Genomic DNA, 72,089 nt, shown 5'->3' with positions numbered 1-72,089 from the left:
CTTGCGAGGCCTAATCTTCTATGGTACTTTCAGAAGTTATGATCATTGGGGTTGGGTTGGGAATCTACATGCCTACGGGCACTCATTGTTGGATGAGCATGGGTGGGGTAGGGTAGCATATGGAAGGGGCTTCTACCTCATAGCTTGGTGATCACTGTGCCCAGAGGATTGGTGAAAGAAGTTTTAACTAAGTGATAACTAAATAAAACACTGGGAGGTAATAAAACTTAAGATAATAATATGTGCTAGAGCCTTTCCTTTGACGGAGTTGAATTTGCACTTTTCGAGCTTGGGCTTGTCGATGCCAAGAGACTCTCCATGATTTTATCCCCTACTTAGTAGCCCATTGAGTGCCTGACCAGGACCCATAGTTTTTGTATTGTTTATGTCTTGGATTCAATCATTATAGTGTCTAACGTGTGTGTTAGCCATGGACATTGTGGTTGTGTGTGTTTGTAGTTGGATCATTACCTCTGTCAACATGGTAGGAGTGGACCTACAAGTGCCACGTGGTTGGGAGGTGTAGCTACCCATACCACTACTAGGGACTAGTGTACAGAGATGGTCTCTTGTTCTAGCGCGACCATTGTAGGATGTTTTCACTCGTGACTTTGGGTTTTAGAGTATACTTTATTGTGATTTTTGCTTTCATTGGGATGCTTGCATATCATGTTTACATGATGTTACTTATTGATGCATTTCCTTATTTTGATATATGCATGTGATAGATGATGTTATTTATATTCGTAGGATTATCTTATGCTTTACTTTTAGCATGTTAGATTTCCTTATGCTTATGATGTAGCATGTTTTTAGTAGTGACATCCTTCTTATGATAGTACCGATGATCTATTTGGTAGCTTGTGATGTTACGAACGAGGGATGGCTAGGGCCCACGATGGTCTTATGATGTTATTATGGTTGGGAGGAACTGTGTACTTAGTTTAGTTGTATTGGTCATTGCGATGTTATTTTTGTTTAATGTGATGTTGATTTCAATACACTGTGATGTTTCCTTCTATTCTTTTCCTTTGTTGTTCAACTAGATGGTAGATGCAATTTTTTGGCTTTTCATCTTTTACTATATTGTTTGAGTGTTCTTGCCTCAAGATGTGGATCTGGTACTCCCTAGTGTGGAGAAATCTCTTTAACTTAGTCTTTTTGCTTTCTTGCTTTTGCGTGTTGTTCTAGGAATTCACACGAAATTGTGCATCCCCACACGAGGATGTAAGATCTTGCGTAGTGCATTGGGTTTCTTTGCATGGCTTGGCACTTTCTCGTGTGAAACCCTACACTAGTCTTGGGGTGTCTTGGTGGTACATCCAAACACTTCCTCACACTATTGTGCACATCTTTGCACAGAAAGGTATTTCTTCACACGGAATTTTGCACATCTTCACGCGAAAACTTGTCAATCTGTGGTCCTCACATGGAAACTAGGGGGCATCTCCATTAGTTTTCTGGGATCAATTTTTAGTGTTCGTAGTACCCTTTGGGATGACTTAAATTACCATGCTCTGATAGATTTTATATTCATTGTTTGGTTATCTTTTTGGGAGTTCAATTCTAGTTAGTGTATGTCAATTCGGGTAGTGGCATTTGGAGATTCATTGGTTGTTGGGATGGTGGTTAAGACTTCCGTTGTGATCTTTGAGATCAATGTATGATTTTTTCATGTACACTCATACTTGTAAAAAAATAAATCATGGCTTGTATTTCATCCTCCATGCAATGTTAGAACTTTGTTCAGCGCTCCCATTGGGATTCATGACAAGGGCTTAACCACCTCCTGTGTACTATAAGTTGAGTGGTTGTATTGGGCATTAATATATTAGTCTTTTGGTGCAACGAAAACCCCACTCTAACAAGTTGTATTAGAGCTTGGTTACAAAATTGAATCCTTAGACCCTTAGGTAACACTAAGGGGGAGATTGTTAGAGATATTTTTAGTGCTCCCCTTAGGATTCGTGACAAGGGCTTAACTGCCTCCTGTGTACTATAATTTGAGTGGTTGTATCGGGCATTAATAGATCAGTCTTTTGGTGCAATTACAACCCCACTCTAACATGAAATTCATTTCCCCCTATCTCCACTTCAAATTTGTCCCAGTCAACTGCTAACTTAGTTAAAATAGTATATCACAAACCTTGCTCACTGCATTATTCCTTTTGCAAAAAATTGATCCTTCATTTCTTGAGTTTGTGGCTAGTAAATTTGGAGAGGCTATCTTTAGCAACCCTTCAATGGAGCAATTATCTAAAGTTTCTTTAATAAAGCTCTCCTGAATATCCTCATATAAATCATATAAATCTCCCTTCTCTAGACTAGGGAAGAGAAAATCCATCCAAAAGTCCACCAATAAGTCCTTTAATAGATTTGAATTAATTTCTAGAACCGTGTAATCTAAGACATTATGCTCTAAACCATTTCCCTTTCCACCCACACCGTCCGAGAGCTTATCTCTGTCAACTAGTGAAGAATGGTCCACAATGATCTTTTGACTCCATATCTCTTCTCTAGTTTGAATTTCTATAATATTAGGGATGGGGTACACCTCTTTGTAGTTCACCAATATCCTAATACAAACTTTGATGTAATACCCCACCAAGGAACCCAAACGAGATTAACTTAAAGTTTCACTAAGTTTGCCAAACATTTTTTTTGAAAGATAATAACAATAGGAGATAACATAGTGGAAACAATAACTCACATACATACAACCATCATAAACATATTACATCTCCTAAGGGTTCCATGATGTTGAAACACATGCAAAAGTATACTAATATTAATTGTAACACATAACCAAAATCCACATCATAGAATGATCACAAGTACAAACCCAATTAAATAATATACAATTACAAAGGATGCCTCTTGGCATAACTAGAATGCATGATCCCACTGTACAAGTCATATGGTATGAAAAGCTCAAAAAATATACATCATCTCATAAGAGCTCTAAAAAATCAAGTACAATACAAAAAAATATTATTATCCAAGAGAAATACGAGATCAGATAGAAAGGAACAATTGCACAAGTACATCCAACAATGACACCCAATGATCGGATCTCAATGGTACAAGTAAAATACAGTACCACTCAACCTCATGGAATCCAAATGGCCCACTCCCACTATGCTAAGGAGATAGTCTCAAGTCCCAAATGGATAACAATCCACAAGTCATAACCAACATCGAGATCAAGTAAACATGTAAAAGCAAACTATCTCAAAGGCTACTAAGACACGAGTATCATCTAATCCCATAGGCAACAAAGACATGTAGGAAATCTACTATGCAAGTGGGCAAGTGTTATTTCATGAGCCAACTCTAAGGTTACCCTAGCAACCTCTTTGGACTCTTACCCCTAGTGTCTATGCGGCACCAATATCCTTTCATATAGACAAGGCATACTAACAAAGCAAGGTTGCAACCAAGCATCCTCGCTACTCTCATCCTAGCCTGTATTAGCACTCGAGGCATGTGCAATGAAAAACACTGACTCTTATTAATTCATTTTATTCCCATTTAATGAAATATTATCACTTATTAGAACAACCTACAATGGGTTACCCAAGTAGCCACTTAGGGCTCCAACCTCCATTGCAAGACACTTCCCAATGTACTCATAGATTACCTACCCTATGCTCATAAAAAGTACAACTCATAAAACAAAAATTTTCACCTTAGTCCTTTACAAGCAACTAGAAAGCAAGTATAAATAAAACATAGTATTCACTTCAATCCTTTACAAGCAACTAGAAAGCACCTAAAGATAAAACATAACATTCACCTCAGTCCTATGCAAGCAACTAGAAAGCATCACAAGACAAAACATAATAATCACCTCAGTCCTATACAAGCAACTAGAAAGCTTTAGAAGATAACCAATTGCAAGCTCAAAGGTTACACCAGGAAAATCATACCATTCACCTCAGTTCTATACACACAACTAGAAAGAAAATAGACAACATATCAAACTCATCATAGAAAACATGAGACACATCACCACGGTCGGGTATAAAAGATCATATACATAACATCATTATTGAACAAAAACCCCCAAGCCTTTGGTAAACATCCTGATTGGTCAAAGTACTAAGTCAAACCCGAAACCCAACATGAAATACAACATACATCTCAAACAGAATTTTAACACTTGTTTTCATAGTTCATTTGGTTTTCAAAACACAGAGGTTTGATATACAAATAATGTTTCAGTTTTTTTTTGTTCTTCCAAAAATAATCATAATTGATAAAGTTTTCTTTTAAGTTCTCAAAAGAAATTAAAAATCAATTTCGTAAAAACTAAATCCATTTTTTAGTTAACACCTCCAAATATCAAATGGAAAGTTCTCTCTTAAAATAAATTGAAAACATGTCTATTCTAATTATTTATATTTAAAATAATTACAATTATAACACCATAAAATTTAATACTATTATTAAAATTGACTAAGTATTGTTAAATTATTAGTATTAATAATTATTATATTACTAATAAAATAAAATAACATATATTTTTTATTAACAATAAAAATTATTAAATTAACTAATATAAAAAATTAATAAAATAATAATAATAGTAATATTTTATTAAAAATAATATTTAATAATAATTATAAACTATATTAAAATATTAATTAATAAAAAACTATATAATTTTTTTAAATGATAAAAAACTAAATTAAAAATTTTAATTAATAAAATATTATAAAAAAATTCATGCAGCAAAAAATGAGAAGGCCTGAAGGTCACTGCTTTAGCAACCCTTGGTTGTCGAGGCGGCCTTGGTTGCCATAGCAGCTTCAGTTGCTATTGTAGCTGAGGAGAGGGAAGTGGTGACCCTGATCCCCATTACAATATAAATATAAATATATAAATATATGTACTTTTAAAAAAAATAATAAAAAATAATTAACATAAAACCTCCTTCCAGAAACGCATCATCATGATTTCCAAAAATATAATGTGTGATAAAAATTATCACAGTAAAATATTTACTGTGGTAATTTTTAATATCATATTTAATTTATATATTTTTCTAAATTTACAAAATAGGTCTGATAGGGAAAACAAAAACAACGAATTGAATTTTGTATATCAAATTTTGATTTCTTTTTCAAACCCTATCCAAAACAAAATACAAATCTCTAAACTTATAAAACAAGGGTTTCAAATCATCAATTTGTTTACAGAGGTTTTCGAATGAAGAACAATTAAATTCACAAACAAGGGTTTCAAACTAATTACATTCTAAAAACCATTTCATTCAAATATAGAGAAGACATATACTCCAATGAAAGAAACTATTGCACAAAATCCACAAGATCCTACTGTAATCACCTAAAAATGGTCATCTAGACTATTAGCCCCCTTCTCAGCATTTTGGCTAATTTAATTTAATCACTTACCTAGACCAAATTGCTAATAATCAATCTATTTTTTTATAACCTATAGTTTGACTATGCTATCCTAAGTTCATTATTTGATTAAAAGAACATTTCCCCTTTTAATTAAATAAAAGATCCCATTCTTCTAACCCACTTAAAGTGCGCACATAAAGTCCTTTTTCTATTTTACAATTAAAAGAAAAGGCTTGTGAGACTTTTGTCTTATGTGACAAGTCAACTTATATTCTATTGGTTGACTTGTGTGTGCACATGGATCACTCCTCTTTTTGAATTCCACCATTGATCATCCACCATTTTCATCTTGATCTCTACCGTCCGTACGACTTTAAAAGGGAGAGAGCTTTCCCCCTCAAAGCATCCATCCTCATTTTGAATATTGTTATGCTGCAGGTTTTCTAATAGGTTTCGTTGGAGCTTTGTGGAGAACTTCTATTTCTTGTCTAGATTCTCTCATACCATAGCATTTTAGCTTAGATTCATGTTGCATGTGAGTTTAGCTTCTATTTTGCAATAATCTATCTCACATAGCTTAATACTTGGATTGTAACACTCTCATCCATGCTTAGAATAGCTGCACTTTTCATATTCATTCTAGTTTAATCTTTAGTTGCATTGCATTCTTGAGGAACTCCTTGGGACATTTGCATTCTTGCATCTTGTCTTTGGAACCTCCCATTACATGGTTTACTAGCAAGAAGAGTATCTCTGAGGCTCATCTGAGAGTCTTCTTATTCTTGAAATATACTCTCTTGCACTCCATGGATAAGGAGCTCTAAGCCGGCATCCAAGCATTCCAAACTCAAGGAATCGTTTGGATAGAAGGGTTTAGAGTGGGACACTTTCGAGTGTACATTTTTGGCGCCCACCATGGGGCTTGAATCAAGTTTTTAGCTCTATTTGCTTTTATTTTTCATCTCTAGTTTTTTACAACAGCATATTGGATCTAATCAAGTGCTTTTGTAGAATTATCACTTGGGTTTTAAGGCCAACCCATAAGTAGATTGGTTTGAAGGCCAAAAATCTAGTTGGTTTAAAGATTTGATTATATCTTTTAAACCGCTTGGATTTTGGTTCTGAAATTTTTTTTGCAAGTTGGATATGTTTCCACCATGTCTTAGTCCAACTTTCATAGAATTTTGACATTAGTTGCAGGAGTTATGATTTTTTCTTTGTTTTTCATAAAAAGCCATTTTTTATTGCAAATCAGCGCATTTTTTAGAAAAAATTACATTTTCAAAAATATTTTTTAATTCTAAGAGGGGTACTCTCTTTGTGTGTTGACTTTTGAGTTCATATTAGGGATCAAAAGCCCGATTTGATAAATCTGGTCTGTTTTGACAAAATGGGTCCCTAGGGCACAAATGAAGAATTTTTTTTGAATTTCTTGCATTTTTGGAAAGCTCTCTAATTTTTATCAAGGGTCTCTTCTTTTTATTTCTATTTTTGGATCCGAAATCATATCAAAAAAGTCCAATCTTATTGACTAGGTCAAAATCAAAGAGTAAAAATAAGAGCATTTGTGATTAACTTGCACTTTCTTTGCATGCACTTGGTTGGAAGATAAATTGGCTTTTTGAGGAAACTAACCACTTTTTATTGTAGAATTTTTATGTTATTTCACACTAAATTTTGGTGCTAACAAGTTGTGATTTCAGGTTGCCATCCTTGTGAAAAAATTGAAACATTGCATAAAAAGAATGCATGTCAAAGCTTCAAATGCGCAAGGGCTACTAACATTGTTTGCAGGGCTGCCCAAAGCATAAAAACCCAAACTTTCTTGCTTTTTTATTTTTATGTGCGGCATTGACTAATTTTTCATTTTTCATAGGCACATAAAACTAGTGATTGAAGTCTTTTGGTAATAGGAGAGTATGCTCTTCACCCTTGTGGTGAATCAGAAATCTTGACTTGCCATTTGGTTTCAAAAGCAAGGGGTAACTGAATCTTCTTGGTGTGTTTGGGAGAAAACGATTGGAATAGGAGAGTATGCTCTTCACCCTTGTGGTGAATTAGAAATCTTGACTTCCAAAAGTTGATCCACTCTTTGTGTAGTTTAGAATCCTTTAGAGGGCCTACTCTCAGACAACCTGAGAGGAACGACCCAAGTGGGGACAAGTAGATTACCTAGCTCTTCCAACCCACTATAAACTCAAGGCTATCAAGGACACAAAACTTTGGTAGATGTAGTATTTTCTCTTTGCCCTGTGTGATCACTTATGGGATTTCGACCATAAGGAGATCACTAGGCAAGAATGCTTAAGGTACTCTTGTGATCGCGAGATCGGTTACTCATCGCAAGGTGAGGTGTCCCATAATTGGGTGCAAGAGGAACACTATGAACGGAAGCCCTATCTAAACACCCTAAGTTAGTAACTACCCTTTTTAGCCGCTCAACTTCTTGGTGCAAGGATCGATCCTAGTGGACTACCCGGATCACCCCAAGATTTTACACTCACCATATGTGTTCCCTTGGTTGTCCTTATGGCACTTCTATGACAAAGCTAATATCTGTTGTGGGCAACCACTTGGTGTGAGGCGAAGGAGCATCAAGTGTGGGCCAAGTTGTTGAGTAATGAACCATGACTTCTAGGTAGATATTTCTTGATGTGTTCTTGAATGTGCTGGACCTGTGAAAATCTTTGGAACATACACATGATGATAGTTATATGGCTTTCTTTTAAGACCTCACATATGCTTGTATCATGCAAGGTTGCTTTGTCCATTGCTTGATTGTTTGAAGACTACTCCATGTGTCACTATCTTGCTTGGAAAGATTTTTTTTTTGAACATCAAACTTGCTATGCTATCAACTATTGTCAAACTTTGTCAACCAAGTCAAAACATCAAGTGCAAACATTTTCTTGTGTTGCTTGCTAAGAGGAGTCTCATCATTTGACTTTTCTTTTATATGTCTCTAGTTCTTGAACATGCTTAAAGTGGCTCTTTGGTCTTAGTGCTCTTGGTCTTTTTGTCTTCATGGTCTATGCATGCTTGCTAGTTATCCTTTTGCTAAAATGGTTACCTTGATTTCTTGACTACACTCTTGGGTTGGTAAAGTTGTTCACTTGTTACCCCACTTGCTCTATCTATTTGGCTATTTGGACATCTTGCCTAGCTATTGACTTGAGTCATTCATATCGTAAGTTTCTTGGACATATTGTTTGACAAGTCACTTTAATCTCTCTCTACTATCTTGGCAAGTGAACACTCTACCTCCTATAGTTTCAACATCAAGTTATCTTCTAGGTTGTTTTATGCTTGGCTTTGCATCTAAAACTATGGGATCTAAACCTTGTGCTACCAAACTTCAACTGAATCTAGATGATCATGATATCCTCCATGTCACTAAAGAGTTTCAAGATCTATATGTGAAATACAAAGAACTAGAAGAGACAAATGATCTTTCTTACCTTCATCTCTCTAAGTGCATGATAGAAATGAAGTCTAAACTTGAGAAAAGGTTAGAGGAGAAGATTTCATCATTACATGAATCTTCCTTAAGGTCTTTACATGCATGTGAGTCACCTTCTTTGAGGTCATCCTCTTCTTCTAGGTCTACATGCTCTACTTCAAGACATCAAATGTCTTCATCTTCTAGATCTAAAGACCTTTGTAGAGAACAAGCACTTGAGCCTATGCCAAAATTTCATGATGGACCTATCTTTGACAAAGATAATGATGAAGACATGAATGCATGCTATTCACTTAAGAAACAAGAAGAAGATCCTAGACATATTTTTGAGAGGACTTTTACTCCCTTGGAACATTCTTATGATGTCATTTTGCAAACACTTCTTGAAACTAAGCTCATCATGTTGCCTAAGTCTAGCTCGTATGGAAATTCTTTCTTGGATGCTTATTGTGCTTATCATCAATCTAATGACCATGCTACTTTTGATTGTATAGAGCTAAAACATAAATCCAAGATCTCATTGATGATGAGATTGTTGATATTGGAACCTCTAGTGACTCATGTGGTGAAGATACTTCTCTTGAGCAAGATTACATTAATGAACCTATGTCTAGTAGTGGCTCTATTACATCTTCCACTTCTTCCAACACTCGTGCATGTACCAACACTTCAAAGCTTTCCAACATGCCTCCATCAAATAAAGAACCTAATGCTTTCCACATTGACTATGTGTATCATCAAGGGCTACCTCTAAAAGAAACTCAAGCTAACCTTCACTTGGCTACAAACCTTTTCCATGCTACTAATCCTAAACATCCTCAACCTTCATGCACTACTATGCCTAATCCAAGCACTACTCCATTCACTCTTCATTCTCCCTTGCCCTTAGAAGTGGCTCCATGTCAAGAGGGCTCTCAAAAAGAAAAAGCTATAAATGTCAAGAAAGATCAAGATCAAGCACCCTTTGGTCTCTTTCAAGATTTTTCCCCTCCATATCCTATATCTTGTCCACCTCCTAAGTATGATGAAGATACCACTTCCATTATCTCCCTTGAGCTTACTAAAAATTATGAGAAAAGTTCTCTTCATATGCTATCCAAAGCTACTTGTCAAGATCAAAGCATCCCCTCATGTTCTACTTCTCCACATCCACTTCAAAATTGTGCTCAAGCTTCAAGTGCTTCTATTAAAAATGTTGTTCCTATGAAAGGTACTCTTGAGTCTATTGATGGCTTTGACCATGTTGCTCACTCTAAAGATGTTGATATCCCTTCCCACTATCCCTTTGCATCTTCTAAATCTATCCTTGGTCCTTATCCATCTAAGCTAAAGCATTCAAACCTTCCATCCATTTTGGGGTCTTATGTTCCTCCATCTCCTACATTCACTCATAGCTCATTCCCTAGCTCTCGCATAATACCTCAAGATCAACAAAGACACTCATCCTTGGTGACTTTTCACCCATCTATACATCTAAACCAGTCATATCATCCTTATTCATCCACAAATCCCAAGTCCTTTGGAAGTGAGAATAAACATAAGAATCCATTGAAAAAGAAAGATCACTATGTCCCATCTAATCGACATGTGAATGCTAAGAAGGAGAAAGCACAAAAGAGACTGCAAAGGTCTACTATTAAAAAAGCTAAATCAAAGAAAATATGGGTTCCTAAACCCATTATTGAAGAAATGTGTTTTGAAGTATCCAAAAGAAAATCTAAAGCTATATGGATTCCCAAGTCTCTTTTAAAAGACTTGAATATTGAAAATACTTCAAAGTTGACATTCAAGCTTCCAAAGGCTTCCATTCCATCTTCTTCCAAAAATCTTTCTAAAAATATTCCAAAGCCTTCCACTCCACTTTTTTCCAAATCTCTTCTACCACCTCATACAATTAAATCTCAAGCTATTTCATCCATTATTCCTCCATTTTTCCAATACCCTTCAAGGTGTGTGTCAATGTTGATCTTGTCCAATATTTCAGCTACCCTCATGAAATCCTCTAAAGCTTACACTTACTTTCTATACATGAACTCTTATCCTCAATATATTCTTCCTACTACCATTTCTCTTTCATCACCCTATCAACATCTTTGAGCATACCTTTCTATGGTCTTGGCTTATCATGACTTATCTTTCCTATAGGAGCACTATCTACATTCAAAAAGCTTGAGCTCTTTCTAATAATTCAAAAAATTCCAAAAAAAAAAAATGAAAAATGAAAAAATGAAAAAAATGAAAATGTGCCTTGGTGAAAACTACTTCTTGTGGCACCTTGGTAGCAAAAGTAAAGAGAAATAAATGCATCCTACGGTGAAAAATATATCTTGTGGCACCTTGGATAAGTACCATGATGAAAACCTAGTAAACAGGCATCATGCGTAATTCTTCCATCATCCATCTATCCCCTCTTCTCTCTTTGATCTTGACAATGTTGAGCTATCCTTGTGTATTGGCTATCTTATCTATCACTCACCCCATCCTTCTCATTCTCTCATATCGTTCACATCTAGCTTCATTCTTATTAATCTATCCCATCATTATCCTATCTAGTTGACCCCATGAGTCTTGATCACAATATATAAAACATGGTTCTCATAGGCCTCTTGACATGTCTACTCTCTTGGATTGCACGCTTTCATGCTATCTTACTCATTGGCTTCCATCGCTTATCTTATATGCTATCACACTTGTTGGCATCATTGCTTATCCTACATGCTATCTTGCTCATTTCTTCCATTGCTTATCCAAAACCTACTTTATATGGCTATCTTTCCCTAGCTTGGGTACTCTTGAGGAGTGTGTCCTTAAGGATCACTTTCACTTGCTTCATACTCCTTTCTTATCCATCTTTGTCTATCCACCAACTTTCTACTCCATCATGTCCTACACCTTGCTAGACATTGGGAGAAAATGATGTGATCTTGCTTGAGAACTAGTAATCTCTAAATTATTCTAAAAAATCCAAAAAATCATATATGATCCTGAAAAAAAACCTAAAAATCAAAACAATGCCCTGAAAAAATGATCATCTTAGTGAAAACCTAGCAATAGGTACTTTGATGTATCACCAAAAAAATCAAAAAATCAAAAAATACAAAAAAATTGAAAAAAAGTCCTAAAAAAATCTGTCAAGTGGTGAAAACTTGGAAACAGGTGCTACTTGAAACCCTTGCAGCTATGTCTATCAGTCTCAATCATCCATTTCACTACACATTTCCTAGCTTGGAATTGTTTCTTGTCCTCATCTCAGGGGCATAGCTACTTAGCCTATTGAGGTATTCTTGTGCATTAGGGTTTCTTTGACAACTCACAAAATAATGTTTCTCAACACTTCCCCCACCTTGACATCGAGTGTTTTTCAACACTTTTCAAATAGTTTACCTACAATCTTCGATGTCGCGATATTTCTCACTATCAGAATCAAGTCTTGAAGAAATGGCCAAGTGACTTACACACACACACACTTTAACACTTAAACAATTGAGCTATGCTGGTATTTATCTACTTTGTGTGTTGTCTATGATGATTTCTTTACTATATGTTCCATCCTTAATAGTCTTTCAAGGATGTCATTGACTAGAAGACTGGGGGCATGGGGCATGTTTTCTTGATTTTTGCTTGTGGGTATACTTTGTTTGTCTATAGTGTTGTAAGCATTTATGCTTGTCCTATCCAACATTTTGACTTACAAATGTATCATCCTTGACTGTTTCACAAGACTGCAGTCGGGGTTTATCCTGGCGCTTATGCCTTGATACAGGTGTAATCTTGGTAAATTAAACTTAGGGAATCTAATCAAGTAGTTATCTTGACTTACATGTCTCTGATACTTAGATTGGATTTCTACATCCCTATCTGATATCAATCATATTCATATCCTCATAGTTATACTAGTGATGGTTGTATGATCTCATGATGTCCCTAATAAATGCTCAATGATGAAATTAAGAGTCTGAATGTTATGCACTTCTTGCTGGTAAACCACTTTGCATATTAGCTTGCATTTTAAGTTTATTTTCTAGCTTAGTCTTGCATTCTTGAATATGGGGAGAGCTCTCTCTTCATCTTTTCACAAACATATCGGCTAACTCCTTTCATATATTTCTTTACTTTCTTTTGTTCATGCCTTTTCACCTTCTTAATCTTTCACTTCATCTCTTTTCTATCTTATCATCACATTATATAAAGTTTTGACCTCTTAAATAATTTCGATGTCTTGGATTCCTTTTCGGGATCGAAATCCAAATTCAAGTTCATCTTGATGGTCAAAATTGTCTTTTAAAATTCTACTTTCTTCTGAGCAGTTAGCTGACCTTTTGAGGTCTAATCTCCGAATCATCATTGGGGCATCTTCATTTCTTCGTGTCTTCATCATTTCCATATTTCATATCTACTTCAATTCACCATTTCATGTCTAAAATCACCTTTCTACTCATTTTGACCTAATTTTTATGCTATATCCTTCAAGGTCAACTCTAGTCAAACTGGGGCATTTTATCAGTTTCTTATAGTCATTCTTGGGTTCTAATCATCTATCTGTCATCTTGGACATTGCTATATTCTAATTTTCTCATGTCTAGCCAATTTTTGCATCCCCTTACCTCATTTCGATTTCGATCCCGAGGGGGCAGAAATACTCTATTGCTGATTGTTACAACTATCTATTTCTTAGGAGCATTTGTTTGACCTTATCACTTGCTCTCGATCTATTCGCTTTGCTAGGTGTTAGAATTCTTTTCGAATCCTAACATCATCTTCCTAGTGTTCAGTACTACTGCTATTAGGCTATGCATTCAGGACTGGCTATCTATTTCTGCATTTCATTCTTTGGAATCAGACATCTATATCTACCACTGCCTACTTGGCTTCGATTTTCTTTGACATAATGTGTTCCCAGATCGATCACGCATTAGTCAAAGAGGGGCAAATGTAATCACCTAAAAATGGTCATCTAGACTATTAGCCCCCTTCTCAGCATTTTGGCTAATTTAATTTAATCACTTACCTAGACCAAATTGCTAATAATCAATTTATTTGATTATAACCTATAGTTTGACTATGCTATCCTAAGTTCATTATTTGATTAAAAGAACATTTCCCCTTTTAATTAAATAAAAGATCCCATTCTTCTAACCCACTTAAAGTGCACACATAAAGTCCTTTTTCTAGTTTACAATTAAAAGAAAAGGCTTGTGAGACTTTTGTCTTATGTGACAAGTCAACTTATATTCTATTGGTTGACTTGTGTGTGCACATGGATCACTCCTCTTTTTGAATTCCATTGTTGATCATCCACCATTTTCATCTTGATCTCTACCATTAGTACGACTTTAAAAGGGAGAGAGCTTTCCCCCTCAAAGCATCTATCCTCATTTTGAATATTGTTATACTGCAGGTTTTCTAACAAGTTTCTTTGGAGCTTTGTGGAGAACTTCTATTTCTTGTCTACATTCTCTCATACCATAGTATTTTAGCTTAGATTCATGTTGCATGTTAGTTTAGCTTCTATTTTGCAATAATCTATCTCACATAGCTTAATATTTGGATTGTAACACTCTCATCCATGCTTAGAATAGCTGCACTTTTCATATTCATTCTAGTTTAATCTTTAGTTGCATTACATTTTTGAGGAACTCCTTGGGACATTTGCATTCTTGCATCTTGTCTTTGGAACCTCCCATTGCATGGTTTACTAGCAAGAAGAGTATCTCTAAGGCTCATCTGAGAGCCTTCTTATTCTTGAAATATACTCTCTTGCACTCCATGGATAGGGAGCTCTAAGCCGGCATCCAAGCATTCCAAACTCATGGAATCGTTTGGATAGAAGGGTTTAGAGTGGGACACTTTTGAGTGTACACCTACTTGGATCTGATGCTAAACAAACAAATGCATGGTACTCACAAGCAATTTCTCTTTCCTTTGAAAACCTTCTTGGAAATTGGCTCCTCCAAACTTGCATATGTAGAAATGAGCTCTAATTCCTTAATAAAGAGCTTTCCCCAAATCAGAGCTTCAATTTTGCAATCACACGTAACCTTTTTTCTAATTATTTTATTATATTTAATTTCATGTGCAAGATTTTTGCATTTTAATTAAAATAAACTTTATTAAATCAATTCATTTTTCTCTTTTATTAAATCATAAGATGTCTTTAATTAAATATTTATCAATTTAACTAATAATAATATTTAGAGTTTATTATAAAAATGAAACTCCTAAATAAATTATTATTAAATTAAATAAATATAATTACACCAAAATTTGAACTTTAACTATATCTTTAAATTTAATTCTTTTATTTGATTAATTTCTCAATTAATTAAAGATAATTAAATATTGAATTTTCTTTATTAAATTAAACCATTAAATTATCTCTTAATTTGATTTAATTATAACTGAAAATCACAATAGACCCACAAGACTAAATACAAAAACCCATTATAAAGTACATAATACTAAATCAAACTCAAGGGTCAAAATCATGAATTCATGTCACTTGAAAAATTTAGAAGGGTAAAAAAACTCAGATACTTGTCCTACTTTCTAGGACAATTGGCTTAAGGTTAGGATTTGGACTCAAAGATTATCTCCCCTCTTTTACCATTGAGATACTGCAATAGGGCACACTCATCCTGGCAATTCAAGGAAGTCGATGCCCAGTACCTACAATCTGCATAAAATTCCAACATGTACATACACATATAATCTATATTAAATAGGAAATGGTGGGAAGTGGTGCATTATGTAGATCCCGACTTGTAGGTGACTACGACTCCCTCCCTCAACTACATCAGAAACATCATACATAAAGTAAAACATACGAGTACACCATACACATGCAAGTATGGGGTAAGTATCCATAGAAACTGCATATAAATCATCCATCCATTTAACATCATGAAATAACTCAAAGTCACTAAATGAACATACATATATCATCATCGAAATAATCATGAACACATGAAATAACTAAGTAACTCAACACATATATCAACTGAATATGAAATACATATAATCAAATCTGATAACCATGTATCGCTAATCATAAAATTGGCCTAAAAGAATCCAAAAATATGGCATGAAAAGTCAACTACGGGTAGACATTACATTTGAGATCATTGATATCTACCCATTCTTCATGTTTAACATAACATCCTACTTTGTCTTTGATTATTTTCATTGTGGGTGGATTCAAATATTCAAAAGAGATGTCAGGAAGATGTAACCAAACTGAGATCATGCCAAATTTTGCCTTTAAAGGATTGAAGTTAGGACTCCAATCAACCACCGAGATACCTCTTCTATCCATGAGAAGAGACTGCTATTCATAAACCATTTCTTATCTATTGATGCAACCACAATCACTAGAAAAAACCATTGGAGATTGGTTTATCCTGACAACCTTGTCCTAATTTTTTTAAACACCACTCTTTGATTCTAGGATAAGCATGCCAAATGCCACCCCATTTCAGAAAAAAATGCATATTCTTTCAAGGAACTTATGGTCTCACTGCATCCTTTATTATCTATGGAAATAATTTAAACTAGTGGATAATCATTATCAGTGCTTGCTGTTTGAATTTTTCTGACCTTTAGGATGTTATTCTTAGGGTGCCAAAATTTATTATCAATAGTCTCTAAAGAAAATCAACCCCTTATTCTTAATCCTTTGTAATCACTCATCCCAAATCACCCCATGTCACTTTAAGCATTCTTCCTTGCACCATTATTTTGCCATTGGGAACCATCATGCACTCTTTGACAATTCGACAAACCTTCAACCCATTACACAACACCCCAAATCTTCGTTAATTCCTTTTGCTAAATGAGTATAACCAACTACCATTGCCATTGTATATGAGGTTTCAATGCTGCTTAAACCCTAAACCTTGTGTGTCATTCTCCATCTCTCTCCAACCAAGCTATTTTCACACATTTTATATCAACATAAAAATATCAATTCAAAAAATGAAACATAACTATAAAAAAGACCAATTTGAAAATCACAATGTTAATTTAGAAAGCATTAATAAAAAACAGGTTGTATGTAGGATTAATCTAGTTCAAAAAAATATAAAATAAACTAAGTCCTTCCTGATTTTTTGTCAAATGCAACAAATACAAATATAAAATAAATCTACTTACCTTAGTCATGGTGAATGCCAAAGAAAATTATAATTTTTATTTTTAAATTTTGTTTGGTTAAACTCTAGAAAATAATTTCTTTATCAATGCCATCACTTGGAATCTACAGACTTAATCTTCATGTTATTAAAGAGCAAATTCATAGGTTTGAAACAAGCACATGTCTCTTCTCGTGCTCTATAGTTGTCCTAATAATTACTAGAATTTCACTTTAATTTTTTTCCTTTTTCTTTAATCTATTTATTTATTTATAATTTATTTACACTTTCATTACCACTTAATTTGTACCATATTAATTCTTTATTTGTAAATTCTTATATTTGAAATTTAAATTTAAAAGGAGCAATATTTATTTGAAAAATATGAATGACAAACAAATAAGAAATATCTTGATAAATAAAATAATTTACTAGATAAACCAAAAACACGAATAAATCAAAGTAAAGCTTCAAATAAATCAATATAAAACTACAAACAAGATTAGCATGGTCCGACAAGAGTATGAAACTGCACGTCTCAAATATGAATATAAATAAAAAACAAGAGGCACAAGCACCATAGTACCTACCTTTGGTGGTGTGTTCAAAATTATTTGAACATTTGCACGTCTAGCCAAATATGGCAATTGACCACCAAAGCTAGGAGCAAAAATATTAAGTTTTTAAACAATTGTCAAATGCTAAGATGTGTCATGCTCCAATTTTCTTGTTTAGGAAAGTGAATATGTCAAAAGTATTTATAACATTTTTAATTCACAGAAGGCTTGAATAGCTACGTGGCTCTCAAAGAAACTACGTGGTACTGGAAGAAATGAACATTCCATGCAAAGTGTATATGATTGCACCCATTGATAGTGATCATGAAGATGAAATGAAACAAAAAGTTGAAAGCTTGTTCATCAAATACAACTTTAGAAGAAGGCACAAATTTCAAACTTCAATTCATCTAAATGGTCGATTGACTTCATTCTTTGGGTTTGGTGAAAACTAATTAAGATTTTCGTGTGATATTGTATTTGATACAATTAGGAGCAACATAGGCGATGGCCATATACTCAGCTGGGCTTTCTCGGTAGGTTCATTTTAGTGCATTTAAACTTTAATGGTTAGAGTTTACAGAGCAACTGCAAACATGTATCATCTCGAACTGCAACGGGATTGATTAGCTATAATTCTTTATATAGATAGCAATTTCTGAAATTTCAATTTTATACAATAAAACATTTGACAAATCTTAGGAGAACATAAAATTTTGAAATGCTACAAGCGATGACATTTTTTCCACTTGCAATTGCAGGTTATGATATTGTTTTCTATATTACCTATGCTTTATCATACTTTATGACAAAAGAAATCAAGACATTGAAGGGGCAAATATATTAGAGAAACTTCAACATTTTTAGCAGAAGGTCAAACACATACATTGTAATCCTAAGCAAACTTAGATTACTACCACCTATCAAAGGAACCGGAAGACTTAGAATAATCACAATAGTTCCTAGCATGAGAATGTAATGCTGGAATGCTAGTTAAATAGTCTGCCCTACATCAAAGCATATGATAGAGTAAGATCATCAGAGCATGCAATTTTGGCTAGTTAGGAAAGCTACCAATAAATTCTCCACTAGTAAATCACTTTAGAGGGAAGGCTTGTATTTCTAAGAAACCAATATCGAGAAAAAAAAGTGCAATTAGAATCCTTTCACAACCACAAGAATTTTATAGAGATAATCTAAGTAATAATTTACCTTGAAATCTGTGCAAAAGCTTCAAACTTTTTTTTTTTTGGTCTTTTTTGGCCAAAACTATCAGGAGAAAGTCATCCCTTTTTCCTTAGACTTCTGAAATAATATCCAAGATTCACCGAAAGACATTTTTAATGCAAAACTATGATACCTAAGGCATCCAAAGGAGAAGGAAGAATTTGTGTATACAAATTTCTAATATGTTGCTCTCCTAATATCTTTGGATGAGGTCAAGGTGCATCTGAGATGGAAATGTTGGAATTACAAGAAACTGGAAGTTACATAGATTGTACAAGTTAAAAATGGGAGGAACTAATGAGAACATATAAATTTTTATTTCATGTAGTGGTGTATTGCAAGGAAATAGAAACAAAGTTGAAAGTTCAAGCGTTAAAAAAAAAATTCAATGTTGCTAGTTACTCTTAAATTCTTATTAGAGATTAAATGTGTAGTCAACTACGATATACCGAAAAAGCACAATCAATAGGAAACACATCGAGATAAAGTATACCAATAAATCTTAAAGATGCAAATGAAAGAAATCAATTAAAGCTTTCTTAAACCTTCAAAATGCATAATCAATAGGAAACACATCGAGATAAAGTATACCAATAAATCTTAAAGATGCAAATGAAAGAAATCAATTAAAGCTTTCTTAAACCTTCAAAATGAGGGAGAAAATCTAAAACAATGCCAATTTGTTGATAGCCCCTACTCTAGAAATGCACAAGCCTGAAGAAATATAGCTGGATATTATGTGAATGAAGATCTTTAATAATTAATAAATAGATGGGAGAAATCATTTTAATAATTTATAAATGAATGAGCTATGAGCTCGAGAAATTCCACGCATTATAGTTGTACTGCATAACTTTTTCAACAAGCATGTACGATCTTATTTTTAATTTTATTAACATTTTAAATCTAATTTTTTCATTACTTTTTAAAACCAGCATAAATTAAATTATTTAAATAAACTTAAATATTCAAACTTTAATATATAAATACAAACTCTAAAATTCTCAAATTTCATTGGTCTATTTAAAAAAGTTTTAGATTGAACGAAAGCAATAGTACCCTGCCTAAAACCTGCCTAGGACAGGTAGTAATAAATTAAAAACTCCTGAAAATTAGAAACAAATAAACCCTAGATGTTAATGATTTATTTTTAAACCTGGAAACAGGGATGGGAATTTGAGCATCCAGGCTGCATCCTGCAAAAGTGAGTGTATCGATTTGGCGCACACACGAGGGTACGTAATTCACTGAGCTTATTATAGCATTACTGGAAAGGGTTTTGTTTTGGCTTTACATAAATGGACAACCATCCCTTTTCTGCGTGTAGAAAGAGAAAGAGAAAGACAATAGAAAAAGAGGCTGTGCGCTCGTCTCGCATTGAGGGCACACACTATTACAGTCAAGTAGATAGAAATGAAGAATATAAGCTTGTGTCTCCTTTTTTTGATCATGAATATTCTCCGGGCACGAAGATTGAGATTGCATCGAAGAAGACTGAAAAAACAAAAGCGTTATTGGCCTCTTCTGATAGTAACAGTCAGGGGAAGGAGATTGTCGTTTCCCCTTATTTTAAACAAAGCTATCCTTCAGGGACAAAGATTGAGATTGCTTTAAAGAAGACTGGCAATGCAAAAGTTCTTCCTCATCATCTCTTTTCTCCATTGAGAGGGAAGGTGAAGGATTAGGTGAACGCAATAGATTTAACCCTGAGAAGGTACATCATGAGAAGCAAGAATTGTTTGTTTCTCCCTACTTCGATAATAGGCATTAATTTGATAATAGCCATTACCCTAATGATAAATTTACGATAGTGGTAAAAGAAAAGGCAATAGAAAAGTCTTCCGGAAACTCGTTATCTTCCTCATCATCTCTTTTCTCCATTAGAAGGGAAGGTGAAGGGTGCAGTAAAAACAATAGATTTAACCCATTTTTGGAAGCCTATCGACGAAAAAGCGAGCATAATTACTGGACTCCTCCAAAATCAAGATATGAATTACTTCAAGAGAGTTACTATCAGGACCCGTGGAAGGTCTTAGTTATATGCATACTACTCAATAAAACAACTGGGCGCCAGGTATTCACCATATTACACCTTTCTTATCTTTCACATTTTCTAGAAGTTTCTAGTATAGGGATTTTAGTTTATTTTATTTTTTCAATGACATATGACCCAGGATTGGAAAATTAAGACAAATACAACCATACATCTATTTTAGATAGTCTTAATAGGTGTAAAGTTGAAAACCAAAAATATCAAAAGAGGAGAGATAGGAAAATTTCAGTTTTTTTTTCTTTAATTTTATCAGGAATAAACTCTCATCTGTTACTAGGAAAATGATTCAAGTAGAGTGACAATGTTTGCTTAGAGGAGAAGTTACTTAGATATTATCAACATTGTTTTAAAATATTATATTTTTAGTCAAAGTTGAAAATGTGGGGTGGGTTTTTTTTATGCTGGTACAAGTTTATGGTTCTAGAACTATTTCAAGGTAGTATGTTAAAGATCTCTTCTATTTTTTTCACAAGCATGTCATCAAATATTATCTTCACAACATTTTCTTTTTCTACCTCCTTGGGATATGGAGGCTATAACCATCAATTGGTCACATGCATTTACTTTGAAAGTCAGCAGTCTAGTCGCAATGCTCTGCAATCTGATGAATATTTTGTTGATCAAGATGATTATTGATCGCAAAAAACTCCTTTCCTTTGTTGTGCTCCCTAATCGAGTTCTCAAGTGCGATTGTATGGTTCATTGTATATCCTTTCTCATTGAGTACTCAAGTGTGATTGTATGTCCGTTGCACCTTCAACCATAGATTTACATCTATCCGAATTTTTGGAATGAAACATAAGATCAATTTAATGAGTAGGGCACAATCTCCAAAAAAGGGTAGGACTTTATCACGAAAAAGTGTTGTGCTACTATGAGTGGTTTGACATTGTTAGTCATTGTTAGAAATTTGTTCAATGCTCTCCTCGGGATTTGTGACAAGGGCTTAACCGCCTCTTGTGTACTATAAGTTGAGTGGTTGTATCGGGCATTGAAAGATCGGTCTTTTGGTGCAACGACAACCCCATTCTAACAAGTAGTATAAGAGCTTGGTCATAGGTTCGAATCTTCAGACCCTCAGGTAATGCTGAGGAGGAGATTTTTTGAAATTTGTTTAGCGCTCCCCTTGGGATTTGTGACAAAGGCTTAATCGCCTCTTGTGTACTATAAATTGAGTGGTTGTATCGGGCATTGACAGATCGGTCTTTTGGTGCAACGACAACCCCATTCTAACAGTCACAACTTGAATGACATTCTCAAAACTTATTTTTAGTACTACCTCCTTGAACTCATATTAACACACTATTTTTTAATTTTGTGGGAGGCATTATACAAATTTTAAAAGTAAATTGTGCTTTTAGAGACATTTGAAAGTTTAGAAATGTCCAAATTCTTAGGAGTTTGTGCCGTAAACTTTAGTGGCCATAATAAGTGCATTTCTTAATGCCTTTGAGTATAACATTTTCTTTCATATTGATTGGTATGCTATCCTAATAGCAAAAGGAAACAATAATTAGCCTAATTTTGCTTTGTCATACGCCTCGCCTAATTCTCCCTTGATCATCTTACAAGGATGACATTAAACCACATCAATACATCTACTGATTTCTATCATGTACCCAACTGTCCATGTAAAGTGGCTATCGTTAAATGGAAGACACAAATGAAATAAAGCAACAATTAATTATTGCACAACGATAGCATATGGCAAGTGACCGTCTTAAAAAGAGACTACAGGTCAACTAATGCAGCAAATTAGTAATCACATGGCAGCAATACAAGTTAACAAATGCAGTGACTAAAGATAGTTAAAATACATCACAATGATTCGACAACTTACATTGAGAAGCAAGTCGATGATGGAGGGGTGCAACTTTATGGTTTGTGTAACCCATAAATTTTGTAAGAAAATGTGGTAAGGATGCTAATAATTCAGATATGAGTAATTTAATCAATGAGCAGTATAAAAGTTGGAAATAATAAGTATGTTTTGGTAAGAAGAAGCAATGTAGTTTGCTATACCCAAAGGGTCGAATAATTAAAGCAAGTTTTGAATTAGAAGATATATTTGTATTAATCTTCAACACTCTGTATCATGTATATTATAATGAATTGCATGATAGTTAATAGACTTGCATCTGATGTATAATATCCCAACTTGCTATTGTTATGCATATATGTTCTTAACTTACTTTATATCTGCCTGTATAACTTTATATCTACTTGTATATTATGTGACACATATGACAATTCCCTTAACGATTCTTATCTATTGGGCTATATCATTCTGGAGCGTAGACATGATACATATGAAGGATTGCAAGTAGCTAGGAAGCCTTGCTAAAGAGACACCTTGAGTGGGGCCTGGAGGCTGAAAGAAGCTTGTTATTCCATACTGTTGGGTTGGTTGGAATGGCTTGATGTGCCTTGTATGGTCTCCCAAAAGCTTCTCCATAATGATGATAAGTTGGATATAGATAGAACGCCAATTGAATCTCGTTTGTTGAATATTATTTGTGATACTAATCTGGCTGCAAGACCTATATTAGGATAGTAAATTGACAACTTCCACTCTCAAGCACTATCCAAACCTTAAAAGAGAATTTTTGGGAAGATTAAGTCCCCAGTAGGGACATTACAATTGGTATCGGAGCATTGTTCTCGACATCTTGTCACCTTGTGGGACAGGCCTATTTTTATTGCCATCTGTTAGTGTAGTTTTTTAATTTTCCTATTTTGCTAGGTTTTTCCTACACTTTTAATAATCTCGCTTAGGTTAATAAAGCATGTCTTATTAGGTGAATGGTTGTGAGGTGTCACCTTCCTACATGTGAGCATCCATTAGCTATCTTGGGAAGATACTTTGCTATCTTTAGTCCGATAGATGGTTGCTCCTCATTGGTTGGTGTTGCCACCTCCTCCCTCTTCCTAGCCTATATAAGCATGCTACTTGGCTTGTATTTGTATCTCTTGTTTTTGCATCTTCTTAATGCTATTTTGCTTCCAGCATTTGCATTACTCTCTTGGAGACTAACTCTATGATGCTATTTTGATTTTGTATCATTTGCATTCATAGTTTAGATATTTACTCTTTGCACTAGTTTTCTGGGTTATTAATCTTTTCAGATTCTAACATGGTATCAGAGCTTTTCTATGTGCAAGAGTAGATTTTAGTTTCCTTATTTGAGAGATTCGGGGGGGGGGCAAATAAACTTTATTTTAGTTTTTTGAAAAACGAAGTATGCTCTTCTCTTGCATCTTTGGATGATCTTGAGAATCAGAAAAGTTTTGACAAAAACAGTTTTTCTCTGGGGTTTCAATCTCAAATCTGACAACCAACTTGCATATTTGGAGTTTTCAATCAGTTTTGCAGGTTCCAGCATGCCATTGATGGACTTGAGAAGCTGATCCAGCATTTGCATGTCAAATTTTGGTTGCTGGGGTCGTTTTCTGATTTTTGGAGCCGTTTTTTTCTGTTAAAGGCGTTTGATTTACACTACAGCAACATCTTCTGTTCATCAGAAAGAAAAACGCTTTCTGGGTTTTGTTCGCAGCCCCGAAAAACCATTTGGGTATCTTTTAGATTTTGCATGCAAGCTGTATATTTTTCAGAATCGAGCATGCAAAGCTACAGCCATACCCCTCTCCGTTGGCAGCCGCAGATTTGAATGCAGTTTTCAAATGTCTCGTTCTTGCTCATACGAACTCCGATTTTGATGATTCTTGTTATGAACTTAGCTATTTTTTTGTGCTCTATCCACTATTGGAGTTATTTTTTGATTTTCATGCATGAATTCTTCAGAAATTGCAGATTCTCAGCCATGACTGTGCACAGTTCTTGTTTTGGAAACTTCGGAGGATCATAACTTTCTCATACGACCTCATATCGAGGCGATTCTTTTTTTGAAAGTGCATATTTTTTGAGTAGATCGCAGTGGTGCTATTTGTTTCCTTGATTATTGTGCCCAAGTTTCACTTTTAACATATGCTCTTCATGAGGGTTTGTAATGCATTGAAATCAAGACCTACTTTCGGTTTTTTGGCCATAAATTTTGCATACGGAGGTATCTTTCCGATCCAAAAGAAGTGCCGGAAAGCTGGTTCTGAGACGGAGATGTTGGTATAGGTATTTTTGAGTTTTGGTGCAGTTTGGTTGCCTGTTATGGCAGTCGAAGCCGGATGTTCTATTTTGCACTCCGAGAGGCGTATCTTGAGCTTCCGATCTCCGATTTTGGACTTCTTTATATCGCTGGAAAGCTCTTTTTGTGATCTTTCCAGTGATGTTGGTTTTTGTTCCAGATTTTGTTCCAGACACATCCTATTCAGTCCTTTGCGTTTAAGCATTCTGGTGGATATTCTGTTTGTTTCAGGTCCGGAGATCGATTTTGTTGCTTCAGTTGCTTTATTTTGGGCTTTACCTTCTGTTGTTTCAGCCTTATATTTTTTCTGATCATTGTTGATATTTATTGTAAGCATATCAATGCAACACATTGAGATAAAGTGCCACTCTTGCGATTCAGGATCCTTTTCATCATTGTGATTCGTTGTACTCGCACTATTATATAAAGTGCCATGGGGGGGATAGTTGTTTGCCGCTTATAGGCCCTCTTTCTCTAATTCCTCATGCAGTGTCGACGACACATGCCTTTATTTGTGTTTGTACCTCAGTCTCGATGTGTTTGGCCCCTGTGTTGTAGGAGATTTTTGGCCCATCTTTTCAGCTGCCTGTCACCTCACCTACCTTAAGGGGAGGATATATTGTTGTTCTATGCTTCTTTGGTTGATGGTTCGTGCCTTCTATTTCTATGGAGGTTCCTTTGGTTGATGGTTCGTGCCTTCTATTTCCATAGAGGTTCCTTTGGTTGATGGTTCGTGCCTTCTATTTCCATGGAGGTTCCTTTGGTTGATGGTTCGTGCCTTCTATTTCCATGGGGGTTCTACAGATCAGCATTTTGACAGAGTTTTGCGGTTCTTCATGCTTCAGTGATGCTGCTTCTTCATGATCACTCCTTGTTCCTGTTTTAGGGGACAATTTCCCTAGTGGGAGACTTCTTCAGTTCTTCACTAGGTTCTTACCTCTTTTTGGGGGAGGGTTTTTCCCTTGTGGTTTTCTCTCTTTTCCCACTTTCAGAGGTTGCATCTTCTTGCATTGTACTTGGGTACCTAACATGGCCTCGTTGCCGGGACCCATTTCTACATCCACCTAAGCTTCGCTTATGGGGGGGTGTTAGTGTAGTTTTTTAATTTTCCTATTTTGCTAGGTTTTTCCTACACTTTTAATAATCTCGCTTAGGTTAATAAAGCATGTCTTATTAGGTGAATGGTTGTGAGGTGTCACCTTCTTACATGTGAGCATCCATTAGCTATCTTGGGAAGATACTTTGCTATCTTTAGTCCGATAGATGGTTGCTTCTCATTGGTTGGTGTTGCCACCTCCTCCCTCTTCCTAGCCTATATAAGCATGCTACTTGGCTTGTATTTGTATCTCTTGTTTTTGCATCCTCTTAATGCTATTTTGCTTCCAGCATTTGCATTACTCTCTTGGAGACTAACTCTATGATGCTATTTTGATTTTGTATCATTTGCATTCATAGTTTAGATATTTACTCTTTGCACTAGTTTTCTGGGTTATTAATCTTTTCAGATTCTAACACCATCGAATTAGGGTCAAATATTCAACCTTTCTTAAAGTAGGTATGCATATAATTAAGAAGAACAACATTGCATTTCTATATATATATATATATATATATATATATATTTGTGCCATGACCTACTTTGCTTACTCCATGTGTATTTTATGCATGTTCACCTCTTGCATGTTTGATGTGTATTTAAGTGTATCGCTTCATGCGTTACATGGCTGGCATGAATTTATGTACTACTTCATGCTTACATGTTTGATGGGTATTTATTGTTTATCCTTGACATGCATATTCAGGTATTCTTGCTTATAATTTCATGCCTTGCATGTATTCATATGCATGACTTATGCCTTACGTGTATTTTGGGGCACAATTCATACGTGTATTCATGTGTATACTTCATACTTTGTCCACTGTGTGCATTTCTCATGAATTACGTGAACTCATATGTATACTCCATGTTTTATGTGCTCTATGTATTCATATATATGTTTCATGACTTGAGTGAATTCATGTGCATGCTTCATGCTTTATGTGCTACGTGAATTCACATGTATACCCATGACTTAAGTGAAGTCATGTGTATGCTTCATGCTTTATGTACTACTTGTGTTCACATGTATGCTATATGTCTTAAGCAAATTCATGCTTCATGCTTTATGCGCTATGTATATTCACATGTAAGTTCTAAATTCTGTGGCTTAAGCAAATTCATATGTATGCTTCATGTTTTATGTGCTATGTGTATACTTACCGACTCAAGTAAATTCAAGCTTAATGCGCTTTATGTATTCATGTGTGTAACTCATATCTTATGTGTATTCAGATGTGCGATTCATGCCTGGAGTGTAAAATGTATATGCTTCCTATTTGACGTGTCTTCAAACAAGTTTATTCCATGACTGTTTTGTCAAGAGTACTTAAAAATGTTTCAAGAGCTATATTCTTGCATTCAAAGGGGAGGGTGCATGTTTTAGACTAGCAAGGCACAGCTATTGGTGAATATGATTGATAAGACATTAGTAAATTTTTTAAAATATACACTGAAAATTGCAAATATATATGTCATTCATATGAAACTAAGCACATAACATGTCATTTAAACATTATAGAACCTTAACATACACCCTTTGAATGCTGTCTAGGAAATAATAACCGTTTTCAGTACTTAATTATCAATATGTGAACAAAATATTTAAATATAAGTTTAGCAGTGAACAATATCATAAAAATCTGGAAATCTAAATATGCCCAAAGGCTAGAGGGTTGTCATAAAATTTCATCATCATGTTCAAGTTCAACATAGAAAACAAAATATAGAAAAATGAAGTAGATTGCTGCTCATGCTCTTGGAAGTGAAAAAATCACCTCTTCTTGCAAAATGAAAACCCTAGCCAATTGCAACATACTCCAACTTGACAGGAAAAACCAAACAAATGACAAAACAACCACAATGTGGTCTTTTTTGGCCTTTTAGGGCATTTGGAGAGGCAGAGCCCACTGGACGACCAAGTAAGGACATTTGGTTTAATTTTTTTTAAAGCTTCACAAAAAACGGTGATGGCCAGCCATCCCTGGTACGGTTAGGGGACTTCTGGATGTCCCTTTTTTGTACCACGGACGACAAGCCTTCCCGCTTTTCTTTCCCAGAAGTCCCCAAGTTTTGGAGATGTCCCTTGGTGATTTGCAAATTTTGGGGACGGTTGGGGGATGCCCCCTACCTGTCCCCGGGACATCTTTGTCTCAGAAACATGGGTTTTTTGGCCGGGGACGCGTCCCCGGGGTATCTTTTTTTGAAGGGAGACATGGTACATACAAAAGATTGCAAGTAGCTAGGAAGCCATGCTGGTAGAGATACCTCAAGTGGGGTTGGGAGGGTAGATGAAGGTTGTCATTCCATACTCTTGGGCTGAGTGGAATGCCTTTAGTTGTCTTGTAGAGTCTCCCAGTTGGTACTCAATGATGACAAGAAGTAGGATATTTCGTCTAACGAATCCCCATATGTTGAATATTATAGTAATGAATTGGAATTCAATTTGTGTATTTTTGGCTTTTATGCTTATTATATTGTGATACTAACCTTATTGCAGGACATACACTAGAATACTAATGTTATTTGATTGGTGAGTTGATAATTTTTTGATTAATTAAATAATTTTAGATAAGCTGATTGATTTGTCAATGGATTTGATTGTGTGTTGATTTTTTTAGTTTGCCAATTTGATTGGATAGGTAGCCCTTGAAGTGTACATTAGGACCTCAAACATATATTATTAAATGAAGGATTAAATAATAATTATAGTGATGGTTTGAGAGATGACAATAAAACAATGTGGGAAACATGATTTTAGTGTCTTCATCCTTTGTTTTTATAACTTCACCCAAATTTTCAAGAAACATAGACAATAGAAAGAGATAGGATGCCATTACTCAATTGAACTCATTTGGTGGAGATAGGATGCATCAACATGAGACCAATGCAAGCTCTTTTAAGCACAACCACGAGATTCTCATCGACTCCTTAGCAACCTAACTAGAATCCATCTCCACACTAGAAGACATAGTGTCAGACTTTTGCCAATGTTACCCTTTTGGATTTGTGACATGGCTTAACCGCCTCCTATGTTCTATAGGTCTAGTGGTTATATTGGCATTGACAGTTTGATCTTTTGGTGCAACGACAATTGTAGCTTGTAATAAGTCGTATCAGAGCTTAGTCATAGGACTAAATCTCCTCGGGTAATACTAAGGGGGGGATTGTTGGACTAACCCAAGATTTGTGACATGGCTTAACCCCTCTTGTGTTCTATAAGTCTAGTGGTTGTATTAGGCATTGACAGGTCAATCTTTTGGTTCAACAACCCCCCTAGCTTGTAACACATATATGAAAGCCAAGAGTTGCAACTTAGAATTCCATATTAGACGCCCCTTTGAGATTTGAAGTTGGGTCTCTAGTATCTACAACAAGAACTCAATGCTTTAGCCATTAAGCTCAATCCCTTGGACATTTCGGTAAAGATATTTCAATTATATCGTTTAGTTTATAGTAGAATCATAGCAAAGGCTTGAAAGACATATTTGCCAACATTGCAAACTAAGTATCCTTTTTGTGCATCTAATTTTTTAGGTAAGCATTGTCATGGGCAGCTCCTATATATATATATATATAACATAACACTAGCGAGGACCAAATTTATAGTTTCCTCCACTAAACAATGTTCAAATAGTTGAAAAGACCTATTCATGGTTCCTCCATTTTTTGCAAAGCACAACTTCGTAGATTTTGACAAATTTGTAGATTCTCTCAATTTGCTTAGGGAAAAATGGATCCCTTTATTGCTAGTAAACCTACGAAAGGTGCCCAAGATGCGAAATCAATACTTGTAATGAGATCTTGTTCTCTTTGATGAGTTGGTGTTGAATATCCCAGCAATGAGACCTCCCTTAGGACATTCTTCCAGTACAATTTTTGTTGACCCAAAAAAATTCAGCCTTTAGGCGAGTTTACCATCTAACCTTGTCATATGCGTTAATGACATTGAGCTTAATCTTTATGTTTTTTGATCTATCCTTTGAGGTAGAGTGGATGGTTTTGTCGGCTAGGATGATGTTGTCCATGATGTCCCTTCCAAAAGTGAAACTATATTTGTTTTGTACAATTAAAGATGCCAATACCAACTTCAAATTATTCAACGACATCTTATCATGTATGCTTTTACAGTGACAAGCCCTTTCTCAAAGGTTTCCTCTTGACGCTTCTTTTTAGTCTTCCTACTTAGCGATCAATTTGACTTCCTCTCTCTTCCTAGTGCTTTATCACCTAATGCAATGCAGATCTACAATATTCGTTTTATGACCATTTCAACATGCAAAATTGAATGCTTAGTATTTTGAGAATCTGAACGAAATACCAAATCTCCAACTTTCTCCTGAGTAAGGAAGTGCATTCGCCAAACAATGTATATGGATTGTGTGATCAAATGAGAAGACCTCAAGTTTCCTTCTAGTTGTGGACTTTCACTCGGTTGTAAGGTTGTAATATGTTAGCATCGCAAAGGGACTTACATTATTCACTCAACTGAGTTCAACTACTTCTAAACAAATAATGTTCAAATATGCAAGGGTTTTTTGAAAAGCTATTCTACTCCTAGAATGCAAGAATCTGTGAATGTCTTTGAGACTCTACTAGACTTAGTATTGTCATCAACTCCACCAAGCTAGTGCGATCTTCCAATGGAAACATAAGATGCTCAAAGTATTACCATTTCATTAACACCATCAATTAATGCATGTCAATTTGCAAGCAATAATTGAAGAAAAGCTCATGAAACATCTTGTTGACCATGCAAGGCAATCTTACAACCAACAAACAAATAGTGGTATTGATTAGGTGAGTTCCACAAAGATTGATTCACAGTTACTTTCATCCAATTAAATTACCTCTATTCAACGTTAATAAAATACTAATCTAAGTGAGGAATTGTAGAAACAATGCAATACTTCAAAATAATACAATTAATCTACTGTTGTGAGGTTTTCACACATCGTCCCAAATTCTTGGGGACCCCCTTTTTAATCGCCTTTAGGGCCAGTGGAGAAGGTTAGATGTATTTTTCACCCGGTTTCAACTTGATTTTCCAGAGCTATCAGTTCTATCCTTAGGCCGAATAAGTTCAAAATTGATTTCAACTTGGCAGGATAAGATTGTGAATTTTGTACTTAGACGATTTCTTTTGAAAATTTGGATTTAATTGTAAATTTGAATGATTTTCAAATAAGGAAATTTTTCGTTAGACTTAGGTTCTTGGAAAATCTTTTTTTTTTTTTTTTGGTGAAATAGAATTTAATTTTGTAAGATGAAGTTAAATTGCAAAATCGATTTTTACTCTAGAGGCAATTTTATTTTTTTGTCATAAAATTTTAATTATTTAGCAAAATCGATTTAGAGGAAAATTGCAAAATTGGCTTTAATAGTTTAAATTTGCCTTGAAAGCTTTTGGTATTTAATAAAATTGGTAAATTAATATTAAGAAATGGCTTTTGGTTAGCCAAAATTCAACTTCAAGGATGTATTAATTAGCAAACCCTCATTAAATAGAAATTTTTAGCATCCCCAAGGCACCATTCAATTTCGTTTTGCAATTTGTGGTTAATTAGTAAATTAAAAGTGCAGTTTTCATTTTAGAAAATTAAAATTTTGGCAAAGTATTTAAAGTGGGCCACTAACTTAGCTTTAATTTTGGTTTTTTTTCCTCTATAGGACCAAGTCGGCCAGCCTGGGAGGAAGGTGAAAGCTGCTATAAAGGGAGTCCCCTCCCATTTCATTTTCATCAATTCATTTGCTCCTCATGCTTGGGCGAATTTGAAGCAAGGGCAGATTTCCAGACTTGGGCGAAATTGGTGGAAGGCAGTTTTTTGGCGATTTTTGGGCAATTTCTCCATTGCCATTGTTGGGCGATTTGTCTAAGGGCCAGATTTTTTGCGTTTTTGGGGATTTTTGCTCCACTTTGTGGGCTGCGATTTGTGCCCTAGGTGGCAGATTTTACAGATTTTGCTCCTTCTTTGCTTGGGCGAATTTTGTGGAAGGGCAGATTTTTTTTCATGCTTAGCCGAATTTTGGGGGAGCCGAATTTTGTGGGGGCCGAAATTTGTGGAAGACAAAATTCTGATTTTCTAGAGGGGCTGCAATTTTTATATCAGATTTGGGCGATTTTGTTGGGAGAAGAGATACATATGAAAGTTTGATTTTTGCATAGAAGGCAAGTGTTGGATAAGCTTAGAGGCTTTGTTTTCCAATTTGCAAAGGGATTTGTAATTCTTTGATGTCATATCCCGGGTTCCGAAAAGTTGCTGTTAGATTATTAGTTAAGGTGAAAGTCATCATCTAGAGTTGCAAGGAGTGCTTAAGCTGACATCCATTCTTTCGCTCTTTTCTAAGAATTGCACTACTTGGTTCTTCTTGCCTTTTGGTCCACCACTCTACCATCCCGTAATAGGGCGACGAGTATGGAGGATGATAGTGCAAGTAAGAATCCCAAGCGGGCAAACGCTAAGAAAGACAAAGAGGATATGACGCCCAAAACTTCCTTCTTCTCGAAAATGAAGAAAATAACCGATACTAATATCGCTACAGTGGACATGATACGGATGAGGGACAGACTAAAGGAAGGACAATCCCCCTTGGCAAAGAGGATATACAAGAGCGGAATTGTACATGCAGCAGCTTTTCCTCCTACTTTGCCTTGTCCGGAATTGATTATGGAGTGTGCATCCAGATTTGATCTAGACAGTAAATCCATCATTTTTGGCGAAGGGAAGAGAGTGTTGGCCAACATTGGCGAACAAGCAATTGAAGAGACATTTAATATTCCTCAGAGCAAGGGCATGACAGTTGTAATGGTGGATCAGGCGGCCAAATCATTTCAAGGTAACCAAGAGGCCTACTTCTCACATCTAAAGCGGAATTGGATACACGAAGGAAGGAACGGAGTTAACAAATCAACAAGGCTTACAGTGGCAGATTTCAAGCCGGAATATGGCGATCTCATTGTTCTTCTCAGCCGGATCATGGGCCTAGCTCAAGCTATGCAATTCGAAAACTGGATGTACTTCTTCATTGATGAAATTGAAAAGGGAAAAGGAAAATTTGATTGGGCTAGGATCATAAGTGAAAATTTAGAGTTGCAACTTAGAACAGTTCAAAACCAAAGGCAATTCTACATGGGATCCTATCTGTTTTACTTAATTGCTAGATTGTATGAGAGTCCGGGACTTAGGGCCTTAGGAGAGATTGGTAATGGGCCGGGGCAATATTTGGTGCATGAATGCTATCCGCAGCTTCATTTGCACAATAACAAGGATTACAAGATGTTTTGCGATGCATTCGCCATGAAGACAGTAAGGGTATTACAAGGGGCGCCTGCTAAGAGACTTTCATCGGAAGCAGAAGCAAGGATTAAGAAGTTTGGGAGTTGGTTCATCCAATTCCCGCAATTCACATACATTAGAGTGACAGGAAGTACAGTTTGTCCCAAGAGGCTTCCAAGATACCCGCCCGACAAGGTAGTTTTGATGGAATTGGCTAGGCAGCTTGAGCACTATGATAGAGTAATGAGGAATGAGGGGAAAACAGGCGTTTCCTTCTCAATTATAATTGGCAATGATAGTTGCCCAAATCGGGCCGCCTTTGAGGCTGCGGAAAAGGAATTGGAGTGGTATCATCTAGGATGGTACAGAGCAAGGCAAGGATTCGACCCTGTTGGTCTTATCAAGGCATCTCATGAAAGCGAATTTAAGCATGTTCCCACTATAGAGGACTTTTGGGCCAATGCAAAGGATGATTTTTACGTGAGAAAGCTAGCTTTCTCGAGATTGTCGGTGAACATGATGAGAGATATCAGATGGAGAGGCCTTGATATTCCCGATCAATTGGAGGATGATCGTAGTGTGTTGAGAGAAGACTATGAGACAGTAGTTGGAACAGAGTTGAATCCAGTGGATTGGGACGATCATCAGGATCCTTCCTTGGAGGCAGTCACAAGGACAGTAGATTTGCATACCGAGTCGTGGTATAATGCCAAGTTGAGAAAGCTACAAAGACAAAAGGTTCTCCTTACTTATGAGATGATGAAACCAAAGGAAGGTCTAGTAGAATCAATCGGACAGAAGGGTGAAGGAAGTGGCCGGCAATCGGAGACAGTTAGAAATAGCAAGAAGAGGGCTTTGGAGGTAGAGAAAAGCCAAGAACGTTCGGAACCTCCAGCCAAGAGACAGCGGGCAGCGCCGTCAAGGGAGAGTATAACTAAGGCTAGAAGCCAAGAGGTCAATTCGAGTAAAAAAGGGGCCGTAGTGGAGGTGAGCTCTGATTCGGAATCAAGTGGCTACAGTGAAAGTACGGAGTACTCCCCTCTCTCGGAGAACCAGCAAGGAAATATGGCAGACACTAGTAGAGAAGAAGATGGGCCGATTGATATTGAAGAGATAAGTCAGGCGTCTAAGGCCGTTGGTGATGCTTTGTTGGTTGAACCGAATCCGGATTTGGGGAGATGCACTGCACCACTATGGTTAAGGCAAATGCTTATGCCGAGAGGCGAGGTGGTAATGGCTCACGCAGTTGATGATATCCAAGGACTAATAGAAAAGGATGATAGCGAGAACCAAAAACAGATGGCAAATACGGTGGCAAGGGTAATCAGAAGCGACAGTGATGGTCACCGAAGGGTTCAGATTGCTATACCAACAGTCAATAAGGCAGCGGATGAGATTGCAGCCCGGGAGTACGAAATAGTAGAACATAATTTGGGAAGAAATACAGATGATATGGAATGTGAGGAGGTTCAGGAAGGCATAGCATCAATCAGAGAAAGATTGAGGAAGGCAAACGAAAGGATAGTGAAGTTGGAGGCCGAAAACAAATATTGGAGAGATTGCTAGCCAATCCAACAGCTGCATCAGGCAGCCCTTCCTCAAGACAGCGGGAGCAATTCAGAAGAGGTATCAGCTCAGTTACATGAAGTAAGGGGTTGGATCTACGATACAATCCAAGATGGGCGAAATTTCTTGCCCTCCTTCATCTCAACATTCCAGTCATTGGTGACTGTTAGAAACAAATTCAGATTATTTGAAGAGGAATGGAAGAATTTTCTTCCCATCAAGGATTTGGTTATTCCTAGGCTGCAGGCGTTCATGAGGCTACCGGAGGCATATTTGGAAAGAGCCCGGTTGGTTGATGAGAGAGGATTGAGCATAGTTGAATCTTGGTATGTCGCATTGACTACCAGATTCAGAACACTTGAAGAAATTCATGATGAGATTGCACAACACGGCCCAAGCGTTGACACTTCCATTTCGACCATGATGGGCGACGTTGGGATGGCGCTTGATTTTGAGGGTATTAGAGAGGAGGATGTCAGTGAGACAGGATTTGGATCGAGATTGGATGAGTTAGGAAAGGCTGCTGTCAAAAGGAAACATCTGAACACCCTTTCCTCACTCAATGCTTTTATTGGGTTTGCAAAGGAATATGAGAAGGATCACGAAAGGATACTACAAGCAGCAAACAGCGTGGCAAAGTCAGCAGAACTCCGAGCGAAGCACACACCTTGTCCTCCTATGGAAGAAGTTAACGAAAGGCTAGCTAAGTTCATTGCCTTAGCTAAAAGAACAAAAGAAAAAGGAAGAATTATATTAGAAGATCATCTTATGTAAGCCCAAGTGGCAACTTTCTCTTTCTTCTAGAATAGGACAAGTGTTTGTTTCTGATTGGCCACCATTTTGGTGCCTTCTCATTGGTTGCCACTTTTGCACTTTTTTCATTGGTCCATTGATGAGGTGTCATCTTCTCATTGGCCGATGGGGTGGCAACCCTAATTAGGGTTTTTGGATCCAATCTGGATCGTCGATCTTGTTTTGATCTCTACCGTCCATTGTATTTTGGACCTCTATATAAGGCCATTGGCTCTCATTTGTAAAAGGGAGGGGTTGGAGAAATTGTTGTGAAAATAATACCAAAGTGCTCTCTTTTTCATTGCATGTTGACTAAGAACATTGGGTGTTATTGCATGTTTTCTACTTCCACATAGTTAAATTTTCTTTTCAAGTTGAAGCAATTTCATTTCAAGTTGTTAGAGTAAGAGTAAAATAAAATGGATAGTTGCATGGTAGCTTTGGTAGATGTTTGATAGGGGTCAACACTAGGCCACTAGCATCCTAGCGGCTGGTTGGGAGGCTTTGTGTGGTGATCTAGTTTACTTTCCTTTGAAGCGTTGCATCTATGGAGGTAGGGCCGCTGGTTAGCCTTCATTAGATTCGATCCCCGTCCATCTACTAACCTTCCATTCTTAGGAGTAGGAGTAGTTGAGCAGCCAAATTTCATGCTTAGAAGAGGTTAGTTAGAGAAGTAAACCAAAACATCGGCATTCTCACCTTCCATCGCCATTCACCCTACATTGCCATCATCGCGCCATCAACATCATCTAGCATTCACACCGAACCACCATCTCCATTTTCTCACCAAGATCCAAATTTTTCTCAAATAAGAAAACGTAAGGCCGCCTACGTGATTACCAGCAAATCACATTGATAAAACTGAGCGAGTATCCAACGGTGTAAGGAACATTGGAGTTATACTCATGTCCCATGAGAGATAACTTTTTAAGAGAGGAATTGTGTATTTGATATTCTGTATCAAGCATCCATTTACTAATATGTTATGTAGTGACACAAAACTCGCATCAACATCTACCATCAAGACCAGTAATAAATTATGGCCAATGTTGGCAGTATCACAGCAACAACCTTAACATGTCATTGTCTCTCTAATCTAAAACTAACGAGTTACAACTAAGAAGGCCTTGCTTTTTTTTATAGTTGTTCAAATACAATGAACGACAAGATTAATCCAGCAAAGCTTTAATTAGGGTTTCCCCAACTACCATCTACAAGCATTAAATGCTAAGCTGGTTACATCAAAGCACCACCTTGTGGGACAGTGCAAAAATTACATTGCTTTTACTTGCCAATAAGAAAATGCTTATGTAGAAACTTATAGAAGAAGACGCCAATCAATGGTCCAATGAGAAAATGCCACATGGGCTAACAACAAAGCTTCTTTTAGAAGATAATTTCCTTTGACCTTTTATCCTTTTGCAAATTCAATGAATTTGTACATAACATTGTTAAGCTCTTCTATGTGGACACTTTCTATGGGGACACATGACATGATTTGATTGGTTGAAGATGAGAAACATCACCTTGTTGTGCTTATCTTATAGACTAGATAATCCCTTGTGATGGGAAAATACCTCTTGATACTCAACATTATCAAATCCTAAATCCATTATTGATGGCTTATTTCCCAAATTGCTCCATATTCATGAAGTCTTTCGTCTATTGAAACTCTTCATCTTGAAACCTTTCTTATTGTCATGACTTTGAACTTGCACCTGTACTTGAAATCTTGATGTGCTGCCCTTTCTCTTGCACTTGTAGAAGTGATGAAGGTTCTTCATGTACTTGAATCTTGAACTTGGATTTCCAAATAAAATTCAAGTTTATAATGAATTCCTCCACTTGTAGTCTTGATTATGATGTTGCACTTGCTCTTTGAATTTCGCTTTGGTGTTTTGAACTTGATCTCAGGCTTACACCTTGACTTGTTCTGCAACAAAGAACCACCTCACTTGCATGGTGAACAACTGGTGGCTTGATGATACTCATGTCTCCCAAGCTGTCCTTGATCTTGGAATCATACTTGCACTTGAGCCACAATACAATACTATAGATTAGTACTTACATTTTAAACTTGCACTTCCAATAAAAAAAAATTCGGTGGTAGGAAACTAAAACCCGTGATGGGCATATTCTTTGAATTTGAAATGCACAACTAACTTCTTTATCTTGTAAAACTCAATTGCAATTGAACAGAATTTGTAACATTTCAATCATTTACTCAATCAAATTTAAGTTCCACAACCTTAGAAAAGTATTATCAAATTTTCAACTTTAGAAGTTTGATCATGGTCAAATGATATGAAGAGTTCAGATTCATACAATTTCACCATTACTTGATTTTCATTCCAAATCTTCATCTAATCACACACTTACATTCCGCAACTCATCATGAAATACCATATGGATAGATACTGACCTCGCTGCTGATAATAATATCTAAACCTAAGACTTAGACAGATGAAACTTTGCTCTTACAAAAGTCAGTTTTTAACCAAAATCTGGGTTGATATTGGCTCCTTGTCTTGATCTTTCTAGTCGTTTAAGTCCAGATCTGTTCTTGATTTTGTGTGATCTTCCCAATAATATCTTGCCTAATTTGCTGCATATAAGGCGCGATCTGCGCCTGTAAATTAGCTATGTATGATCAAGTGAGAGCTGGGTATTGAAACAGCTTCAACATCCTTCTTAATAGAGTGGTTAAACCAAAGGTGGTGTCTCTAACCAAGGCCAACTTGGTCTTTTCCAATTTAATTCCGGCTTTCCTCTAATCAAATTGAACTTTATTTTATGAACTTCACACCTCCTCACATTTAAATTCATGCCCCCTTCATTCAAATCGAGCCTCTTGGATGTAATTCATGCCTCTGCAATTTTAAATTGTGCCTAATGTACTTGATTTCAAATTAAGTTTGAACCTTCTCTAATGCAAATCAATGATGTCGAATGCAATTTGAATGCCCTCTTAGGCTGGGCAGAAATCTCATACTAAAAAGGCATTGGTCATGACATCGTGGCGGAAATAAAATGTCAATAAGGTGTTTGCATTTGCGTAGAGCAGAAATTAGATTCAAATAAGGCACTAGAGACCCAAGTTGGAAATTTCATGTCAATAATGCAAACACACTTCAAGTTGTTGAGGAGGGGCAGAATTCAGCCCAAATAAGGCACCAATCATCAAACATGCCTTTGCATAGGTGAAAATCTTAAGCAAATAAGGCAAATAGACTAAGTGCTGGGTGGAAATCACGAGCAAATAAGGCAAATGGTCAAAGGCTAAGGTCCGAAATCAGATCGACGGGATTCTGGTGCAAATAGCACAGCTTGATGTCAGGTCAGAAATTGGGAATAAATAAGGCACTTTGCACCTGTACTAAAGTTTGATCTTGATCATGTGCATCATAGGTTTGGACTTATCACCTTAATAGTCGATCAAATTATCATCAAATAAGACAATACTAAACACACCACAAAATTTCTTAAGTATAAATCCATGGTCACAAGCCAAGTACAAGCTTCATATTTCTCTCTTGATCATCTCACATTCAAATTTCATCTATCCCATGACTGTTCAAACTCACCTTGATCAAAAGACTATTGCTCTTGATAATACTTCAATCAATATTGAGCTTGATTTGATCGAATCACCTGTATCTCATGAATTGCCCATTCTTTACTTGATCACGATCAATCTCAACTTTGTTCTTTCCTCCCTAATGGGCTTGACCAAATCACCTCTATTTCATGAATTGCCCATTCTTTACTTGATCACGATCAATCTGAACTCTTCTCTTTCTTCTTTAAGGTGCAAACATCATAACTAGCCTCTAATGTTCGAAAATTAGAAGAACTAGCCTGAGGTTTGAGCTTTCAAAATGTTGCCAACTTATTGCTACACTATCGCCTAATGACAACTGAGGCGAACAGAGGGGGTCCCCATTTGCAGTGGAGTGATGGTGTGAAAAGGTCACAACAGTACCTAGGTCATCCACCCTTCAACACTCGTTCTCATAATCAAAGGGTACCAAATCATTATCCTCGTTTCCAAAGCCATTTGGTTCTAACACCACCTACATTTGCTTGGAACGAGACTTGACCATAGGATCAAATGACAACTCAGATTCCAGGATAGCCTTGGGAGGGTTAAACCTACAGCTTTCAACCCCTTTATTAAGCATTGGGTTTGTGATGCCAATTGTGAGAGAAAGAGTATCTACCCTTCATGTGCTAATCCAGAGTATTTCTCCTTTTGCTTAGGTATGCCACTGAGCTTCATTCTTGAGAAATACTTTATTTGGGAGGTCACTATCACTTGAAGATCCATTCTATTAGAGATTTGATCTCTCCTCAGTCTATGGCAATAGCTTCTACACCCACTTTTAGAGCCTAGGGTAGGGACATCCTAGCTTGGATGAGATCTTCTTCGAGATCACAAGCGGTTTAATTTTTTATTCCTGTATTTCTATATAGAAATCGTTCATCTGCTGAAGTCGGAGCTCAGATCTTCAATAGAATCTCCTAGATTGTGATAACTTTGATTTGCACATACAAACCCAACTCTTTATCACCCATATCTACCTTGAGGGCAAGACCAAGGTCATCATCAATTAGTTTCAAACAATCCTCTAACCAATAATCAAGAGGTAAAATATTAAGTCTAATCAAAATAGGGCTTTTCAAGGGAACCATGTTCTATAGATTGAAACTTGGGCTTCTTTTCTGGTTAAAATCGAAATTAACTTCCATATTTCATGGGCCTCCTCCAGAATCATAGCTTTGTCTTCTTCCTTGTCAGATCACCATGAGAAAATGTTTTGACAAGAAACTAACATACCACCTCTTCTTTCCAATTCTCAGGAGTCCAACTATGGATCTCAGCCCTAGTCCATTTCACTCCTAAAATTCTCCATATACATGCAGTTTGTTGAAGGTATACCACATCACTGTCATCTTTATTGGCAACATCAATGTTTTTCACCTTGTTATTTCACCTTGACTTCATGGGATCTATCGCAGAATTCCTTCCACACAATTGGAAATTCAATTGTGTTTTTTGCAAATTTTCTGCTACTTGCAAGGGCCCTGTTTTTCTCTTTTGCACCAGTGCATTCATTGTTTTTAAAACAAATGAAAACGAGATCTTTCTGCAACATCCGACAAAATGTTACAAAATGACCCATATTTTTGAGCCAAAGAGAATATAAGCAATCATCAGAGAATTTCTGTGAATGTGAAAACATCACAAGTTCACTTGAGAAAAATAAGCCATAAAAATTTAAGCTAGAGCTACCTTTTTTCCAGAACACCAACCATTTTTCATCAAGAACAAGGGACAAAATAGCCATATGCCCACATTCATTGCCATCATTTTTGCTGTGTTTGAGCAGGTTTCCCAGTCTACAAAAGATTTGCTCCTCCATTGACCTTGGGCTTAGCCTTAGCAATAAGAACATTGCTGAATGTTTGACCATCATTTGCACTTTTGATGTTCCATGTAGCACAGAATCTGGAAGGTGCCAAACCAAATCTGACACCCTTGTATGACATGGAAAAGGTAGTTGATTAAAGAGGATTTGACAATTATTCGAGATACAACCATTTCAATATCTGTATGGCCATTTCTGGTTGCACAAATCCTTGGAGATAAATCTTCCATATGATGAACTGTATCACAAACCAGCAACTTAGCACAATAATTAACAAATCATCATGCTTTTGATTGTTCTCCATATTCTGTATTTCTAAATATGGACCCTTCACATTGCCTTGCCCCCATGTAAATGATAGCTATTAGCTACATTCATTTGTAGAGAATTAAGTAGAGGAACCTGTGCCATCTCTGCTTAATTTCTCTCTCACCAGTGTTTTGAATTTAAAGTTCTTTTGTCATGTGCCTTATTCTTTTTTCCCTCCTAGGTATTTGTATTTTAAATAAGTCCATTATGAGCACATTCCACCACTTTCTGAAACCTATGCCTTTTGAAGCCAATTCAAGTATTAGAAGCATAGAGGATGAAGGAGAGGAATCTGTGCATTTGCCATCTCTAGTTAGTCTTGTCAACATTTTTGAAGTTAATATTCTTTGTGCCACAGACTTGTTTTGTTTTTTCCAGGTTTTGTATATTAAATAAGTCCATTCTAAGCACATTCTACTACTCAATTGTTAGAAGCATGGATAAAATAAAATTTGTGTCATTTTGTCAAAAATAGTACTGTCGTTTCTTGCAACTTTGTAGTAGGTTTCTGCCATATGAAATATTTCAGTTTTGTAGGATAGAAAAGTTTCTGTACCTAATTGACAAAAGTGTCTACATTGAGTGTTGTTGAGACTTGTGGTTGTACATAACAATACTTTTAAATTTCTTGAAAGAAAGTTTGAGGAACTCTTAAGTTTATCGTTCTTTTTTGGGGATGCGTGGGATGTCAGCGGGGATGGCTGTATACATATTAAAGGAAATTTACATCAAAATATATAGAAAAATTTCAAATATGCGTATGATAACATTTTAAAATCATTCATCATATACTTTGTACATAGCAAAATGAGTTGAATTGAGAGTTCAAATAAGAGTTGAAATCCATAAATTCATATGCATTACAGTCAACGTTAATGGGAGATTGGATGCTAATTGCAGACCTTTCAGAAGTCGCCATATTATCTAAGGAATACTTTTTGGTACAGCACTGGTGAAGGCTGCCATTGCACCATACAGATTGTTATGGCTGTCATTTATTCATTGCTGATTCATGTAAGTGCAAATTACATAAACATGGTGCAGAGTGCTTGGATTTGTTAATCAATTCTTGCTTTGAGGTAATACAATTCGGATATACTCAAAGGATTGTTTGAAAGGATTTTGAGGGCTTGGAGTTCTTTGTTTCCAAAAACTCAGATATTTCTGTATATATATTTATTTTTGTCTGAGTGAGTTTATTTCAAATTGCATTAGAAAACCGGGGACAGCTGGCAGCCCCCTTTTCTCATTCCGTCCTGTTCCCCCTACATGTTTTCTCAGTGTTTGGAGGCTGACAAGGGACCTCCTCTACCTTGTGGCTTCCGGAATGCCTTGTTTTACCCTGGAAATGTGCCACCAGGTAAGCCTGCACTGAATGGATCCATGTCCAATTTTGAGAAAACGGGCCATAGGTATGTGTCATAAGATGGCTTATTATGGTCTGCTGCAAGAGGCAACAAAAAGGAGCACTTCACTATATAAAATATACGTGGTGTTGCAGTAAAGTACTAGGTGGTATAGGCTTAAGGGATTTAAACAAACATGATATGATCATTGCTAGTAATGGGATTTATAAAGCCTTGGCCAGTAAACTTGGGAAATGCTTATTTTGAACAACATACAAAATGCTGTCTCTGAACAAGCCAAGAGTTGGAAACATCTCCCGTTGTACTACATTCTATTTGGGAGGCTCTAAATATTTCTGGCAGGGTCTAATGTGTTTGAATGTATTTGGAAAGCATGGGAAACCACAAGAATGCATGTAAAGTGGGTGATTTTAGATCGTCATTCAGGTTCCTTTAAGCCCTAAAAGGTCCATTCAGTGGAACCTTACTAGCAAAGGAAACCCCTTGCACTCCTTTAGGGTTGCTCTGCAAAAACCTGCAACATAAAAGGCATCACATGCTTCAATGAAATTATTAATAATGATCATCTTTAAGCTTGGCACGGAGCGAGCCAGAATTTACTGTACCTCCAACTCCTTGGAGGATCTTCTCACTTTCTTAGAGAAGCTTGTTGTATTATCCCTTGTTGAAATTTTGATCAGATTTATAAATAAGGGGGTGTGACTTTACACCTTTACCACTGAATCATACAACCCATGATGTGACCTATCAACTTTGCTGATAACAGAGATTTAATCATATTAACATAACCTAAGTACTCGAGTTAATACGCCACCTCCACGTGACATGAAAAGGAATCAGTGAAGTGATTTAGTTAATGAACAAATTAGTATACATCTCCAATATGATACGAGAAGTAGGGACTACATCAATATGTTCGAGACTGAATTTGCCATGGTGTTGTCTGATGCAACGCACGATGGAGACATGGTCTGTGCTTGCCCAAATTGAGCGATGGGCCCGCTAATAAGGGGGAGGTTTGTTAATGTACCTGATCGGGCTTATATTTAAACTAAGAACCTTAATTTATATAATAATAATCAATATAGATATATTTATATATTTTGGTATTATATATTAATATATTAGTATATGTCTCTATACTAATGTATTATTATATATTTAATATATCTATACGGTTATATCTATAATAATGTCCTTTAGGTTTACACTGTGTTTTATCCAACTGACACTATAAAACATTAACACTCCCTCTTAGCTAGGGAGGATAAACATAGAAATATTATCTCAACATAATATTGAAAAGTGGATGTCAACTCAAATGTCAACTCATCTGAAATTCTAGAATGACAACTCATTTGGCATTCTAGATTATTAGATGTCAACTCATTTGACATTCACTAGGTTACTTTGAGTAATGGCCTCCCGGATATTGAGTTGCAAGATATTCACCAAGTACTATGAGTAATGGCCTCTAGAATGCCAATTATTTAACAATCACCAAGTACTCCGTGTAATGGCCTCCCGAACATCAATTTGCATAACATTCACCATGTACCTCAAAATGTTCATGAGGTATGAGCACATGCATTCTCATAATACTTACCATATGAACATCCACCATAATATAAAATAGTCATCTTTCAATAACTTCTGCAAATACAAGTGATAGTCATTTAGAAGTCGTCACTTGCTTACGATGTACACAAGGCCCATATGAAATAACTTTTATTAATAAGTAATTCATTAGTACAATAAAATATCCTGAGACTCTTCTCAGTTTTTACAACATACCAAGATTACCTCAGAAGTGACCCACTTTTATTTTGCTGGAGGCTTGGTGCAGATGATAAGGAACTCCTTCTTAATCTGGATTTTCACAAAATCTTCTAATATGTTGAGGTTCTTTAGAATGCAAGTTTGAATTACTGATTTCAGCGAAAGAAGCCTGATGTTTAAGTTTGTCAGGACATCTTGCTGCAGTGTGACCATATTTATCGCATCTAAAACATTCTACATGAGAAAGAGCCTTGTGTTTCTTGAATGGTTTTTTATCGTACTTCCCCTTTTTCCTTTTTGAGTTTGTGGTGAGAGCTTGAATGTCTTCTTTTGTCGATTCTATGTCAATTCCTCTAGTTTTTCAATTACACCCTTCTTGAATGCAGTCATCTTTTGTCATGTCCCCAATTTTTGGTGACAGTTCGATTTAATTAATTTAATTAATCTGGTTGTCCAAAATAATGAATACTTTAAGGACGACTAATTAATTATTTTAATTAAATAAATAAATATTAAAAGATAACTTTATATTTAATAAAGTGACTTGGATTATAAAAATATTTAATAAAGTCACTTGAGGGATAAGATCAAAAATGTTCTAGAAGTCTCTAGAGAGGATGGAGAGAAAAGAATAAATAGGCACCCCGGGGCTCCATTCGAATCAGGCAGTTGTTTTATCTCTTTTGATTCCAGATTGTGATTTAATCACAGGAGCATTGTGGAACCTAGGGTTTCTGCAATTAGTTGGCCATTGAGAATGATAACTCTCAATCGGTACGCAATTTTGAGGGTGTGAAATATCATCTGAATTATTGCAGATTGGAGGTGACAATCAGTCATTTCATCAGGGCAGAATTTGTGGCCTGAGGCCAAATTTGGAGGATCATTTCGAGAATTGATATTCGAAGTTTTTGCAAGTTTTGAAGTTCACCATTTTTACCAGAATCTGTTGGCAGAAGAGTAAGGAGATTTCGTCAGCATTCTAACCAATCCAAGCAAGATCTATAAACACTCACCAATTACTAAACACGTGGGTCAGAAGGTTTGAATTTTGAGGTTGTGAAATATCATCTGAATTATTGCAGATTGGAGGTGACAATCAGTCATTTCATCAGGGCAGAATTTGTGGCCTGAGGCCAAATTTGGAGGATCATTTCGAGAATTGATGTTCGAAGTTTTTGCAAGTTTTGAAGTTCACCATTTTTACCAGAATCTGTTGGCAGAAGAGTAAGGAGATTTCGTCAGCATTCTAACCAATCCAAGCAAGATCTATAAACACTCACCAATTACTAAACACGTGGGTCAGAAGGTTTGAATTTTTAAAGGAGATTACAAGCAGCGATTTATCTCCAGCAAGCAAGATTCGGACACCTAGGTCGGGCGTCTTTCCTCAAGAGATTTTTTAGAGGCCTAGCAGTTATCGCAGGATTGTAGATTTGTGGGTGTTGTTTAGACAAATAGGAATTGATGTCGAAAATCCCTCTTTTCCTAGCGGCGGCTTGAAAGGTATATAACCTTCGATCTTCATCAACAGTTGACGCGCATCCTGGGAGCAAAGACGAGGGAGCTAGCGGAAACAATGATTAGCTAAGGGTCATTTCAGTGGTATCAGAGCATGTTTGCAAATTATTTGACGAATTGCCACAGTACAATATCGGGATTTAGTGACCTTTATAGCTAAGGGTCATTTCAGTGGTATCAGAGCGGTTTTCTTGCCATCCTGTGGGGTGAGAACCGACTTACATGAGTGATCAGCACTCTACTTCAACCAAGATGTACAGGTACAGCACAAAGTCTCCAAGGACACAATCTCGGACAAGTAATAGACACAGTATTCAGAGTCGGAATTGTGGAAAGGAGGACTATTCAGGCATTCAGGATGAGCTCAGAAAAATCAGACATAACATGTCTGAACTGTTGGTTAAGCACCACTGTATGATTGACAGGCTGTCCGACCCAGCTAAGGTGAATAAGTCAACTGGATTTCGATTTGGCAAATCTTCTCGCAAAGCCTTGATTGATACAGTAGGCGATGTTACTAAGAACCTTAATGAGGAATTCGAGGAACAAGGGTGCAACCAGTCAGAGGCTTCAGTTCGGTCACAGGAAGAAGTGGTGAAGGATATTACGCTGATGGATAGTAACTGTCAACTTGATACTCAAGCTGAGACAGTTGAATACGAGTTTCCCAAGGGTGATGTCTCAGGTACTCAGGGTAGTTTGGTTCCGACAAGCAATGATTACAGTGAAGTGAGTTCAAATGATGATAAGGATGTTGATTTTGCTGAGAGAGAGTACCAGGCTCAGTTAAATGCTTCGTCACATAAGGATGAAACTGGTAATACTTCACAAGATTTGTCCAGCCAGCTGAAGGTAAGCAAAGATAGTATTGTGGCTTCTTTATCCCATCATGACAGGATGCGGGAGATGATAGAAGAGCACATCCGAATAATTCAGTCACAAGGAAGACATAAGGGAGTTCGGGCAAAATCTTCTTGCTTTGACTTACATGCAATTGGTGAAGGAATGGGAACGACGAAGTTGAGCTATTTACATCTTCTATCAGATCGTGACCATCTTCTAAGCCTTGCCAAGGACTATTCAGATGCCTTGAGGAGGAAGGAGGAGGAGGTTGTCAAGCTTTCTCGCGAGCTTGAGGACACTCGAGAAACTTTGGCTTTACAGGATTGGGAGAGACATGAGAATGAGCATGGCATGGAGCTAAGTTTAATTTCATCTGGCACGTCTAACACTCAGCTTTCTACATTTGACGGATCATATGTGGTAGCTGATAATGTTACGAGTTCATCTTGCATTCACATCCAGGATACAAGGACAATGGCAGACAGCTCATCCGATATGGGTATTAGTTTTTATGCACCATTGTTGGGCTTGGTTCATATATGCAGACGACCGTTCTTGCTGGAAGGTGTTGAAGATTTTTCATATTTGACAGTGTGTACAGATGAGTCCCAGGATCTTTTTGACCTTGATGACATCCAGGAGGATATGGACAGTTTTGAAGACACAGCTTCTTTGACAGTTTCTTTGGGTACAGAAGAGCTTGACAGCAGTACTACAGCTTTTGACAATTTGGATATTGATATGGACCTTGGAGATGATTTGCCAGTTATGGATGGTAATAGTCTAGAAACCAGCGACCTGGAGGATACCCCTATAGACAACGCACCAGAAGAGGTTTATGGGAGACAGTTCAGCCAGAGCCATCATGTGACTAGCCAGTTGAAAGTTAGTGAGCAAGACATTGCTATCGCTTGTGAGCATTTTGATACTGCTCGTCAATTATTGGCTGTTATTGGTTGGGGTACTTCTATGACAGTTGAGTCCAGCGGTGGTTACTTTTCTTTGGCAGAGATTCATGCCTTGCGTGAAGCTGTTCGGATTTTGAAGCAGGATTATTTACGATTGGTAGCCGACCGTGATCACTTGGTTGAGTGGGGGAGTACAGCCTATGAGGCACTCTTGGATCGTGAAGAGGAGGTGAGTGAGCTTTCCCAGGAGCTCATAGCGACTACTGATGCGTTAAAGGACACACAGCGAGATCTACAAAGGTCGCAGTTTCAGTTGAAGGAGGTGACCGTGGAGTTGGAGTATTTGCGGTCAAACCCAGCCCCAGACCCAGTTCATTTGTCTATTGAGGTAGATGACGGTAAGTACACTCCTACAGTTGCTTTTGAGGAGCTTATTGTTGAGACTGACACACATGTTCAGGGTTTGGAAGAAGTTGGTCTTAATGAGTTTGGGATACCGGTAGAGTCAAGTTTCCAGATTGATTCTTCTCAGATAGTTGATAGTGTGGTACAGTTGAGTACGCCATCCTTACAGGAGGACCAGTTGTGGTGTAAAGGGGAGTATGTTAATGTTCCCTCATATAATTTTTATTGCACTAAACCGTTCATGAAGTATTTGCTGGATAGTGCATGTGTTCATTTGGACTCGCATAAAGTGACAGAAGGTGTTCTCATCCAAGATACTAGTGTTATTTGCAGATTGGTTGAGAAGATTATAGGGGCCCTTGCTACTATGCTACCTCACAGGGATCTCGAGGAAGGGTTTGTTGAGCAGAATGCACGGGATCCTATCCAGCCTACAGTCACTCGGAGTCAGAAAATGGAGCCATTTGTTGATTCCCAATTTAGTGATGATGAGCCAGCAGCAGAGTTTGGAGGTTCTTACCGGCATTATACGGTAGGGTATGCTCATCATTTTTCTTTTGACACAGAGATAGAAGATTTTATTCCACGCAGATGTAGATTGGCTCCAGTTTCTTACCATCCATTAGGGAATAGATTGGCACCATCTTTTGAAAATAAAATTGGTAGTAGCAAGTTACTCAGCCTGCAGCATCGACACGCCCGGAGCAGTTTTTCAGAGATTGGATTTGATGGCAGTAATTCAGGTACCTATTGCTGTTGTCATATCTACAGTGCAGTTGGGTGCAGGTGTCATTTTGACAGGGGCTTGAGTTTTGATAGAGTTGATGTTTCAGTTGGCTTGAGTTCCGCAGAATGGTTTCTTCTACCAACATCTACAGTTGGTTTTCAGATGATTCCATCAGAGTTGTCAGTTGTTTGGATATTGAGTACAGTTTCTCAGCTACTGGTATTGATGATTTCTCCACGAGAGTATGATGAGGATTGGGATGATATACAGATTTACATTTGGGACCCAGGCATACTGATTGGTTTATGGTTCAGCCATTGCTTGGGGACAAGCAATTTCAGGAAGGGCGGACTGTCATGTCTCCAATTTTTGGTGACAGTTTGATTTAATTAATTTAATTAATCTGGTTGTCCAAAATAATGAATATTTTAAGGACGACTAATTAATTATTTTAATTAAATAAATAAATATTAAAAGATAACTTTATATTTAATAAAGTGACTTGGATTATAAAAATATTTAATAAAGTCACTTGAGGGATAAGATCAAAAATGTTCTAGAAGTCTCTGGAGAGGATGGAGAGAAAAGAATAAATAGGCACCCCGGGGCTCCATTCGAATCAGGCAGTTGTTTTATCTCTTTTGATTCCAGATTGTGATTTAATCATAGGAGCATTGTGGAACCTAGGGTTTCTGCAATTAGTTGGCCATTGAGAACGATAACTCTCAATCGGTATGCAATTTTGAGGGTGTGAAATATCATCTGAATTATTGCAGATTGGAGGTGACAATCAGTCATTTCATCAGGGCAGAATTTGTGGCCTGAGGCCAAATTTGGAGGATCATTTTGAGAATTGATATTCGAAGTTTTTGCAAGTTTTGAAGTTCACCATTTTTACCAGAATCTGTTGGCAGAAGAGTAAGGAGATTTCGTTAGCATTCTAACCAATCCAAGCAAGATCTATAAACACTCACCAATTACTAAACACGTGGGTCAGAAGGTTTGAATTTTTAAAGGAGATTACAAGCAGCGATTTATCTCCAGCAAGCAAGATTCGGACACCTAGGTCGGGCGTCTTTCCTCAAGAGATTTTTTAGAGGCCTAGCAGTTATCGCAGGATTGTAGATTTGTGGGCGTTGTTTAGACAAATAGGAATTGATGTCGAAAATCCCTCTTTTCCTAGCGGCGGCTTGAAAGGTATATAACCTTCGATCTTCATCAACAGTTGACGCGCATCCTGGGAGCAAAGACGAGGGAGCTAGCGGAAACAATGATTAGCTAAGGGTCATTTCATCTTTTAGTTGATCGAATTTGGGGCGTTCAGGATGAGCACCTATTCTATTGTTTAAAGTTTTCCCATGAAAAAGGCAGCATATTTAATGAAACCATAATTAACTTTTTGCTATCATAGTTGTTGCAGACTGTTAATAGTTGGTTTCTTAACTCTGTTATCTTCATAAAGTATGAGGTGATGGTTTCTCCTTTCTTCATCTTTATATTATTGAGTTGATTGTTTAGAGTGAGAATTCTGCTAGTGTTGCTGATCTCAAACATGTCTTCTAGAGCTTTAAACATATCATACATAAAGTCTAATTTTGTGATAATAGGTAGTAGATGATCTTTTACTCCATCTACTAATAATTCCATTGCTTTGGTTTTGTCAGTTTCCCATTCACTAGTCTGCTTATTTTTAGGAGGATTTTCCACAATCGTCATTAACTTCTGTTTTCTTATTATCATCATTATACGCAATTTCCAAGCTTCAAAATTTGAAGCACCTTCAAATCCATCTTCAATCCTCATTCTGCTTATCATTTTGATAAGTAAGGTATAAGAATATTTGAGTGCATTGAATAAATAAATCTAATCTGGATCGTTTCTTAGACTGCCTCTGATACCGTGTTGAAATTTTGATCAGATTTATAAAATATTTTTAAGATTCTAAATTTACTATTATATATATAATTTCAGTTTATAACTCCTTGTAGTTAGCATTTAATAATTTCTATGTTTTCCAAGAGAGGGTTCTGATTATCCTTTTATATCTTATAAATAAGAGCGTGTGACTTTACACCTTTACTGATACATCGTACAGACCATGATGTGACCTATCAACTTGGCTGATAATGGAGATTTAAGCATATTAATATTACCTAAGTACTCAAGTTAATACGCCACTTCCACGTGACATGAAAAGGAATCGGTGAAGTGATTTAGTTATTGAACAAATTCGTATAATCTCCGATATGATACAGGAAATAAAGAGGGACTGCATCAATATGTTCGAGACCGAATTTGCCACGGTGTTATCTGACCCAACGCACAATGGAGAAATGGTCTGTGCTTAGTCAAATTGAGCACTGGGCCTGCTAAAGAAGGGGAGGTTGGTTAGCGTGCCTGATTGGGCTTATACTTAACCAAAGAACCTTGATTTATATAATAATAATAATTATAGATATATTTATATATACTTTGGTATTGTATATTAATAAATTAGTATATATTTCTATACTAATATATTAATATATATTTAATATATCTACACGGTTATATCTATAATAATGTCCTTTAGGCTTACACTCTGTTTTATCCAACTGACGCTATTAAAACATTAACATCCCTTTCACAGCATGCTTCCTGAATAACAGTGATTTCCTTAATAATAAATATCTCCTAGTCAAAGGAACTAAAATTGTTTTTTTAATTATATCTCGTGGTCGAAGCCTCAAGAAACGCAAATTAGTAAAGTATTTCCTAGGCTAATTTACAGATCAGTGTATACCTCCAATGAGCTTACTAAATAAATTCATGTTGGAGCTTTACCTTTTCTGATAAAATCTGGTATAAAATATGGAGTAACATTGTGAAAAGTTAAAAGTTTATATCAATGATTCCTCTTCTATTGAGTGTTAAATTCTCGAAGATCTAACTTTCTGTTGTCCTCTTAAGCCGTTAAGAGTAACAAACAATAGATCAGAGATGCTAGACCTTAGTACTTCTGGTGGTCCTTTGCAGTTCTACCTGTAGGTTTAAGGGAACTCGACAATGATGATGAGAATGAAATAGAGTTTGGATGGTGCCATGTACAGTGTGCTCAAACTGTGCAGCACTGGTGTAAACATGTGTGGAATCTGCTGAAAACGGATTGATGATCATAAAACACGAGTTGGCATTACCATAAGTTCTTATTGGAGATCATAAAATATGAGTTGGCATTACCAGTTTCTACATAAACCATGTAGAGATGTTCATAGTGGAGATGGATCCAAAGATGATGTTTCTGTTATAGATCTGCCATTGAATATTCACTCCTCCTGTGATAGAAGTTTCTAATATGTTACTAGGAAATGGTTAATCTTTGTCGTATATAATCTAAGCAGTACTATCGCTGTTTTGCAATGGTATTCAAAACAGTGTAAAGTAATGGAATTCCTGAGCTTACTATGGTTGAGGGAAGACCTCAATATGCAAGGCTGACAATGGTGAGAGTGAAATAGAAGTTGGAAAATGCTCTGGTGCACCCTACTAAGCAAGAATAGAATCAGCCCAAAAAGGGCAAGCATGTTTTAAAGAAGATCTAGTTACCATGAGAGACTTGAACATGGATCTCAAGCTCCAGGGCACCTTGAATCTAAATGATTGTCATTCAATACACAATCCTAAAACAAATGACCAAGTGTGTTGTCAACTATGACTGTAAATTCTTTGTCCATGTTCATCTAAGTTTTTATTTTTCATATATCTCTTACTAGATTGATAGCCACTTGGGTGAGATCTCAGGGCATTGCATGAATTGGGATACATTCAAATTAATTTTGTTGTTTAAAACTCCAGTCCTTGTGATTGCCATATTTTCTGGACAACAAAATATAAATATTATTAAAAAATGCTAGCATATTGAGAATTTTGGGAATTGAACACAGGACCTGGGTTTTAGAAACCAGAAAGAGTCTTCAGCTTGTGTCGAAATAAAGTCAATTAAAAAATAATAATTCATCGACAACGCAAACAATGTTATGGAGCCTTCCACTAAGAAACTACAGAAAATTCAGCTTCAAACAAGCTCATCCTACGAATAAATCAAGTTCTATCATTTTGGATTGCCAATTAAGATTGTTGTAGCATATGTTCGATTTGTTAAAGATTTAATGGTAGCTTGTAATGAACTACGACTTTGTAGTTTGCACCTTGACAATTTTTTCTTCTGCTAATCAAAGATCACTGTCTGGCAAGTTACCATAGAAAATGGATGGTTGCTGCAGTTTCATAGAAATTGTCAGTTGCACATATGGATGCTATGTCTGTCACTCCAGGATGTCATCAAATTCCCTAGTGGAGATTGACTGACATCATCTTATGGTTTAAGAGATTATAAGTGATTTATCACGGATTCACTCTCAATATGATGATAGAGGATTTAACAAAGAAATGAAATAAATATTAAAAGGACTCAAGAATACAGTTCATGCAAGATTGCCAAGGAAGTTTGTTTTAATATTGATATATATGGGATGTTCAAGCAACGTGTGGAAAAAGAGTTGATTGCATATTACCTTTTTTTATTATGCTTTAAACAAATCTTGTATGAATATCCCTTTCAAAAATCAGGGCATTTAAACACATAATCTTTGTTCAAGATGTTAGCTGCTATTTTTTGCAGGCAAGACAGGTTATATCCGATCTATTTATGCTGTGTCCAGATGCAAGTTATGCAATGAAGGTTGACGTGTTAGAGATTGAACGAATAATCAGCAGTCTAGGTTTGCAGAAAAAAAGATCAATAATGATACAAAGATTTTCAGTGGAGTATCTTAGAGATGACTGGACACGCGTCTCTCAATTGCATGGGATTGGCAAGTAAGAGAGCTCGTTTTATATGCTTTTTGTTTCTTCCTATTCCAGGGAGCTGTGGGGGGAAGTTTTAACCACTTTGTGCAAAATGGTTGGCTGTGTTATCCAGGTATGCTGCTGATGCCTATGCAATCTTTTGCACTGGGTTTTGGAGGGATGTGCAGCCAGATGACCATAAATTGGTGCCATATTGGAAAGACCTCTGGAAGTCTGAAATCATTGGAAATCGAACTTGAAAAGTATGCATTTTTGGGCACAGATTTTTGGAGCTCTGTGCGACCAGATGACCAGAAATTGGTACAATATTGGGAAGATCTTTGGTAATCTGAAGTGAATGGAAATTAAATGTGAAAAGTTGTGTTTGCAATGATATCAGATTTGCACAGTCCATGATTTAAATTAGCGCTCGGGATGAAAATCCTAAAACATAACTAAATCCTGAAAAATTATCAAATTTAAATTTGTTGAACTTAGTTTTGCTACAAGCAGTTGCTGTATAGAATGTGCATATTCATGTTCCATATGGAGTGATATCTACCATGTTCCATATGGAGTTAATTTGTATGATTTTTGGAATGTATATATAAAATTAGTTGTAACACAGCAAGGCTCAAGTTGAGGAGTGTCTTAGAATGTATATACATAAGTAATGGGCTTAGCAGATATATAAAATTAGTTGCAACACGGCAAGGCTCAAGTTGAGGAGTGTCTTAGAATGTATATATAAAACTAATGGGCTTAGCAGAATTAATTTGTATGACTTCTGGAATGTATATATAAAATTAGTTGCAACATGTCAAGGCTCAAGGTGAGGAGTGTCTTAGAATGTATATATAAAAGTAATGGGCCTAGCCCCGATTAATTAGTAGTTGTTGAGATTCATTTTTAGTATTTGTTAGGTTTTAAGTAGAATTGAACCTAAGGCCTCTTAGATAAGGGGCTCACAAGTTACCGTTGTGTAGTAGGCTCTTGCCTAAAATATCTTTGAATTCTTGCAAGTAACAACAATTTATCTTTTTGCCAAGAATATATTTACATTTTTAACTGGAATGGTAGCAATTTATGCACGTACATTCGTAGCTTGATCAATTATTGGTGTGGGTCAGATATTTTAATGTGCCAATTACATTTAGCTTTCTTATTAAAATCAGATTTGGATCATGACTTCATTGTGTTCCGTTTGAAGATGTACATATATGCAAGGATATAGTAGTTCAGGAATTAAAATAGATTATTCAAAAAAGGTCCAATAATATTGCCTTCAACTAGTGTGGAAAATAGTTATCATCTAATTGCTGTAGTGATAACCATTTACTTTGACTAGGTATAATTACATTGCTAATGTAACACTTGCATTTAGACATTTTGTGAAGTTCTTTTAATTTGGATCAAATTCTCTACCATGATGAAACTGAATGCAATCTAAATTGTCTATCATAAAGCAACTCTCCATATTATGAAAGATTATTAAGAACTACAAATAAGTTTATCTTCTAGTTTTTATATTGATCAACTATGTACAAGAATGCCATTTAATGATTGTAATACATTTAAAAAAAGTTGTACCGTAAAGTGTTACATTAATGTAGTCCAAATATGTACAATAATATGACAAAGTAATGAAAAATAAATTTAATTAGATATAATTCCCACCACCTTATTTTCTTGAGCAACTGTTATTTCCTGTAATTAAGGTACAATTTTAATCATATTATTTGCATCAAAACAAATATAGAATGTAAAAAGATACACAAGTTGTCCATATGGAGATTTGAATACACCCTCCACCCCTAGACCTATTAAACATTTTCCACACATTGTTAAGTGAGAAGTTGATCTCAATAGGTTTAAGGCAATGTTACACAAATCTAAGTGAAATAATTAGACACCTAATTAATGCAATTGATGTCAAAGTTGAGAGGTAAACCCCATAATTCACATCACTTGTTTGCATCTAAGACACTTAGCACATAGAAGAGAGATTCATCGATTGTGCTATGCAACCTTAATATAAGAAAAATAATAACAATGGGATAATAGTGAATTAGATTGGATGCAAATAATGCAAAAATATTGTTTCTAAAAGAAAATTAAAAAAAAACTAAATATGGAACATTAGGCGAGAATTAATTTTGATCATGACTAGTTTGCTCATGTAAAGCCCCTTCCCTAGTGCCCTATCATGGATCTTAATGACACATACATGATTAGGAGATAGAAAGAGTTAGGAGGTTAAATGACATGTTTCGATCTTTTGTAAATAGGATGTAGATCATATGTTGAATTCTCATTTGAGACTGGCATGGATTTTAGTTATTGCTATGATAAATAACCTATTCGGCTACATTGGGTTGATAAGACCTTATGGAGTAAAAGTTCGAGATGTCATAGCCTAGAAACTATGTCAATGGATTCATTATGTTTTATGTTCTATTAAGATAATTGATCTAGATGGTTATTATGGAAAAATTACCCTCGTGAGAAGTTATTAATAATGTAGGTGGAGGTAGTTATTGGAATTGGATAAGTGCCTACCAGGTAGGACTAGGTGTGATGTAAATGAATTGAGTCAATCATTATGCAAGCAATGTTAGGCGGATATGTTGTTATGGGATGATAAACTAATATGATGATGATGAGATTACATTATATTGACAAATAAGATGTATTGGTTTTATCTGATGATTGATTTTTTTGAACTTATTATGCATGCATTCCAGTTAGTTGACATTAATTGATCTTATCTTATGAGGTGTTATCTCATGATGGTATTTGGATGCTATTAGTGATTCCCCCTATGATCAATTAAATTGAAAGAATATTAGTTGTAATGATTAAGACATAATTAGTATGCCTTGATGTTATCTTATGTTAAATAGAAATTAATATTGTTATGCAGATTTTGATATTTTGATGTTGCAAATATTTCATATGATATTGGTTAGGAAGGGAAGTTCATTGCGATAAGTTAGTATGCAAGTTAATGTGAATTATGTAATACTAATCCGTGCTGTGAAGTTATTGTGGAAGAAAGAATGTGTTGTGAAGGTCTTGTGGAGGCATGGTAATTTGCAAGTTATGTGATTTGTATTGGTATGGCAATTCTCCTCTTGGAGAGCCCACCTTCACCCAATGTTTATGGTTCCATTTGTGAGCTATTGTGTAGCCATGGTTGGGATTATTCAATATTGTGTGTGTGGTGTTGATGCATATGTGAGCTTGCTTGATTGTCACCCATTTGTGCCTTGGTTCCCCTAGCTTGGGGGTGGCATCATAGAGGCCTAGGATGGGAGGTGAGCTTCCATGGTTCTTGTTTAAAACACATTGCAGGTTTTGTGCTCAATGGTTTCATAGGAGAAGCTTGAAGTTTCTCATTGTGATGATGTAACATGAAGGAGAACTTGTCATTTTTACTTTGCATTGTAATGGAGGAAACTCAACCTTATTTGCATTGTTGTGAAGCATCATTTCATATCAGAAATATAGGGTTTTGTAGAGATGTAAATTGAATCATTGTTAGTGATGTGCATTCATATGTAATGTAATGAAGAGATGAATGTCTTGGTGGTGTAGCTGGAATATACAAGAAATCATTTCAAATAGATAGTTCTTTGTACTCAATGTTCATAGGTTTGATTATGCATATGTGAATCATGTGCATTGTTTGAATCGTTGCATTTCAAATATGAAGGCTTATGTAAAATAATTCCCTATTGTATTTAGTTGATAAAAAATTGCATTAAAGGTTTCTTTATAAGGATTGAACTAGTTGTTGTCATTATTGAACTTGTTCAAATATAAGGTATGGAATTGAAGTAGGATAGCAAGTATGAACAAATTTTTAAGTTTCAGTTTACATTCTATAACATCACAAGAGTTTTTCAATAGAAATATCAAGTTGAACAAATTTTTAAGTTTTAGTTTACATTCTATAACATCACAAGTGTTTTTTAATAGAACTATCAAGTTGGTATAATCATGAGAGTGATAGTGTTAACAACTAACTAAAAATCCAACCCAAATCCTTGTCACAACATAATTAAGTTAGGGAAATGAATCAAGTAGAAACTATCTTTGCAAGTACACACACGGAAGCAAAATATGGAAGAGAACAATTGCTCTTTGGATTTTGTATGGAAAAAATGTGAAATTCTCCTCTGTCAACAAACTAATACAATCAATAAAATAATAATAACCCACATAGACAATAAAATAATAATATATATAAATAAGTACCTAAATAACTAGGACATAAATTGCACACAAGGCAAAGAAAAGGAAGAAACAATAACCTAAAAAAAAGGTACCTAGCCTAAGAAGCACACAAAACTTTAAAATTAATAAAAAATAAAACTAAAAATAAATATGCACTTCTACCCACACCCACTTCCTTATCCTCTCCTTATCGCCCATCCCTTTCTTATGCGTTGGAGACCCCTCTTGACAACCCAATGCTCATATTAAATGATTTTAACAAGCTTTTATTGAAATTTTTTATAAGTTAAAGTTTTTAAAAAATTAAATAAATTAACATCCCCTCAACATCCCATATATAATAATAGCAAATAAATTGTAATATTAAATGACAATCTATAAAAAATTAATTCAAAAAAAAATATATTAGAAATATAATTTTTTAGGGAAGAGCCTAGAATACAATGGTAAATTGTGAGCCTCTTATCGGGAGAGGTCTTGGGTTTGACTCTATAAAAAAAAAATAAAAAAAAAATATATATATATATATACATACATTTAAATTATTTATAATATTTTTTTACAATTTTGTGCAGGTCATTAAATATAACTAAACTTTTGAATTCAAATCAAAATCTACATTTATTATTTAAGTATTAGAATATAAATATAAAATTATTTTTAAAATATGAATTTAAAATATTTTTAAACATATAAACATTCATCTTCTATCATTTTAAAATTTATATTTTTTCTTAATTTTATTATAAGTATTGTAGAAAGCTAAAAAAATATTGTATAGTTGGTGATGATATATATTTCTGTCTTCTAAGCTATTCTTTCAATTATTCAAATTATATAATATATGTTATTTGATAAATATTTTACTATAAATTATTTAATTTTTCATTAAATGAAATATATATATATATATATATATATATATATATATATATATATATGTTTATTTTTAAAGATTACAAAATAAGTATCATTTTTTGTTTAAAATAATGCATGTAGTAACTAACTTATAATACAAATTCTTATTTTGAAAAATATTATAAAAGTTACCTTCTAAAAACAAAAAAGTTTAAATAAAAACTTACGAATTTTTACATTAACAAAAACGTTGGGAATCGAGATGTACAACGCTAGCCTATGCATTTAATTTTTAAAAATTCAATAGATAATGTACATGATTAGACATGTACCAAAAATAACATTGATCGAAGCAGGTAAGAACTAGGGATGCAACTATCCTCTAGATAAATCGTCCCACCGTATAGGAAAAGTACAAAAAAATGCATGATACATACATCCTTTTTGAATGGCATGGTCATCTCATGGAAATCCATCCCATATCGATGGCCCTTCTATGCTCTTCCCTGGGTGTCGTCTGATGTCCTGTGGTTGTGTCTGACGGATGTTTCATTAAATTGACAGTTGATTTGTGTGTTTTTTTATTAATTATGGAGTCATACAGATGCCAAGTAATGGTGTTTCGGTGGAATTTCATTGTGGACTATTTTCGTATGAATTCATATTAGAAAAGCAACCTCATTCGATGCGGTTTCATGGGCCTATTAATGTTGCATCAAGTTAGATAACATTTTATGTACCTCCAACTAGCCATTACTGTTTGTCTTTACACTTTACTGACCACAACAAAGTAGCAATGACAACACTGTTAACCATTTTCACAACATCACTACCTCAGAAACTGACCACATCCTAGCACTTGCGTAGGCGAAACCGCTCAACACAACATCGTTGTCTGCATTCTTTACTATCACTTTCACCTGTGAAGTAGCGAAACCTTTTAGACTGACCTTTTTGCAACTTCTATACAGTTAAGGATTTAACATCTTCATCTTTTGTGATGTTGCGATGGCTCAAACCATGACCTTGTCGCCTCTTCCAACCCCGACCAGAAAAGCTATGATTATAAGCTTTCACCACTTTGCTACCTTAACCTTAAGTCGAACTTAATCTCTTGAGAAGCTGCAATGGCTTATATTTCGTTTGATGTTTCATATACCGCTATAGTTACAACAATTAGGCTTCATGATTCAAGATACACTATAGCGATTGTAGTATGGTCAAAAGAGATTTTGGGTACTATATTGGTATTGAATATAGCGAACTCATAGCAAACTCTTCTATCACTATACATAGAAGGCCTAATCTTGGCATAGCAATGAGTGATGAAGAAAACATATTCCTATGACATATAGCGACCCCTTTTGTTGCTATGCAAGGAAACTGCAAAAACAATATAGCGATGAGTGATAAAGGAGGCTTATTGCTATAACATATAATGATCATCAGCAAACAAAAACATATATAATCATTATAGTGATGAGCAATAGAGGTGTTGTATAACTATAAGTCATGGCGATGAATGTTTTCGGTGATCGAAAAGGAGGAGATATTGAAAATGCATAACAATTTCATCCATATTTTCATTATGTAATTTGATACATTTATACAATATGTGTTGAATGTTTTTGGGCAGCTTCAGTTTTATCAAATATGCATTATATTTTCATTCATAATTGGATATTGTTATCACACAATTAGGTTAGGATTAGTATCTTGATGAGTGTTTTTGGTCATTATCAGTATTATCAAAACCACATTATAGTTTCATCCATATGTTGATATTGTAACAAGTCCTAACATCGAACACGCATAACCGTTTCATCCATGTTTTCATTATGTAATCCAATATATTTGTACGCATAACAGTTTCATTCAAACCCTACCTTGATTTCTCTATATATTTCTTCGATGCCTTGCCTCACTTGAACCATCGAATAAGCATTGGAATTTGTCATTCGACATTTCATTTAACTGTTAATGCAATTTATTTCACATAGGTGCATCAGAAACCTTAATTGATGGAAATGGTGTTTCTTCATTTGATGTTCCATATATCACTATAGTTACAATGATTAGCCTTCATGAATCAAGATACACTATGGCTGTAATGTCCCACTCGAACATCCTTGGAACGAACATATTTTGGTGGTGGTGTTATTGAGGGTAGCAATATATTTTGGTTGATTATCAATTTCTTCCCCTCTTATCATGAAGGGGCTAATAATCAGGAAGTAGTTTTTAAGGACATTTTTACCTCCCCTATCAGGAACCTAGGGTCTTCATTTGAAGGTGTGTGAGATAAAAGTGGGAAATTAGAATCAAATTTAGATGATGGGTTAATGGATGAAGTTGAGGTGGAGGATACTTTAGGCTCTCAAATATTCCAAATATTTTAGAGGAGAATTATTTTTCAAACACAATCAAATATTAGTAAGCACAACAAAGGGGGAAGAAAGAAAAGAGGACCCAAATCAGCTTAGGTTAAGCTTGCCATAGCAAGGAATGGATCTAACCAAGCTAAATTGTTAAGATCATGAAAGGGTTATAACCTTTCCAAAGAGCCATGAAGGTACTATTGTGGAATATCAAGAGATGCAATGTCTTTGATAAAATTTTCCTAAACAAAAGATGGTTGGCTCATTTGAGACTAGATGTAGTGTTGTTGTAGGAAACTAAATTAAAGGCAAATGATTTGGAAAGCTTTAGGCATAGGTTTTTGTTTTGGAAATGTAAATTCACTGATGCTATAGGTCCCTTAGGAAGCTTAGGTGTTTGGTGGAATCCTAGAATTAGTGATGCCTTTATTAAGGTTCATGATTCTTCTTGGAAATGGATGAACATTTCTTCCAAACAATTGATGACCAATATGAGTTTGATAAATGTTAATGGGCCCACTAGCTTAGAAAGTAAATGGGAAGAGTAGAGATCCCCTACAAGTATTATCTCATGATGTGATGATGAATTATCTATGATGGGAGGGTATTTCAATGCCATACTCAAGCTAGAAGAAAGGAAAGGTGGAAAGGTTGAGCTAGTCAAGCTCAAGAAGACTTTACAAACTTCCACACAAATAATGGATTAGTTGAGATTCAACTGCAAAATGGGTAGTTCTTTTGGACAAATAGGAGGTGTGGATTTTCTAATATTTTAAAGAGGTCATATGGGTTCTTGCTATCAAGTGAGTGGGTTGTCACATAATGGATGTGCTCTACATAAATCCTTCCCATCATAGGTTTAGATCATTGCCTTATAGTTTGTAGATTCATGACGATTCTTCAGTAGAGAGAGTCTACTTTAAATTTGAATTAATGTGGTCAAGATATGATGGCTTACATGACCTTATTCAATTGTGGTGGAGTCTTTCTCCTATCAAAAAGGGGAAGAATACTTTCAAATTATTTAAGAAATTATAGTTCACTAAAGAAAAATTCAGATTTGGAACTAGGAGACATTTCAAAAACAAATCGTGGAGAAATTCAAGCTTGAGAATGCACTAGTTAACTTCAATTCTGGGATTATACACTTGAGAATGAGGGAGGTGGAATTTTCTAATGAAAAAAGAGATTTAAACAAAGAATATTTGGAGATGTTGGCTAGAGAGGAGATAGATTAGTGCCAAAAATATAGAGACACCTGGTTGGATGTGGGGGATTAGAATACCAAGTTGTTTCATGAATCAATCAAGGTTAAGAGATCCTATAATAGAATTTCTCTATCGATTTGGATAGTTTGCAGTTGTCCTCTAGTGAGGAAATTGACAAGGGCATTGTCAATTATTTCCAGAAGTTTCCTTCTAACCCCACCCCCCCCCTTTGGATCCAACATCCTTTGCAAATATAGGTGAGATCATTATGAGGGTTATCTATGATGCACATAATGTATCCCTTTATGCTTCTATCTCTTTGGAGGAAGTAAGGAAAGTAGTAAAGTAGTATTCAACATGGAAGGAGACAAATCTCAAGGACCTGATGAATTTCCACCAAATTTATTCCAAACTCTTTTGACTATATTTGGTAAGGACATTTGGGAAGTGGTGGAAGACTCTAGGGTTGGTAGTTTCATTCTAAAATATCTTAACAAAGATTTATTGTTTTAATTCATGAGAGAGAGGAAAGGATTTTATTTGATGACTTTAGGCCCATCTCTCTTTGCGAAACCATATATAAAAGTATTGCTAAAGTTATTCTCAACATATCAAAGAAAATCTTAAATCTGATCATTTCTAAGGAGTAGAGTGGCTTCTCCCCTAATAGGTCTATCTATGAAGGGTTATCCTTTCCCATGAGGTAATACACACAGTGAAGACATGCAAACATTCTAAGATGATGAAAAAGCTAGCTATTAGAAAGGTATAAGATGTAGTCAATGGGGAGCTTCTTATTTGGGTGTGGAAAAGTTTGGATTTTGTGGTTAATTGGATCAATAGGTGCATTTATACTCCTAGGTTTTCTATATTAGTTGATGGAAACCCTCAAGGATTATTTGAATCAACTAGGGGAGTGTGACAGGGGGGGTCCATTATCACCATTCTTATTTATCACAATAGCAGAAGTTTTAAGTAGATTAATTGGAAAATATAGAAGAGACAATACATGGAAGGGTATTAGAATTATTGAAGGAATAGATCCCCTCACATAGTTACAATTTGTTAATGAAACTTATCTGTCAAGTGATTATTTTACTAGGTGGAAAAGGTGATGATATCCCTCTTGGATGAAAATAGTAGAATTTCAAGTAAAATAATCAATTGGCACAAGTTTGAGATTTATTTCTTTAACATTTCTTTTGGGCTTCAATAAGAAATAAATCATATTATGAGCATACAAATTGGAAAAATCCCAAGTAAATACCTGAGGATCCCTTTGTTTTAAGGGGATTCTAAGGCTAACTTGTGGCAAGAATAAGAGAAAATGACTTACCTCAACAAGTTGAATAATGTTAATCAAATCAATAATTTATGCAATCCATGTGTTCTCAATAAGTTGTCTTAAGATCCCTAAGAAAAATTTGGACAAAATTGAAGGAAGAATGAGGAAGTTATTTTGGAATGGAGGCAGTAAGGAGGAGACATGTCTTTACTAGCTTGGTAACATATATGTAAACCAAAATCTCTTGGGGAGGCAGAATTAAGAAATTGGAATCTAATGAATGGGGCTTTGGGAGTGAAGCTTGTGTGGATGGTGTATGCTAATTTGGAGTTATTACGGGTTATAAGTTTTTAAGGAAAAATACCTTAGAGTCTCAATAGGATAATTGGATCCTTCTATAAGGGATCCACCAAGGGGTCCATCCATTTGGAATGTTTTTCTATAATATAGACCATTGATCACCAATTACCTTACTTAACAAGTAAGGGATCATTTGCAAGTGAACTTATAGACTGATTCTTTGGATAGTCATCCAATTCTATACTTGGATCAAGATTTTGGGGAGGTTTGTGTGATTTTGGAACAACAGTGGGGTTTTAAGGTCGTCAATTATTTGGTTCAAGTTGAAACCCCATTGGGTCTAGATTGGTGGATCAAATAATAGTGTATTTTCAAGAGATTTTGGATTCAAGAAAGGTGTTAAAGACTTACAAAGAGGATAAATTGATATGATGCATTGCAAGAAGTGGAGGTTACCTAGTAAAGATTGATTATCATTAATCAAATAAAGGTGTATTTGCAAGATATTTTGGATTCAAGAAAGGCATTGAAGACTCACAAAGAGGATTAATTGATATGTCATGTTATAAGAAGTGGGGGTTACTCAGTAAAGATTTTTTATCAGATCCTAATTAATGAGGTAAGAGATGAGTTGAGGCCAATAAATCTATTTTGGGGAAAACATTGCCTCCCAAAGGTCAGTGCCTTTGCATGGTTGAAAAGTAAAAGGAGGATTCTTAGTCTTACAGATGATAGAAGGAAAAAAAGAAGTTCTTGCCCCATCAAGATGCAATTTATGCAAGGAGAAATGTGAGGATGTTGATAATTTACTATTTAATTATAAGACAGCTTTAGAGGCTTGGACTACAACTCAAAGAAAATTATGGTGGCATGGTCCCTTGCCTAACACCTTGATGGATTTTTTTTTTGTTGCTATTGGCCACATAAAAATCATAAATTTGTTTTCTCTAGAATTTGGCACGTTTGTCCTTCCATCATAGTGTGGAAATTAAGGAAGGAGTTTACTGACACATTTATAGAGGGGTTGAAGAGCCTTTGGGTGGGATATTGTAGAGAATTTATAACTTCATTAAAGAGATTCTTAATGCTATAGCTAGCTCCACCCTAGCTCATATTGCTTTTACAAATTTGGATAGAGATTAGCAAATGACATGGCCAAGCATGAAATATAAAATCAACAAAATGGAAGCTAAAGGCATAAGGAAATTGGATAGATCAAAGGTCAAATTGTTAAAACATGATCAAGGATAGACCAAATAAAATTTTGATGGGGCCTCAATTTAAGATAATGGTAAGGCAGGGGTTGGATTCATGTTTAGAGATTGTAAGGGAACCATTTTGGCTTTTGGAGCTTTTCAACTAGCCAATGTTACAAACAATGTGGATGAAGTGCTGACAACTTTAGAGGCATTGTGTTGTGGAAAGGAGATGGGATTTGAAAAATTCATTTAGAAGGTGATTCATTGATCATAACGGATTCTATTGAATGAGATTCTATTTTGGCTTGACACTTAAAACCTATTTTTGATGGATTTAAAGATGCTTTGTTCAAGTTTCAAAATTGTAAGGTGTTTCATATTTGTTGGGAAGACAACATTGATGTTGATAAATTATCTAAGTGGGATATTTCTTTCCCACAATAAATGAGTTCAAATTTGAAATGTTGGGTAACAACGACTCTTTTAGTCTACACAAGAAGGGGAAAATCTAAGAGATGGCATGGTTTGAGAGTGATGACTTGGCCGAGGATATTGATGATAAATTTAGATTAGGACCTAGCGTAACAATATTAATTATGTAATGATGTTGGAAATCTTGGTGATATGTTTCATTATAAAAACTTTGCTTTCCACATAAAAATGGTAGCATCAATATTTGGCATGGCTTTCTTGAAGAAAATAATGTATTTTCATTGCACATGGGACATGAGTGATTTTATAGCTCACATCCTATTTTTTAGACACAGACAACATCATTAAATTGGGAGGGTATATTATAATTCTTCTAAGACTAATCAGAGAGTTAGCATGTGTGAGACGACTTGATTAGAAAAATTGAAGTTAACTTATTTCTAACCACTAACTTATAATAGAAATCACTTCCTGGACCCATTTCCAAATGAGGAATGACGCTTTTATTAAAGATTAAAATAAGGAAGGTGGTGAATGTGGTTAGAAAGGTGTTAGGGAATAAGTTTCAAGAGCACTGGAAATGAAAGATAGACATTGACATAGTCTCCATGGAATTGGTGTGGGATCTATAGTCTGAGGAAGAAGATGACACCATGAAATGGGTTATACATTCATTGTTTAAAGATAATGTGTTATTGGACATGGATTCAATTCTAGAATGATTTTTTTAAGGTTAGGGCATAGCTATTTCAAAATGTTTTTCAGATGAAGAAGATGCCAAAGAATATGGTTTTATCCCTTTTATAAGGTGGTGTAGAAATATGACAAGGAGTCATACTTGGAAGAATGTTGAGAGATGTGGTTGGGTCTAAAAATGGAGTTGTAGAAAATGAAGAGGGTGTTGGAGTAGATTTCTCGGTCCAAGTTACATGTCATGGTTACACTCAACATGGTGGAAGATATGCCCACTTAATGGTAGTTACTCAACCTGATGTTTAGTAAATTTCCCCCTTAGTGTCCAAAGGAGTAGACTATTTAGTTTATAGTCTTGTTATTTTGTCAATTTTATTAGGTGAGCCTATAATTGATACATCATAAACTAGTTTATTAAGTTGATAATGGTGGAATCAGTCATGTAAAGGGTGATTTTTGTAAATCCTCTTTTTTTATCCTAGCTTGTAGAATGTTATCCAGGCTTGAAGTTTTAGGAAAAATATTTAAACATAGTTATGTTACTCATGCCAAGTTAGAAGAAAAGATAAAAATAGTTGTTTTGCTTCTCTACATAGTAGGTGAATATCTATTTATGATGGCTAGTTAAGGTGTTGGCAAAATGCTAAAAGTGCAGTTGATTGTTAATGATCATATAAAGTTACATAATTTGGCTCTAAATAATATTAAAAACTCTATTACTAATCTAAAAAATGTGTGCGAAAGGGAGTTAATGGTCAAAACCATGAAAATACAAACAAAACCCATTTCCATTCACCATTTCATTAGGGAACATATTCTCTTGATCCAACTTCAAACTAATTAATGTAAGAAAGATTTTGATGTAGGAGCATCCTGTATTGCATTACTATCATACTTGGTAGATGTGTTCTTAGTTATACTTGTGGACCTTCTTGTTCACTTCATTGTGTATTGGCTCAGTGGAGATGTTTCTTCCTTCATTCACCTAGTGGCTCAGGTTCTTATTTTGATTAGTGTTTCTATTGTGCTCACCAAGTGCCTTGATGACCTTTGCTACTTTTGTTCAGTTATGTCTTGTTCTTCTTGCACTGAGTTATTTGTTTGGTTCTCAGTTGCAAGCTAACTTGCGTATTTAATTTGAGGCCATAATTTAATGTATTAGATTGATCATTGGGATGCAAGTAGACTATTATCTGATCGACCTTCTCCATATGAAGATCTAGAATATTCTATATGTCATTTTGGCAAGTATAAATAGAGAGTATTGGTCTAGATCTAGGTATCAATCGATGAAGAGGAGTCAGAATCTGTAATGAAGATCATAGATCTTGCATGTTGGAGATTATTTCTTGTGTATTCAAATCTTTGTATTGGTTGTAACCTAGAAGGCCTCACAACTAGACATGTATGATGAAATTTGATGAAATAATGAAAGATTACTTGTTCTCTCTCCTTTTTGGCATTATTTCTTCATGATTTTATTTGGTTGTGTTAACTCAACAAGGTTGGCTGATCAATAGGCATGCCTTTGGCCCTAGTTATCTACCCCACCTTGTGTTAGGTGGAATCAGAGTGAAGGTTTCATCATTGTGGCAACTGGATTAGGTAGAACACTAAGTAGATTTGGTTATAGGATGACATATCTATGACTTTAGCTAAAACTTATAGAGGGTTATGATATTGTAGGAACTTGTTGTCAAACACTTTCATGGTAGAGGAAATGTTGATAATGTTATTATGTATGTGTTGAGACAAATTACAACCTAACTTGATGTTTTGGAGATGGGCCAAAGGAGAGGAGTACATATTGATGATGTTAGTGATGGTGAGGGAGAATTTGGAGCACCAAACCCAAACCCTGAACCTAAGGTGGAATTTTATGAGGAAATATTATTGAGAGTTTTATCTAGGGAACCTTCTAAGCCTAATGTTAAGGTTACACGATATGATAGAAGGATGGACACCAACATTCTGTTGGATTGGATCTTTGAGATGGAGAAATTCTTCGAAGCTAAGGGCACTCTTGATAATAGGAAGGTAAAGATAAAAATTGCGAAGTTTAAGGGCCATAATTCACTTTGGTGGGAAACTTTTCAAATTGATAGACACAGAAAGGATAAAGAGAAGATCAAGACATGGCAAAAGATGGTGAATAAACTGAAGAAAAAGTTCCTCCTTGCTAATTACCAAGTCAACTTATTGAGGAAGATACAAAATTGGAGACAAAAAGACATAAGAGTGAAAGAGTATACAAAAAATTTATATAGATTGGGCATTAGATTTAGAAATGTTGATAATAAGGTAGAGAAAGTGGCTAGGTATTTAAATGATTTGAGAACTTCAATTCAAGATGAGATCAATTTTGTGAAATTGGATAGTGTGGAAGAAGCATATCAATATGTCTTAAAAGTTGAGGAGATGTTGACAAAGAAGTATGAAAAAAGACAAAGAGGTAGAGTAGGAAGATTTCAAAGAGGAAGAGGTAGATCTTATGGACAAAATACAAGATCTAAGAATACTACATAGATAAGGGAATATGTGAGTAAAAGTGATGAGAAAAGCAAGACCAAGTGGAAAGGTGGTAGTTCTTACAGAGATGTTATGGAAGAGGAGGATTTCATGGAACATATTTAAAATGTGGAGAAGAAGGACATAGAGCCTTTGAATACAAGAAAAGTGAAGGTAGTAACAAAAATGTTGTAGTCCAAGGAGAATCTATGAGTCCACCAAAAGGATATGAAAAATGAGAAAATTTGTTGGTGAGGAGAACTTTGTGTATGAGAGAAATGCTAAAAAATCCCTCTCGAGGAGAAGTCTTTTGAAGACCAAATGAAAGATTGTAGGAAAATATTGTAAGGTGATCATTGATAGTGGTAGTTTAGAGAATTTGGCATTAGAATATGGTTAATAAGTTGTAGTTGTAGAGGATCACACACCCTAAACCCTATCAAGTTGCTTGGATAAAGGATGAACACAAATTACTAGTAAGAGAACTATGTCTTGTGAAATTAATGATTGGGAATTACTATGATGAATTTACATGTGATATTATGCCTATGGATTGTTGCCATATACTTTTGGTTAGACCATGGTAGTATGATAGAAAATCATTGCATGATCGAACATTGAATCAATATACTATTTGGGTAAATGGAAAAGGCAAGTCTTGTTATCTTTGATAGAGGCACCTGATAAAAATCATTGTACACCAATATGAGTTTGTGTGGTTAATAGAAATAGATTTTTGAAAGATACGAGGAAATAATAAGGAGTATACGTCACTATTTGGATTTGGTTTCTGGAGCTTTTTTTCCTGAATAAATCACCTTATAGACTGACACTTACTAAAAATGAAGAACTTAATAAGCAAGTGTAGGAATTGTTGTAGAAATGATATTTGATCAGATAAAGATTGAGTCCATGTGTTGTACTTTTTGTATTGGCACCTTGGAAGAATGGTAATAAGAGAATGTGTACTAATTCTAGAGCTATTAACAAGATAAAAATGGAGTATGGGTTTCCTATGCCATGGATGAATGATATAATGGATTATTTGAGTGGAGCAAAATATTTTACAAAGATTGTTTTGAAGAGAGAGTATCATCATATTAGTATAAAAAAGGTGATGAGTGGAAATGTAGTGCCCATATTTCTTTGACCAAAAATAGTCATATATATATATATATATATTATTAGTGTATTTACTTAAATCTGAACCTGAACCTTGAGTCAAATGTATAAAATCACATATTAAAAAAAATAGCAACATGATGCAGTCAAGGTCTATTTTTAACAAAGTACTTTTCTTCTTCTTCACAATACATATAATCAACACTATGATACAAAAATTAGTAACATTGTTGCCATTATTCTCACATTAATACCATGTAGCTTAAATCTTACCCCTATTCTTATTTAAACATGAAATACTTCAAGATCATATGACAACATACTCACTTTTTCACTAATATGACATGAACCAAAATGTGTACATCACATCCATTTTCTTTCCTCTACCATATTGAAATAAATGCTACATGAATTAAATTTTATTTTTTTACAATGCTTATTAAACCAATAGAACTACTTGAAATTATGCAACAAAAGCCATAATTCCATTTCTTTCAACTTGCACTCTGAGACCCAAATCCACAATTAGAACAATGGGACAAATATATAAATAGAACAAAGGTAACCATGGAGAGGTCACCTCCCATCAAAGGTCTTTATAATACCGCCCCCAAGCTTGGAGAACCAAGGCTAAATGTGATACATACACACCAAAACTCACAAATACATAAATAACACAATTACAACATTTAACTCCCTTAACCATGAGCTTCACAATGGATCACAAATGGACCCATAAAAAAAGGGTGAATATGGGATTTTTAAAGAGGATTTTTCCATACTATTACCAATAACATAACATGAAATTTCAAGGCCTTCAAAAGGCTTCAAAAACACATTCTCCTTCTACAAAATCTTTCCTTATCACCCCAAAACATAATAATAATTAGTATGACTTCATGGAGCCCATACTCCATGAAATTCCTCTCTTCTCCATGAGAATAGGCTCTCAACTACATTGTGAAGCCCAACTAACCCCTTCACCCAAGGCTACTTCTTCCCTCTCAAGGGTGAGTGATGCCTTTACACCCATCAACAACATTCAATCCAAAGATAACCATTTTAAAAAAAAAAAATCATAATGCAAGAAATCTCTCTTACTCATCACAACATAACATAGACAAAAATCCACTTATAAGCATGCACCTACATTCCTACATATTATTATTTCTAACATCAACACTTAATCTTCCAAATGAAAGAGAAATATCTTGGAAAAATTCACTAACCTTTCTCCTATGCAAAATAACAATGAAATTTGAGGAGAACCCCTTTTCCTTTGTTTGTCCAAACTCCAAAGTCCTAACTATTTCTAAAAACTAGAGAGTGGGTGAACACTCACTAACTCTTCTAGATTCCTCTAAAAAGGCCTCCAACCCCACTACCAAAACCCTAGCTAAAAGTGGCAGTCACAAAATCTCCTTTCTCATCTACAATTGTCCCCCCTTTCTAAAACTTTAAGCTCAACTATGAGTGGCCAAGGAAAAAGGTGATTGTGACTCCTCTATTTTCACCACTCCTGAAAAGTGGGCTTGTTTGAAGGTCCATAAAAGTGTTACAGATCTTCTAATGGGTAAAAATAAGCCCCTAACTTATATTACCACTATTTAAGGTGGCTATTTTCACTAAAATGACATCCTAGGATCACTTTTTAGCCCTAAAAAGTCTCCTTCAAGTTCAAATTCGAATTCAACTCGATGAGACTTCACATGAAATCTTATTAACAAATGGGATTAATTTAAGTATCTTATTAGGTTTAGTCTTAGGTTAGGTGTTTCTTGTAGAGCCCTAATTGACATTTCATTTCCACATGAACATCACAAGTGTCAAGTGACACCATTAAAATATATTATACATTATAATTTACACATCTAATGACAAAATGAATTCAATCTACTAACACACATTCCAATTAAATTTATGAAAAAAACACTTCACAATGAGATTTTAATCTCTCCAATAGATTAAACCTTGGCTTTTACATATTGCACATAAGTTTAACCTCAGTTCTCCAATTAAATTCCATGGTCAATTGCCTACACACTAAATTCAAGCATCAATAGTCCAAGGGAAAATTATATAATATGAAC

The 72,089-nt window shown here is 35.5% G+C and overlaps 1 protein-coding gene across 2 annotated transcripts; it reads left to right on the top strand.

Annotated features, from left to right (window-relative positions):
- Positions 1-19,854: 19,854 nt before the first annotated feature.
- LOC149573538 (methyl-CpG-binding domain protein 4-like protein) lies at positions 19,855-54,408 on the top strand. 2 transcript variants are annotated; one of them, XM_089814524.1, is made up of 3 exons: positions 19,855-19,974; positions 53,611-53,807; positions 53,911-54,408. In XM_089814524.1, the coding sequence occupies exons 2-3, from the start codon at positions 53,638-53,640 to the stop codon at positions 54,035-54,037; spliced, it is 297 nt and encodes a 98-aa protein (XP_089670650.1). In that variant the 5' UTR covers positions 19,855-19,974; positions 53,611-53,637; the 3' UTR covers positions 54,038-54,408. The 2 variants fall into 2 exon arrangements, with proteins under 2 accessions (XP_089670650.1, XP_089670649.1); XM_089814523.1 differs by lacking the exon at positions 19,855-19,974 and adding an exon at positions 20,636-20,813.
- Positions 54,409-72,089: the final 17,681 nt, after the last annotated feature.

The sequence above is a fragment of the Cupressus sempervirens genome, chromosome 2 (assembly GCF_028749045.1).
Source record: "Cupressus sempervirens isolate cs-2001-9-10 chromosome 2, ASM2874904v1, whole genome shotgun sequence".
Taxonomy (NCBI): Eukaryota; Viridiplantae; Streptophyta; class Pinopsida; order Cupressales; family Cupressaceae; genus Cupressus; species Cupressus sempervirens.
The sequence above is the reverse complement of the archived record's forward strand: the minus strand, read 5'-3'. Positions and strand labels throughout refer to the sequence as shown.

Excerpts from the sequence above, each read along its gene's own strand:
- LOC149573538 (XM_089814524.1), top strand. The coding sequence starts at position 53,638 with ATGCTGTGTCCAGATGCAAGTTATGCAATGAAGGTTGACGTGTTAGAG. Across the intron at positions 53,808-53,910 it reads CAATTGCATGGGATTGGCAA|GTATGCTGCTGATGCCTATG; the intron begins GTAAGAGAGCTC and ends TGTGTTATCCAG.